The sequence below is a fragment of the Zeugodacus cucurbitae genome, chromosome 3 (assembly GCF_028554725.1).
Source record: "Zeugodacus cucurbitae isolate PBARC_wt_2022May chromosome 3, idZeuCucr1.2, whole genome shotgun sequence".
In the NCBI taxonomy this organism is placed as follows: domain Eukaryota; kingdom Metazoa; phylum Arthropoda; class Insecta; order Diptera; family Tephritidae; genus Zeugodacus; species Zeugodacus cucurbitae.
Window position 1 is genome coordinate 44,599,401 of NC_071668.1, and position 72,089 is coordinate 44,671,489.

Sequence of the window (72,089 nt, forward strand, 5' to 3'; positions counted from 1 at the left end):
GTTTGTTGCGCAAAGGCAATTATGCCGAACGTGTTGGTGCCGGTGCTCCAGTATATTTAGCTGCTGTTATGGAATATTTGGCAGCTGAAGTTTTGGAATTGGCCGGTAATGCTGCCCGCGATAACAAAAAAACAAGAATTATTCCTCGTCACTTACAATTGGCCATCCGAAATGACGAAGAATTAAATAAATTATTGTCGGGAGTGACCATTGCTCAAGGTGGTGTTTTGCCCAACATTCAAGCTGTACTTTTACCAAAGAAGACGGAGAAGAAAGCATAAATACATATACATACACAGTATACATCGCTAAAGTAAAAAAGTGTAAATCGACAAAACCGTCCTTTTCAGGACGACAAAATTCCCATACAAAGAGGTTAATAATATTATTTTGTTAAAAATTTACAAAAATAAATATTTATTTGATGCATTATTAATACACAATATATATATGTATATATGTATATGTATGTGGGTTCCATACGTTTATATGTATGCAGATATGTATATATGTATAGAGGATACATATGAATGTACATGTATACTAGAAACAGTCATCTACGTACAGTACAGTTTGTAGACGCTAAGTGTGTAGGGTAGATATGTACATATGTATATGTTGTGTGCATCTACATATGTACATTAAATACATATTAAAAATTATTTGATGTGAATTTTTGATCATATTGTTTTAGAAATTGTGGTCCTGAAAAGGACCGTTTTGGGTATTTATTTGATTTAATACAATTAAGCACGTTCTCCACGAATACGTCTGGCCAATTGGATATCTTTTGGCATAATTGTTACACGTTTTGCATGAATGGCACACAAATTGGTATCCTCAAACAGTCCAACCAAATATGCTTCACTAGCTTCTTGTAGAGCCATAACAGCTGAACTTTGGAAACGTAAATCAGTTTTGAAATCTTGAGCAATTTCTCGAACTAATCGTTGGAATGGCAATTTGCGGATTAATAATTCGGTACTTTTTTGATAACGACGAATTTCACGCAATGCCACTGTACCAGGACGATAACGATGAGGCTTCTTAACACCACCAGTTGCCGGAGCACTCTTACGTGCTGCTTTTGTTGCCAATTGTTTACGAGGTGCTTTACCACCGGTCGACTTACGGGCTGTTTGCTTTGTACGAGCCATTTTTATATTTCCATGCAAAATAAACGCTTAAGTAAGAAAATGCCTAAAATTGTTCCATAAGTTCATAAAATCGGGGTGTGTGTTAGAAAGAGATAAAAATCATTGATTGCTGTAGATTTTTTGTATAAATACACGTGCGTTCGCTAGAGCACAACACAGTGAATAGTGAACAGTGAGTGAGTGAACATACTTGGTGCAAACAAAAAAATAAGTGAATAAAAATGACTGGTCGCGGCAAAGGTGGAAAAGGCTTGGGTAAAGGTGGTGCTAAGCGTCATCGTAAGGTTTTACGTGATAACATCCAGGGTATCACTAAACCAGCTATTCGGCGTTTGGCACGTCGTGGAGGTGTAAAACGTATATCTGGCTTGATATATGAAGAAACTCGTGGTGTTTTAAAAGTATTTTTGGAGAATGTTATTCGTGATGCAGTTACTTATACTGAACACGCCAAAAGGAAAACAGTTACAGCAATGGATGTTGTATATGCTTTGAAGAGACAGGGACGTACCTTGTATGGATTCGGTGGTTAAACAATTTTTACTAACATATGTATGTACGTGTACAGCATAAACAAAACGGTCCTTTTCAGGACCACGATATACATTCAACGAAGATTCAAAATAATTTTGATTTAACATATATGTATTATATATATATATATATAATTTAAAAATTTTTGCGTATACTTATGTAATATTATATCTTTAAAATTCTTAATTTGACAGTAATTGACATTCAATCAAATGATAAATATTAATTTTTAACGATATTCTATTTTAATATATATTTCTATTTTATTATACTTTAATAATTTAAAATAATGAATGACGGAAAAAAACCAAAACCACTATATTAAGTACGTATATGCACATATAAGATGGGGTTAAATTTTTTCATGCGCCAGTAATTAGCATTATATCCAATTGAATATTAGTTATTAAATATGTAAATACTCGAATACGTTAATCATTTTCATAATTTTTCGTCGTTTATACCTAACCTAACCCTGATTATACGAAATTAGGTTTCAAATTAATGAAATATTAGTTGATATACAAATTTCATCATATATACACACATGCATATGTATGTATGTATGTATATATGTATTTAATAATTTACTATAAATATATTATTTTGGTATACATTTATGCAATAATATATATATAAATTGTATATTTAACTAGTAATCATTATAGTCTTATTATTATTTTCATTTTGTGTTGAAAATTTGAGTCTATCGACTGTATACACTTCATAGTTAATGAATAACAGCAAAATGGCCCCAGTGATAACCACTAGAAATTTATTAAATTTTATTTTTATTTATTTCTTAAAAAAATCTTGTTGTAACTTGTTTAGATCATTAATTATATGAATTATTTATAATTTGTAAAATAATATTAGGAATTAATTTGAAAATTCTTGAGAAAATCGAAATTTAAGAGGAAATTTTTGACTTTTAGAGCACAAAGTTTGGACAAAATCTCATTTTACATGAAAAATATATATTGCAAAGAAAAATGTGTAATAGATTATCAAAGCAACACATTTAGGCTATATAATTACATTTAAAACATTTTGATAAATTCAATATTCGATTTTTAGTCAATTAAATAAACTTCAAAGTTTGTCATATTGAGATGTTAATTTGCACTGGATCAGAAATTTTTGTCACACATCTTTTCTACTGGCGTCTCAAATTTTAAAGGGATAACAATTTTAAGATGTACATGGAAATTTTAGTGCTTAAAGTGTGTATATTATTATAACATCAATATCAATAAAGTGAAAATGTCTGATACAATTGCTGTTGCGAGTGTTGGTTCTCCGGTAGCGGGCTCCTCTGCTATTTCTGAGAAAAAAGTTCCTGCCAAAAAGGTAGTTAAGCCAAAAAAGCCTTCCGTTGCTCCTACTCATCCGCCGACACAACAAATGGTCGATGCATCAATTAAGAACTTAAAGGAACGTGGTGGCTCATCACTTTTGGCAATTAAGAAATACATCAGTGCTACATACAAATGTGATGCCCAAAAATTAGCACCATTCATCAAGCGGTATTTGAAGTCGGCTGTTACTAGTGGTAAATTGATTCAAACTAAAGGAAAGGGCGCATCCGGTTCTTTCAAACTATCAGTGGCGGCTAGTAAATCCAGTAAATCTGGAGAAGGTAAATCAAAGGCACAACAGAAAGCAGTGAAATCCACCGAGAAGAAGCCCAAAAAGAAATTGGCGAAATCGGCAGATGGTGTGGTGTCAAAGAAGAAGGCAGCGGTTGGTGGTAAGAAAGTTAGTGGCGAGAAAAAAGTGAAGAAAGCTGTTGCCAGTAAGAAAACAGCGGAGAAGAAGAAAAGTGAAAAGGTTAAAGCGAAAGATGCGAAAAAGACTGGATCAGTTAAAGCCAAACCAGCTAAAGCTAAATCGACTCCAAGCAAATCAAAGGCATTAAAAGCGAAAACGCCTAGTGTGAAAACCAAGAAAGCCGCGGCCAATAAAAAACCAGTCGCCAAGAAAGCGCCAGCTAAAAAGTAAACTATACAAAACAAAACTAAAGTGGCGTATAAGAAGTAAATAAGCCCTTTTCAGGGCTACAAAAAACCTTAACATATCGATCAAAAAATTATATTTAACAAAATCATTCGAAAAATTATATATATTTTAGAAATCCAATTAATTCATAATGTTCAAATTGTATTTTGCGCTCTCCACATATCACATCACCTATATATATGTACATATATGTATATTATATGTTATTAAATTATATCGCTATACGTAACAGTCATTCCATTCATTCATAATATGCACATATATAGGTATTGTATAATAAATTAGCTATATCTCTTTGTTGATTTATATATTGTGGCCCTGAAAAGGGCCTTTTTGCCATTCGTTACAAAATCTTTTGGATAAATTACTTGGAACTTGTGTATTTAGTGACAGCTTTGGTGCCTTCGCTCACAGCATGCTTGGCCAATTCACCGGGCAAAAGTAGACGTACAGCTGTTTGGATTTCCCGACTAGTGATAGTTGAACGTTTGTTGTAGTGAGCTAAACGCGATGCTTCGGCAGCAATACGTTCAAAAATATCATTTACGAAACTGTTCATGATACTCATGGCTTTTGATGAAATACCAGTATCGGGATGTACTTGCTTCAATACTTTATAAATGTAAATTGCATAACTTTCCTTCCTCTTGCGCTTCTTCTTCTTGTCATTTTTGGTAATATTCTTCTGGGCCTTACCAGCCTTCTTCGCTGCTTTTCCACTAGTTTTAGGAGGCATTTTTTTTTTCACTATTTATTTTCCTTCACTTTGCACACTTCACACTTCACACTTCACTTGATTATAATATAGTGTAAAAGTGACACGCTTAAGTACTATTTTGCTGGCAAAGAGTTCGTTTATTCGGTCAATTAGGCACGAAGCGCCATCGGCCCGAGTGTGCGCAGCTGTCTGTACAACAAAAAAGTATATATACAGCGACTGTGTTAGCATGAATGGCATATAGTGCTAGTGTGCAGTGCAGTTCATAGTGTAATATTCTTTGTGTGAAATAATAATTGTGCTAAATCAAAAATGTCCGGTCGCGGTAAAGGTGGTAAAGTGAAGGGAAAGGCAAAGTCGCGGTCAAACCGTGCTGGTCTTCAATTTCCCGTCGGTCGTATACACCGTTTGTTGCGCAAAGGCAATTATGCCGAACGTGTTGGTGCCGGTGCTCCAGTATATTTAGCTGCTGTTATGGAATATTTGGCAGCTGAAGTTTTGGAATTGGCCGGTAATGCTGCCCGCGATAACAAAAAAACAAGAATTATTCCTCGTCACTTACAATTGGCCATCCGAAATGACGAAGAATTAAATAAATTATTGTCGGGAGTGACCATTGCTCAAGGTGGTGTTTTGCCCAACATTCAAGCTGTACTTTTACCAAAGAAGACGGAGAAGAAAGCATAAATACATATACATACACAGTATACATCGCTAAAGTAAAAAAGTGTAAATCGACAAAACCGTCCTTTTCAGGACGACAAAATTCCCATACAAAGAGGTTAATAATATTATTTTGTTAAAAATTTACAAAAATAAATATTTATTTGATGCATTATTAATACACAATATATATATGTATATATGTATATGTATGTGGGTTCCATACGTTTATATGTATGCAGATATGTATATATGTATAGAGGATACATATGAATGTACATGTATACTAGAAACAGTCATCTACGTACAGTACAGTTTGTAGACGCTAAGTGTGTAGGGTAGATATGTACATATGTATATGTTGTGTGCATCTACATATGTACATTAAATACATATTAAAAATTATTTGATGTGAATTTTTGATCATATTGTTTTAGAAATTGTGGTCCTGAAAAGGACCGTTTTGGGTATTTATTTGATTTAATACAATTAAGCACGTTCTCCACGAATACGTCTGGCCAATTGGATATCTTTTGGCATAATTGTTACACGTTTTGCATGAATGGCACACAAATTGGTATCCTCAAACAGTCCAACCAAATATGCTTCACTAGCTTCTTGTAGAGCCATAACAGCTGAACTTTGGAAACGTAAATCAGTTTTGAAATCTTGAGCAATTTCTCGAACTAATCGTTGGAATGGCAATTTGCGGATTAATAATTCGGTACTTTTTTGATAACGACGAATTTCACGCAATGCCACTGTACCAGGACGATAACGATGAGGCTTCTTAACACCACCAGTTGCCGGAGCACTCTTACGTGCTGCTTTTGTTGCCAATTGTTTACGAGGTGCTTTACCACCGGTCGACTTACGGGCTGTTTGCTTTGTACGAGCCATTTTTCTCACTGCACTATATTTTACTATTTAACACTCACTGTACTACACTATTCACTGCACTAATATTTCCATGCAAAATAAACGCTTAAGTAAGAAAATGCCTAAAATTGTTCCATAAGTTCATAAAATCGGGGTGTGTGTTAGAAAGAGATAAAAACATTGATTGCTGTAGATTTTTTGTATAAATACACGTGCGTTCGCTAGAGCACAACACAGTGAATAGTGAACAGTGAGTGAGTGAACATACTTGGTGCAAACAAAAAAATAAGTGAATAAAAATGACTGGTCGCGGCAAAGGTGGAAAAGGCTTGGGTAAAGGTGGTGCTAAGCGTCATCGTAAGGTTTTACGTGATAACATCCAGGGTATCACTAAACCAGCTATTCGGCGTTTGGCACGTCGTGGAGGTGTAAAACGTATATCTGGCTTGATATATGAAGAAACTCGTGGTGTTTTAAAAGTATTTTTGGAGAATGTTATTCGTGATGCAGTTACTTATACTGAACACGCCAAAAGGAAAACAGTTACAGCAATGGATGTTGTATATGCTTTGAAGAGACAGGGACGTACCTTGTATGGATTCGGCGGTTAAACAATTTTTACTAACATATGTATGTACGTGTACAGCATAAACAAAACGGTCCTTTTCAGGACCACGATATACATTCAACGAAGATTCAAAATAATTTTGATTTAACATATATGTATTATATATATATATATATAATTTAAAAATTTTTGCGTATACTTATGTAATATTATATCTTTAAAATTCTTAATTTGACAGTAATTGACATTCAATCAAATGATAAATATTAATTTTTAACGATATTCTATTTTAATATATATTTCTATTTTATTATACTTTAATAATTTAAAATAATGAATGACGGAAAAAAACCAAAACCACTATATTAAGTACGTATATGCACATATAAGATGGGGTTAAATTTTTTCATGCGCCAGTAATTAGCATTATATCCAATTGAATATTAGTTATTAAATATGTAAATACTCGAATACGTTAATCATTTTCATAATTTTTCGTCGTTTATACCTAACCTAACCCTGATTATACGAAATTAGGTTTCAAATTAATGAAATATTAGTTGATATACAAATTTCATCATATATACACACATGCATATGTATGTATGTATGTATATATGTATTTAATAATTTACTATAAATATATTATTTTGGTATACATTTATGCAATAATATATATATAAATTGTATATTTAACTAGTAATCATTATAGTCTTATTATTATTTTCATTTTGTGTTGAAAATTTGAGTCTATCGACTGTATACACTTCATAGTTAATGAATAACAGCAAAATGGCCCCAGTGATAACCACTAGAAATTTATTAAATTTTATTTTTATTTATTTCTTAAAAAAATCTTGTTGTAACTTGTTTAGATCATTAATTATATGAATTATTTATAATTTGTAAAATAATATTAGGAATTAATTTGAAAATTCTTGAGAAAATCGAAATTTAAGAGGAAATTTTTGACTTTTAGAGCACAAAGTTTGGACAAAATCTCATTTTACATGAAAAATATATATTGCAAAGAAAAATGTGTAATAGATTATCAAAGCAACACATTTAGGCTATATAATTACATTTAAAACATTTTGATAAATTCAATATTCGATTTTTAGTCAATTAAATAAACTTCAAAGTTTGTCATATTGAGATGTTAATTTGCACTGGATCAGAAATTTTTGTCACACATCTTTTCTACTGGCGTCTCAAATTTTAAAGGGATAACAATTTTAAGATGTACATGGAAATTTTAGTGCTTAAAGTGTGTATATTATTATAACATCAATATCAATAAAGTGAAAATGTCTGATACAATTGCTGTTGCGAGTGTTGGTTCTCCGGTAGCGGGCTCCTCTGCTATTTCTGAGAAAAAAGTTCCTGCCAAAAAGGTAGTTAAGCCAAAAAAGCCTTCCGTTGCTCCTACTCATCCGCCGACACAACAAATGGTCGATGCATCAATTAAGAACTTAAAGGAACGTGGTGGCTCATCACTTTTGGCAATTAAGAAATACATCAGTGCTACATACAAATGTGATGCCCAAAAATTAGCACCATTCATCAAGCGGTATTTGAAGTCGGCTGTTACTAGTGGTAAATTGATTCAAACTAAAGGAAAGGGCGCATCCGGTTCTTTCAAACTATCAGTGGCGGCTAGTAAATCCAGTAAATCTGGAGAAGGTAAATCAAAGGCACAACAGAAAGCAGTGAAATCCACCGAGAAGAAGCCCAAAAAGAAATTGGCGAAATCGGCAGATGGTGTGGTGTCAAAGAAGAAGGCAGCGGTTGGTGGTAAGAAAGTTAGTGGCGAGAAAAAAGTGAAGAAAGCTGTTGCCAGTAAGAAAACAGCGGAGAAGAAGAAAAGTGAAAAGGTTAAAGCGAAAGATGCGAAAAAGACTGGATCAGTTAAAGCCAAACCAGCTAAAGCTAAATCGACTCCAAGCAAATCAAAGGCATTAAAAGCGAAAACGCCTAGTGTGAAAACCAAGAAAGCCGCGGCCAATAAAAAACCAGTCGCCAAGAAAGCGCCAGCTAAAAAGTAAACTATACAAAACAAAACTAAAGTGGCGTATAAGAAGTAAATAAGCCCTTTTCAGGGCTACAAAAAACCTTAACATATCGATCAAAAAATTATATTTAACAAAATCATTCGAAAAATTATATATATTTTAGAAATCCAATTAATTCATAATGTTCAAATTGTATTTTGCGCTCTCCACATATCACATCACCTATATATATGTACATATATGTATATTATATGTTATTAAATTATATCGCTATACGTAACAGTCATTCCATTCATTCATAATATGCACATATATAGGTATTGTATAATAAATTAGCTATATCTCTTTGTTGATTTATATATTGTGGCCCTGAAAAGGGCCTTTTTGCCATTCGTTACAAAATCTTTTGGATAAATTACTTGGAACTTGTGTATTTAGTGACAGCTTTGGTGCCTTCGCTCACAGCATGCTTGGCCAATTCACCGGGCAAAAGTAGACGTACAGCTGTTTGGATTTCCCGACTAGTGATAGTTGAACGTTTGTTGTAGTGAGCTAAACGCGATGCTTCGGCAGCAATACGTTCAAAAATATCATTTACGAAACTGTTCATGATACTCATGGCTTTTGATGAAATACCAGTATCGGGATGTACTTGCTTCAATACTTTATAAATGTAAATTGCATAACTTTCCTTCCTCTTGCGCTTCTTCTTCTTGTCATTTTTGGTAATATTCTTCTGGGCCTTACCAGCCTTCTTCGCTGCTTTTCCACTAGTTTTAGGAGGCATTTTTTTTTTCACTATTTATTTTCCTTCACTTTGCACACTTCACACTTCACACTTCACTTGATTATAATATAGTGTAAAAGTGACACGCTTAAGTACTATTTTGCTGGCAAAGAGTTCGTTTATTCGGTCAATTAGGCACGAAGCGCCATCGGCCCGAGTGTGCGCAGCTGTCTGTACAACAAAAAAGTATATATACAGCGACTGTGTTAGCATGAATGGCATATAGTGCTAGTGTGCAGTGCAGTTCATAGTGTAATATTCTTTGTGTGAAATAATAATTGTGCTAAATCAAAAATGTCCGGTCGCGGTAAAGGTGGTAAAGTGAAGGGAAAGGCAAAGTCGCGGTCAAACCGTGCTGGTCTTCAATTTCCCGTCGGTCGTATACACCGTTTGTTGCGCAAAGGCAATTATGCCGAACGTGTTGGTGCCGGTGCTCCAGTATATTTAGCTGCTGTTATGGAATATTTGGCAGCTGAAGTTTTGGAATTGGCCGGTAATGCTGCCCGCGATAACAAAAAAACAAGAATTATTCCTCGTCACTTACAATTGGCCATCCGAAATGACGAAGAATTAAATAAATTATTGTCGGGAGTGACCATTGCTCAAGGTGGTGTTTTGCCCAACATTCAAGCTGTACTTTTACCAAAGAAGACGGAGAAGAAAGCATAAATACATATACATACACAGTATACATCGCTAAAGTAAAAAAGTGTAAATCGACAAAACCGTCCTTTTCAGGACGACAAAATTCCCATACAAAGAGGTTAATAATATTATTTTGTTAAAAATTTACAAAAATAAATATTTATTTGATGCATTATTAATACACAATATATATATGTATATATGTATATGTATGTGGGTTCCATACGTTTATATGTATGCAGATATGTATATATGTATAGAGGATACATATGAATGTACATGTATACTAGAAACAGTCATCTACGTACAGTACAGTTTGTAGACGCTAAGTGTGTAGGGTAGATATGTACATATGTATATGTTGTGTGCATCTACATATGTACATTAAATACATATTAAAAATTATTTGATGTGAATTTTTGATCATATTGTTTTAGAAATTGTGGTCCTGAAAAGGACCGTTTTGGGTATTTATTTGATTTAATACAATTAAGCACGTTCTCCACGAATACGTCTGGCCAATTGGATATCTTTTGGCATAATTGTTACACGTTTTGCATGAATGGCACACAAATTGGTATCCTCAAACAGTCCAACCAAATATGCTTCACTAGCTTCTTGTAGAGCCATAACAGCTGAACTTTGGAAACGTAAATCAGTTTTGAAATCTTGAGCAATTTCTCGAACTAATCGTTGGAATGGCAATTTGCGGATTAATAATTCGGTACTTTTTTGATAACGACGAATTTCACGCAATGCCACTGTACCAGGACGATAACGATGAGGCTTCTTAACACCACCAGTTGCCGGAGCACTCTTACGTGCTGCTTTTGTTGCCAATTGTTTACGAGGTGCTTTACCACCGGTCGACTTACGGGCTGTTTGCTTTGTACGAGCCATTTTTCTCACTGCACTATATTTTACTATTTAACACTCACTGTACTACACTATTCACTGCACTAATATTTCCATGCAAAATAAACGCTTAAGTAAGAAAATGCCTAAAATTGTTCCATAAGTTCATAAAATCGGGGTGTGTGTTAGAAAGAGATAAAAACATTGATTGCTGTAGATTTTTTGTATAAATACACGTGCGTTCGCTAGAGCACAACACAGTGAATAGTGAACAGTGAGTGAGTGAACATACTTGGTGCAAACAAAAAAATAAGTGAATAAAAATGACTGGTCGCGGCAAAGGTGGAAAAGGCTTGGGTAAAGGTGGTGCTAAGCGTCATCGTAAGGTTTTACGTGATAACATCCAGGGTATCACTAAACCAGCTATTCGGCGTTTGGCACGTCGTGGAGGTGTAAAACGTATATCTGGCTTGATATATGAAGAAACTCGTGGTGTTTTAAAAGTATTTTTGGAGAATGTTATTCGTGATGCAGTTACTTATACTGAACACGCCAAAAGGAAAACAGTTACAGCAATGGATGTTGTATATGCTTTGAAGAGACAGGGACGTACCTTGTATGGATTCGGCGGTTAAACAATTTTTACTAACATATGTATGTACGTGTACAGCATAAACAAAACGGTCCTTTTCAGGACCACGATATACATTCAACGAAGATTCAAAATAATTTTGATTTAACATATATGTATTATATATATATATATATAATTTAAAAATTTTTGCGTATACTTATGTAATATTATATCTTTAAAATTCTTAATTTGACAGTAATTGACATTCAATCAAATGATAAATATTAATTTTTAACGATATTCTATTTTAATATATATTTCTATTTTATTATACTTTAATAATTTAAAATAATGAATGACGGAAAAAAACCAAAACCACTATATTAAGTACGTATATGCACATATAAGATGGGGTTAAATTTTTTCATGCGCCAGTAATTAGCATTATATCCAATTGAATATTAGTTATTAAATATGTAAATACTCGAATACGTTAATCATTTTCATAATTTTTCGTCGTTTATACCTAACCTAACCCTGATTATACGAAATTAGGTTTCAAATTAATGAAATATTAGTTGATATACAAATTTCATCATATATACACACATGCATATGTATGTATGTATGTATATATGTATTTAATAATTTACTATAAATATATTATTTTGGTATACATTTATGCAATAATATATATATAAATTGTATATTTAACTAGTAATCATTATAGTCTTATTATTATTTTCATTTTGTGTTGAAAATTTGAGTCTATCGACTGTATACACTTCATAGTTAATGAATAACAGCAAAATGGCCCCAGTGATAACCACTAGAAATTTATTAAATTTTATTTTTATTTATTTCTTAAAAAAATCTTGTTGTAACTTGTTTAGATCATTAATTATATGAATTATTTATAATTTGTAAAATAATATTAGGAATTAATTTGAAAATTCTTGAGAAAATCGAAATTTAAGAGGAAATTTTTGACTTTTAGAGCACAAAGTTTGGACAAAATCTCATTTTACATGAAAAATATATATTGCAAAGAAAAATGTGTAATAGATTATCAAAGCAACACATTTAGGCTATATAATTACATTTAAAACATTTTGATAAATTCAATATTCGATTTTTAGTCAATTAAATAAACTTCAAAGTTTGTCATATTGAGATGTTAATTTGCACTGGATCAGAAATTTTTGTCACACATCTTTTCTACTGGCGTCTCAAATTTTAAAGGGATAACAATTTTAAGATGTACATGGAATTTTTAGTGCTTAAAGTGTGTATATTATTATAACATCAATATCAATAAAGTGAAAATGTCTGATACAATTGCTGTTGCGAGTGTTGGTTCTCCGGTAGCGGGCTCCTCTGCTATTTCTGAGAAAAAAGTTCCTGCCAAAAAGGTAGTTAAGCCAAAAAAGCCTTCCGTTGCTCCTACTCATCCGCCGACACAACAAATGGTCGATGCATCAATTAAGAACTTAAAGGAACGTGGTGGCTCATCACTTTTGGCAATTAAGAAATACATCAGTGCTACATACAAATGTGATGCCCAAAAATTAGCACCATTCATCAAGCGGTATTTGAAGTCGGCTGTTACTAGTGGTAAATTGATTCAAACTAAAGGAAAGGGCGCATCCGGTTCTTTCAAACTATCAGTGGCGGCTAGTAAATCCAGTAAATCTGGAGAAGGTAAATCAAAGGCACAACAGAAAGCAGTGAAATCCACCGAGAAGAAGCCCAAAAAGAAATTGGCGAAATCGGCAGATGGTGTGGTGTCAAAGAAGAAGGCAGCGGTTGGTGGTAAGAAAGTTAGTGGCGAGAAAAAAGTGAAGAAAGCTGTTGCCAGTAAGAAAACAGCGGAGAAGAAGAAAAGTGAAGAGGTTAAAGCGAAAGATGCGAAAAAGACTGGATCAGTTAAAGCCAAACCAGCTAAAGCTAAATCGACTCCAAGCAAATCAAAGGCATTAAAAGCGAAAACGCCTAGTGTGAAAACCAAGAAAGCCGCGGCCAATAAAAAACCAGTCGCCAAGAAAGCGCCAGCCAAAAAGTAAACTATACAAAACAAAACTAAAGTGGCGTATAAGAAGTAAATAAGCCCTTTTCAGGGCTACAAAAAACCTTAACATATCGATCAAAAAATTATATTTAACAAAATCATTCGAAAAATTATATATATTTTAGAAATCCAATTAATTCATAATGTTCAAATTGTATTTTGCGCTCTCCACATATCACATCTAGGGATGGCAAAAAAATTTTTTTAATCGATTAAATAATCAAATGATTAATTGCAAGATATAAAAAAATAATTGCAATTAATTGCAATTAATGTAAAAAAATCGATTAATCTATTAATTCCAATGATTTCAAATAATACTAAATTGCATAAAGACCACCACCAGTTTCAGCGCCGAATCTTCTATTATAATGCTCTATCACAGAGTCCCAGACATATCCAAAAAGAGAAAATGGCCTACATTTGAAGTTAAGTAGCACAATGCCATTAAATTTTTCAAAATATGCACAGAAATCTTAAAGTAAAATAATTGCCTCTTGCTTGAAATACTATGTTTTGCAACTTTGCGTAAAAATAAAACCAATAAAATATAGGAGACTATATTCTTATTTCAGACATTCAAATTGTGTTGGTATATACACAAAAACAAAAACGGAAATAAAATTCAAATATCGTATTAAAAATTCATTTGTCTTAGCATAAAGGAAAATATATTTATTGAAGTCAAGAAAATTTAGAAGTCTGTTCAACCAAGTTTGAAGAAAAAGCAATTTCGATAAACGTTTTGTTGTCAAAAGATTGCGTTTTTCGGTCGCAGTTGCACCCGCTTTTGATATTTGAGTTGATATTTAACGTAGTTATTGCTTATTTTATTAAAAAATGTCCATACTTCGCTTTTAACTGGCGCCATTGCACTTCAAACAACTGAACGTAAAATGCGTTTGACTTAACTGTAAATGCAGTGTTACCAGACTTTCATTTGTTGATATTAAACTACCATGACATATTAGAATTTAACTATGTTTACAACGTTTGCAGTCATTAATGACTGATGTGACCAATTTCGACCCTTGCAAGGTAACTTAGATGAACATAAAATGTATTATATTTCAAAATACTGTTTGCGATTATTTTGCAATTACTCGAGTAATAGTCGAGTAATTAGAAAAGGTGTTTCGATGCAATTAAATCGTAAATTGAATGAAAATAATCGATTAATTTAATCAAATGATTAATCGTTGCCATCCCTAATCACATCACCTATATATATGTACATATATGTATATTATATGTTATTAAATTATATCGCTATACGTAACAGTCATTCCATTCATTCATAATATGTACATATATAGGTATTGTATAATAAATTAGCTATATCTCTTTGTTGATTTATATATTGTGGCCCTGAAAAGGGCCTTTTTGCCATTCGTTACAAAATCTTTTGGATAAATTACTTGGAACTTGTGTATTTAGTGACAGCTTTGGTGCCTTCGCTCACAGCATGCTTGGCCAATTCACCGGGCAAAAGTAGACGTACAGCTGTTTGGATTTCCCGACTAGTGATAGTTGAACGTTTGTTGTAGTGAGCTAAACGCGATGCTTCGGCAGCAATACGTTCAAAAATATCATTTACGAAACTGTTCATGATACTCATGGCTTTTGATGAAATACCAGTATCGGGATGTACTTGCTTCAATACTTTATAAATGTAAATTGCATAACTTTCCTTCCTCTTGCGCTTCTTCTTCTTGTCATTTTTGGTAATATTCTTCTGGGCCTTACCAGCCTTCTTCGCTGCTTTTCCACTAGTTTTAGGAGGCATTTTTTTTTCACTATTTATTTTCCTTCACTTTGCACACTTCACACTTCACACTTCACTTGATTATAATATAGTGTAAAAGTGACACGCTTAAGTACTATTTTGCTGGCAAAGAGTTCGTTTATTCGGTCAATTAGGCACGAAGCGCCATCGGCCCGAGTGTGCGCAGCTGTCTGTACAACAAAAAAGTATATATACAGCGACTGTGTTAGCATGAATGGCATATAGTGCTAGTGTGCAGTGCAGTTCATAGTGTAATATTCTTTGTGTGAAATAATAATTGTGCTAAATCAAAAATGTCCGGTCGCGGTAAAGGTGGTAAAGTGAAGGGAAAGGCAAAGTCGCGGTCAAACCGTGCTGGTCTTCAATTTCCCGTCGGTCGTATACACCGTTTGTTGCGCAAAGGCAATTATGCCGAACGTGTTGGTGCCGGTGCTCCAGTATATTTAGCTGCTGTTATGGAATATTTGGCAGCTGAAGTTTTGGAATTGGCCGGTAATGCTGCCCGCGATAACAAAAAAACAAGAATTATTCCTCGTCACTTACAATTGGCCATCCGAAATGACGAAGAATTAAATAAATTATTGTCGGGAGTGACCATTGCTCAAGGTGGTGTTTTGCCCAACATTCAAGCTGTACTTTTACCAAAGAAGACGGAGAAGAAAGCATAAATACATATACATACACAGTATACATCGCTAAAGTAAAAAAGTGTAAATCGACAAAACCGTCCTTTTCAGGACGACAAAATTCCCATACAAAGAGGTTAATAATATTATTTTGTTAAAAATTTACAAAAATAAATATTTATTTGATGCATTATTAATACACAATATATATATGTATATATGTATATGTATGTGGGTTCCATACGTTTATATGTATGCAGATATGTATATATGTATAGAGGATACATATGAATGTACATGTATACTAGAAACAGTCATCTACGTACAGTACAGTTTGTAGACGCTAAGTGTGTAGGGTAGATATGTACATATGTATATGTTGTGTGCATCTACATATGTACATTAAATACATATTAAAAATTATTTGATGTGAATTTTTGATCATATTGTTTTAGAAATTGTGGTCCTGAAAAGGACCGTTTTGGGTATTTATTTGATTTAATACAATTAAGCACGTTCTCCACGAATACGTCTGGCCAATTGGATATCTTTTGGCATAATTGTTACACGTTTTGCATGAATGGCACACAAATTGGTATCCTCAAACAGTCCAACCAAATATGCTTCACTAGCTTCTTGTAGAGCCATAACAGCTGAACTTTGGAAACGTAAATCAGTTTTGAAATCTTGAGCAATTTCTCGAACTAATCGTTGGAATGGCAATTTGCGGATTAATAATTCGGTACTTTTTTGATAACGACGAATTTCACGCAATGCCACTGTACCAGGACGATAACGATGAGGCTTCTTAACACCACCAGTTGCCGGAGCACTCTTACGTGCTGCTTTTGTTGCCAATTGTTTACGAGGTGCTTTACCACCGGTCGACTTACGGGCTGTTTGCTTTGTACGAGCCATTTTTCTCACTGCACTATATTTTACTATTTAACACTCACTGTACTACACTATTCACTGCACTAATATTTCCATGCAAAATAAACGCTTAAGTAAGAAAATGCCTAAAATTGTTCCATAAGTTCATAAAATCGGGGTGTGTGTTAGAAAGAGATAAAAATCATTGATTGCTGTAGATTTTTTGTATAAATACACGTGCGTTCGCTAGAGCACAACACAGTGAATAGTGAACAGTGAGTGAGTGAACATACTTGGTGCAAACAAAAAAATAAGTGAATAAAAATGACTGGTCGCGGCAAAGGTGGAAAAGGCTTGGGTAAAGGTGGTGCTAAGCGTCATCGTAAGGTTTTACGTGATAACATCCAGGGTATCACTAAACCAGCTATTCGGCGTTTGGCACGTCGTGGAGGTGTAAAACGTATATCTGGCTTGATATATGAAGAAACTCGTGGTGTTTTAAAAGTATTTTTGGAGAATGTTATTCGTGATGCAGTTACTTATACTGAACACGCCAAAAGGAAAACAGTTACAGCAATGGATGTTGTATATGCTTTGAAGAGACAGGGACGTACCTTGTATGGATTCGGCGGTTAAACAATTTTTACTAACATATGTATGTACGTGTACAGCATAAACAAAACGGTCCTTTTCAGGACCACGATATACATTCAACGAAGATTCAAAATAATTTTGATTTAACATATATGTATTATATATATATATATATAATTTAAAAATTTTTGCGTATACTTATGTAATATTATATCTTTAAAATTCTTAATTTGACAGTAATTGACATTCAATCAAATGATAAATATTAATTTTTAACGATATTCTATTTTAATATATATTTCTATTTTATTATACTTTAATAATTTAAAATAATGAATGACGGAAAAAAACCAAAACCACTATATTAAGTACGTATATGCACATATAAGATGGGGTTAAATTTTTTCATGCGCCAGTAATTAGCATTATATCCAATTGAATATTAGTTATTAAATATGTAAATACTCGAATACGTTAATCATTTTCATAATTTTTCGTCGTTTATACCTAACCTAACCCTGATTATACGAAATTAGGTTTCAAATTAATGAAATATTAGTTGATATACAAATTTCATCATATATACACACATGCATATGTATGTATGTATGTATATATGTATTTAATAATTTACTATAAATATATTATTTTGGTATACATTTATGCAATAATATATATATAAATTGTATATTTAACTAGTAATCATTATAGTCTTATTATTATTTTCATTTTGTGTTGAAAATTTGAGTCTATCGACTGTATACACTTCATAGTTAATGAATAACAGCAAAATGGCCCCAGTGATAACCACTAGAAATTTATTAAATTTTATTTTTATTTATTTCTTAAAAAAATCTTGTTGTAACTTGTTTAGATCATTAATTATATGAATTATTTATAATTTGTAAAATAATATTAGGAATTAATTTGAAAATTCTTGAGAAAATCGAAATTTAAGAGGAAATTTTTGACTTTTAGAGCACAAAGTTTGGACAAAATCTCATTTTACATGAAAAATATATATTGCAAAGAAAAATGTGTAATAGATTATCAAAGCAACACATTTAGGCTATATAATTACATTTAAAACATTTTGATAAATTCAATATTCGATTTTTAGTCAATTAAATAAACTTCAAAGTTTGTCATATTGAGATGTTAATTTGCACTGGATCAGAAATTTTTGTCACACATCTTTTCTACTGGCGTCTCAAATTTTAAAGGGATAACAATTTTAAGATGTACATGGAAATTTTAGTGCTTAAAGTGTGTATATTATTATAACATCAATATCAATAAAGTGAAAATGTCTGATACAATTGCTGTTGCGAGTGTTGGTTCTCCGGTAGCGGGCTCCTCTGCTATTTCTGAGAAAAAAGTTCCTGCCAAAAAGGTAGTTAAGCCAAAAAAGCCTTCCGTTGCTCCTACTCATCCGCCGACACAACAAATGGTCGATGCATCAATTAAGAACTTAAAGGAACGTGGTGGCTCATCACTTTTGGCAATTAAGAAATACATCAGTGCTACATACAAATGTGATGCCCAAAAATTAGCACCATTCATCAAGCGGTATTTGAAGTCGGCTGTTACTAGTGGTAAATTGATTCAAACTAAAGGAAAGGGCGCATCCGGTTCTTTCAAACTATCAGTGGCGGCTAGTAAATCCAGTAAATCTGGAGAAGGTAAATCAAAGGCACAACAGAAAGCAGTGAAATCCACCGAGAAGAAGCCCAAAAAGAAATTGGCGAAATCGGCAGATGGTGTGGTGTCAAAGAAGAAGGCAGCGGTTGGTGGTAAGAAAGTTAGTGGCGAGAAAAAAGTGAAGAAAGCTGTTGCCAGTAAGAAAACAGCGGAGAAGAAGAAAAGTGAAAAGGTTAAAGCGAAAGATGCGAAAAAGACTGGATCAGTTAAAGCCAAACCAGCTAAAGCTAAATCGACTCCAAGCAAATCAAAGGCATTAAAAGCGAAAACGCCTAGTGTGAAAACCAAGAAAGCCGCGGCCAATAAAAAACCAGTCGCCAAGAAAGCGCCAGCTAAAAAGTAAACTATACAAAACAAAACTAAAGTGGCGTATAAGAAGTAAATAAGCCCTTTTCAGGGCTACAAAAAACCTTAACATATCGATCAAAAAATTATATTTAACAAAATCATTCGAAAAATTATATATATTTTAGAAATCCAATTAATTCATAATGTTCAAATTGTATTTTGCGCTCTCCACATATCACATCACCTATATATATGTACATATATGTATATTATATGTTATTAAATTATATCGATATACGTAACAGTCATTCCATTCATTCATAATATGTACATATATAGGTATTGTATAATAAATTAGCTATATCTCTTTGTTGATTTATATATTGTGGCCCTGAAAAGGGCCTTTTTGCCATTCGTTACAAAATCTTTTGGATAAATTACTTGGAACTTGTGTATTTAGTGACAGCTTTGGTGCCTTCGCTCACAGCATGCTTGGCCAATTCACCGGGCAAAAGTAGACGTACAGCTGTTTGGATTTCCCGACTAGTGATAGTTGAACGTTTGTTGTAGTGAGCTAAACGCGATGCTTCGGCAGCAATACGTTCAAAAATATCATTTACGAAACTGTTCATGATACTCATGGCTTTTGATGAAATACCAGTATCGGGATGTACTTGCTTCAATACTTTATAAATGTAAATTGCATAACTTTCCTTCCTCTTGCGCTTCTTCTTCTTGTCATTTTTGGTAATATTCTTCTGGGCCTTACCAGCCTTCTTCGCTGCTTTTCCACTAGTTTTAGGAGGCATTTTTTTTTTTCACTATTTATTTTCCTTCACTTTGCACACTTCACACTTCACACTTCACTTGATTATAATATAGTGTAAAAGTGACACGCTTAAGTACTATTTTGCTGGCAAAGAGTTCGTTTATTCGGTCAATTAGGCACGAAGCGCCATCGGCCCGAGTGTGCGCAGCTGTCTGTACAACAAAAAAGTATATATACAGCGACTGTGTTAGCATGAATGGCATATAGTGCTAGTGTGCAGTGCAGTTCATAGTGTAATATTCTTTGTGTGAAATAATAATTGTGCTAAATCAAAAATGTCCGGTCGCGGTAAAGGTGGTAAAGTGAAGGGAAAGGCAAAGTCGCGGTCAAACCGTGCTGGTCTTCAATTTCCCGTCGGTCGTATACACCGTTTGTTGCGCAAAGGCAATTATGCCGAACGTGTTGGTGCCGGTGCTCCAGTATATTTAGCTGCTGTTATGGAATATTTGGCAGCTGAAGTTTTGGAATTGGCCGGTAATGCTGCCCGCGATAACAAAAAAACAAGAATTATTCCTCGTCACTTACAATTGGCCATCCGAAATGACGAAGAATTAAATAAATTATTGTCGGGAGTGACCATTGCTCAAGGTGGTGTTTTGCCCAACATTCAAGCTGTACTTTTACCAAAGAAGACGGAGAAGAAAGCATAAATACATATACATACACAGTATACATCGCTAAAGTAAAAAAGTGTAAATCGACAAAACCGTCCTTTTCAGGACGACAAAATTCCCATACAAAGAGGTTAATAATATTATTTTGTTAAAAATTTACAAAAATAAATATTTATTTGATGCATTATTAATACACAATATATATATGTATATATGTATATGTATGTGGGTTCCATACGTTTATATGTATGCAGATATGTATATATGTATAGAGGATACATATGAATGTACATGTATACTAGAAACAGTCATCTACGTACAGTACAGTTTGTAGACGCTAAGTGTGTAGGGTAGATATGTACATATGTATATGTTGTGTGCATCTACATATGTACATTAAATACATATTAAAAATTATTTGATGTGAATTTTTGATCATATTGTTTTAGAAATTGTGGTCCTGAAAAGGACCGTTTTGGGTATTTATTTGATTTAATACAATTAAGCACGTTCTCCACGAATACGTCTGGCCAATTGGATATCTTTTGGCATAATTGTTACACGTTTTGCATGAATGGCACACAAATTGGTATCCTCAAACAGTCCAACCAAATATGCTTCACTAGCTTCTTGTAGAGCCATAACAGCTGAACTTTGGAAACGTAAATCAGTTTTGAAATCTTGAGCAATTTCTCGAACTAATCGTTGGAATGGCAATTTGCGGATTAATAATTCGGTACTTTTTTGATAACGACGAATTTCACGCAATGCCACTGTACCAGGACGATAACGATGAGGCTTCTTAACACCACCAGTTGCCGGAGCACTCTTACGTGCTGCTTTTGTTGCCAATTGTTTACGAGGTGCTTTACCACCGGTCGACTTACGGGCTGTTTGCTTTGTACGAGCCATTTTTCTCACTGCACTATATTTTACTATTTAACACTCACTGTACTACACTATTCACTGCACTAATATTTCCATGCAAAATAAACGCTTAAGTAAGAAAATGCCTAAAATTGTTCCATAAGTTCATAAAATCGGGGTGTGTGTTAGAAAGAGATAAAAATCATTGATTGCTGTAGATTTTTTGTATAAATACACGTGCGTTCGCTAGAGCACAACACAGTGAATAGTGAACAGTGAGTGAGTGAACATACTTGGTGCAAACAAAAAAATAAGTGAATAAAAATGACTGGTCGCGGCAAAGGTGGAAAAGGCTTGGGTAAAGGTGGTGCTAAGCGTCATCGTAAGGTTTTACGTGATAACATCCAGGGTATCACTAAACCAGCTATTCGGCGTTTGGCACGTCGTGGAGGTGTAAAACGTATATCTGGCTTGATATATGAAGAAACTCGTGGTGTTTTAAAAGTATTTTTGGAGAATGTTATTCGTGATGCAGTTACTTATACTGAACACGCCAAAAGGAAAACAGTTACAGCAATGGATGTTGTATATGCTTTGAAGAGACAGGGACGTACCTTGTATGGATTCGGCGGTTAAACAATTTTTACTAACATATGTATGTACGTGTACAGCATAAACAAAACGGTCCTTTTCAGGACCACGATATACATTCAACGAAGATTCAAAATAATTTTGATTTAACATATATGTATTATATATATATATATATAATTTAAAAATTTTTGCGTATACTTATGTAATATTATATCTTTAAAATTCTTAATTTGACAGTAATTGACATTCAATCAAATGATAAATATTAATTTTTAACGATATTCTATTTTAATATATATTTCTATTTTATTATACTTTAATAATTTAAAATAATGAATGACGGAAAAAAACCAAAACCACTATATTAAGTACGTATATGCACATATAAGATGGGGTTAAATTTTTTCATGCGCCAGTAATTAGCATTATATCCAATTGAATATTAGTTATTAAATATGTAAATACTCGAATACGTTAATCATTTTCATAATTTTTCGTCGTTTATACCTAACCTAACCCTGATTATACGAAATTAGGTTTCAAATTAATGAAATATTAGTTGATATACAAATTTCATCATATATACACACATGCATATGTATGTATGTATGTATATATGTATTTAATAATTTACTATAAATATATTATTTTGGTATACATTTATGCAATAATATATATATAAATTGTATATTTAACTAGTAATCATTATAGTCTTATTATTATTTTCATTTTGTGTTGAAAATTTGAGTCTATCGACTGTATACACTTCATAGTTAATGAATAACAGCAAAATGGCCCCAGTGATAACCACTAGAAATTTATTAAATTTTATTTTTATTTATTTCTTAAAAAAATCTTGTTGTAACTTGTTTAGATCATTAATTATATGAATTATTTATAATTTGTAAAATAATATTAGGAATTAATTTGAAAATTCTTGAGAAAATCGAAATTTAAGAGGAAATTTTTGACTTTTAGAGCACAAAGTTTGGACAAAATCTCATTTTACATGAAAAATATATATTGCAAAGAAAAATGTGTAATAGATTATCAAAGCAACACATTTAGGCTATATAATTACATTTAAAACATTTTGATAAATTCAATATTCGATTTTTAGTCAATTAAATAAACTTCAAAGTTTGTCATATTGAGATGTTAATTTGCACTGGATCAGAAATTTTTGTCACACATCTTTTCTACTGGCGTCTCAAATTTTAAAGGGATAACAATTTTAAGATGTACATGGAAATTTTAGTGCTTAAAGTGTGTATATTATTATAACATCAATATCAATAAAGTGAAAATGTCTGATACAATTGCTGTTGCGAGTGTTGGTTCTCCGGTAGCGGGCTCCTCTGCTATTTCTGAGAAAAAAGTTCCTGCCAAAAAGGTAGTTAAGCCAAAAAAGCCTTCCGTTGCTCCTACTCATCCGCCGACACAACAAATGGTCGATGCATCAATTAAGAACTTAAAGGAACGTGGTGGCTCATCACTTTTGGCAATTAAGAAATACATCAGTGCTACATACAAATGTGATGCCCAAAAATTAGCACCATTCATCAAGCGGTATTTGAAGTCGGCTGTTACTAGTGGTAAATTGATTCAAACTAAAGGAAAGGGCGCATCCGGTTCTTTCAAACTATCAGTGGCGGCTAGTAAATCCAGTAAATCTGGAGAAGGTAAATCAAAGGCACAACAGAAAGCAGTGAAATCCACCGAGAAGAAGCCCAAAAAGAAATTGGCGAAATCGGCAGATGGTGTGGTGTCAAAGAAGAAGGCAGCGGTTGGTGGTAAGAAAGTTAGTGGCGAGAAAAAAGTGAAGAAAGCTGTTGCCAGTAAGAAAACAGCGGAGAAGAAGAAAAGTGAAAAGGTTAAAGCGAAAGATGCGAAAAAGACTGGATCAGTTAAAGCCAAACCAGCTAAAGCTAAATCGACTCCAAGCAAATCAAAGGCATTAAAAGCGAAAACGCCTAGTGTGAAAACCAAGAAAGCCGCGGCCAATAAAAAACCAGTCGCCAAGAAAGCGCCAGCTAAAAAGTAAACTATACAAAACAAAACTAAAGTGGCGTATAAGAAGTAAATAAGCCCTTTTCAGGGCTACAAAAAACCTTAACATATCGATCAAAAAATTATATTTAACAAAATCATTCGAAAAATTATATATATTTTAGAAATCCAATTAATTCATAATGTTCAAATTGTATTTTGCGCTCTCCACATATCACATCACCTATATATATGTACATATATGTATATTATATGTTATTAAATTATATCGATATACGTAACAGTCATTCCATTCATTCATAATATGTACATATATAGGTATTGTATAATAAATTAGCTATATCTCTTTGTTGATTTATATATTGTGGCCCTGAAAAGGGCCTTTTTGCCATTCGTTACAAAATCTTTTGGATAAATTACTTGGAACTTGTGTATTTAGTGACAGCTTTGGTGCCTTCGCTCACAGCATGCTTGGCCAATTCACCGGGCAAAAGTAGACGTACAGCTGTTTGGATTTCCCGACTAGTGATAGTTGAACGTTTGTTGTAGTGAGCTAAACGCGATGCTTCGGCAGCAATACGTTCAAAAATATCATTTACGAAACTGTTCATGATACTCATGGCTTTTGATGAAATACCAGTATCGGGATGTACTTGCTTCAATACTTTATAAATGTAAATTGCATAACTTTCCTTCCTCTTGCGCTTCTTCTTCTTGTCATTTTTGGTAATATTCTTCTGGGCCTTACCAGCCTTCTTCGCTGCTTTTCCACTAGTTTTAGGAGGCATTTTTTTTTTTCACTATTTATTTTCCTTCACTTTGCACACTTCACACTTCACACTTCACTTGATTATAATATAGTGTAAAAGTGACACGCTTAAGTACTATTTTGCTGGCAAAGAGTTCGTTTATTCGGTCAATTAGGCACGAAGCGCCATCGGCCCGAGTGTGCGCAGCTGTCTGTACAACAAAAAAGTATATATACAGCGACTGTGTTAGCATGAATGGCATATAGTGCTAGTGTGCAGTGCAGTTCATAGTGTAATATTCTTTGTGTGAAATAATAATTGTGCTAAATCAAAAATGTCCGGTCGCGGTAAAGGTGGTAAAGTGAAGGGAAAGGCAAAGTCGCGGTCAAACCGTGCTGGTCTTCAATTTCCCGTCGGTCGTATACACCGTTTGTTGCGCAAAGGCAATTATGCCGAACGTGTTGGTGCCGGTGCTCCAGTATATTTAGCTGCTGTTATGGAATATTTGGCAGCTGAAGTTTTGGAATTGGCCGGTAATGCTGCCCGCGATAACAAAAAAACAAGAATTATTCCTCGTCACTTACAATTGGCCATCCGAAATGACGAAGAATTAAATAAATTATTGTCGGGAGTGACCATTGCTCAAGGTGGTGTTTTGCCCAACATTCAAGCTGTACTTTTACCAAAGAAGACGGAGAAGAAAGCATAAATACATATACATACACAGTATACATCGCTAAAGTAAAAAAGTGTAAATCGACAAAACCGTCCTTTTCAGGACGACAAAATTCCCATACAAAGAGGTTAATAATATTATTTTGTTAAAAATTTACAAAAATAAATATTTATTTGATGCATTATTAATACACAATATATATATGTATATATGTATATGTATGTGGGTTCCATACGTTTATATGTATGCAGATATGTATATATGTATAGAGGATACATATGAATGTACATGTATACTAGAAACAGTCATCTACGTACAGTACAGTTTGTAGACGCTAAGTGTGTAGGGTAGATATGTACATATGTATATGTTGTGTGCATCTACATATGTACATTAAATACATATTAAAAATTATTTGATGTGAATTTTTGATCATATTGTTTTAGAAATTGTGGTCCTGAAAAGGACCGTTTTGGGTATTTATTTGATTTAATACAATTAAGCACGTTCTCCACGAATACGTCTGGCCAATTGGATATCTTTTGGCATAATTGTTACACGTTTTGCATGAATGGCACACAAATTGGTATCCTCAAACAGTCCAACCAAATATGCTTCACTAGCTTCTTGTAGAGCCATAACAGCTGAACTTTGGAAACGTAAATCAGTTTTGAAATCTTGAGCAATTTCTCGAACTAATCGTTGGAATGGCAATTTGCGGATTAATAATTCGGTACTTTTTTGATAACGACGAATTTCACGCAATGCCACTGTACCAGGACGATAACGATGAGGCTTCTTAACACCACCAGTTGCCGGAGCACTCTTACGTGCTGCTTTTGTTGCCAATTGTTTACGAGGTGCTTTACCACCGGTCGACTTACGGGCTGTTTGCTTTGTACGAGCCATTTTTCTCACTGCACTATATTTTACTATTTAACACTCACTGTACTACACTATTCACTGCACTAATATTTCCATGCAAAATAAACGCTTAAGTAAGAAAATGCCTAAAATTGTTCCATAAGTTCATAAAATCGGGGTGTGTGTTAGAAAGAGATAAAAACATTGATTGCTGTAGATTTTTTGTATAAATACACGTGCGTTCGCTAGAGCACAACACAGTGAATAGTGAACAGTGAGTGAGTGAACATACTTGGTGCAAACAAAAAAATAAGTGAATAAAAATGACTGGTCGCGGCAAAGGTGGAAAAGGCTTGGGTAAAGGTGGTGCTAAGCGTCATCGTAAGGTTTTACGTGATAACATCCAGGGTATCACTAAACCAGCTATTCGGCGTTTGGCACGTCGTGGAGGTGTAAAACGTATATCTGGCTTGATATATGAAGAAACTCGTGGTGTTTTAAAAGTATTTTTGGAGAATGTTATTCGTGATGCAGTTACTTATACTGAACACGCCAAAAGGAAAACAGTTACAGCAATGGATGTTGTATATGCTTTGAAGAGACAGGGACGTACCTTGTATGGATTCGGCGGTTAAACAATTTTTACTAACATATGTATGTACGTGTACAGCATAAACAAAACGGTCCTTTTCAGGACCACGATATACATTCAACGAAGATTCAAAATAATTTTGATTTAACATATATGTATTATATATATATATATATAATTTAAAAATTTTTGCGTATACTTATGTAATATTATATCTTTAAAATTCTTAATTTGACAGTAATTGACATTCAATCAAATGATAAATATTAATTTTTAACGATATTCTATTTTAATATATATTTCTATTTTATTATACTTTAATAATTTAAAATAATGAATGACGGAAAAAAACCAAAACCACTATATTAAGTACGTATATGCACATATAAGATGGGGTTAAATTTTTTCATGCGCCAGTAATTAGCATTATATCCAATTGAATATTAGTTATTAAATATGTAAATACTCGAATACGTTAATCATTTTCATAATTTTTCGTCGTTTATACCTAACCTAACCCTGATTATACGAAATTAGGTTTCAAATTAATGAAATATTAGTTGATATACAAATTTCATCATATATACACACATGCATATGTATGTATGTATGTATATATGTATTTAATAATTTACTATAAATATATTATTTTGGTATACATTTATGCAATAATATATATATAAATTGTATATTTAACTAGTAATCATTATAGTCTTATTATTATTTTCATTTTGTGTTGAAAATTTGAGTCTATCGACTGTATACACTTCATAGTTAATGAATAACAGCAAAATGGCCCCAGTGATAACCACTAGAAATTTATTAAATTTTATTTTTATTTATTTCTTAAAAAAATCTTGTTGTAACTTGTTTAGATCATTAATTATATGAATTATTTATAATTTGTAAAATAATATTAGGAATTAATTTGAAAATTCTTGAGAAAATCGAAATTTAAGAGGAAATTTTTGACTTTTAGAGCACAAAGTTTGGACAAAATCTCATTTTACATGAAAAATATATATTGCAAAGAAAAATGTGTAATAGATTATCAAAGCAACACATTTAGGCTATATAATTACATTTAAAACATTTTGATAAATTCAATATTCGATTTTTAGTCAATTAAATAAACTTCAAAGTTTGTCATATTGAGATGTTAATTTGCACTGGATCAGAAATTTTTGTCACACATCTTTTCTACTGGCGTCTCAAATTTTAAAGGGATAACAATTTTAAGATGTACATGGAATTTTTAGTGCTTAAAGTGTGTATATTATTATAACATCAATATCAATAAAGTGAAAATGTCTGATACAATTGCTGTTGCGAGTGTTGGTTCTCCGGTAGCGGGCTCCTCTGCTATTTCTGAGAAAAAAGTTCCTGCCAAAAAGGTAGTTAAGCCAAAAAAGCCTTCCGTTGCTCCTACTCATCCGCCGACACAACAAATGGTCGATGCATCAATTAAGAACTTAAAGGAACGTGGTGGCTCATCACTTTTGGCAATTAAGAAATACATCAGTGCTACATACAAATGTGATGCCCAAAAATTAGCACCATTCATCAAGCGGTATTTGAAGTCGGCTGTTACTAGTGGTAAATTGATTCAAACTAAAGGAAAGGGCGCATCCGGTTCTTTCAAACTATCAGTGGCGGCTAGTAAATCCAGTAAATCTGGAGAAGGTAAATCAAAGGCACAACAGAAAGCAGTGAAATCCACCGAGAAGAAGCCCAAAAAGAAATTGGCGAAATCGGCAGATGGTGTGGTGTCAAAGAAGAAGGCAGCGGTTGGTGGTAAGAAAGTTAGTGGCGAGAAAAAAGTGAAGAAAGCTGTTGCCAGTAAGAAAACAGCGGAGAAGAAGAAAAGTGAAGAGGTTAAAGCGAAAGATGCGAAAAAGACTGGATCAGTTAAAGCCAAACCAGCTAAAGCTAAATCGACTCCAAGCAAATCAAAGGCATTAAAAGCGAAAACGCCTAGTGTGAAAACCAAGAAAGCCGCGGCCAATAAAAAACCAGTCGCCAAGAAAGCGCCAGCCAAAAAGTAAACTATACAAAACAAAACTAAAGTGGCGTATAAGAAGTAAATAAGCCCTTTTCAGGGCTACAAAAAACCTTAACATATCGATCAAAAAATTATATTTAACAAAATCATTCGAAAAATTATATATATTTTAGAAATCCAATTAATTCATAATGTTCAAATTGTATTTTGCGCTCTCCACATATCACATCTAGGGATGGCAAAAAAATTTTTTTAATCGATTAAATAATCAAATGATTAATTGCAAGATATAAAAAAATAATTGCAATTAATTGCAATTAATGTAAAAAAATCGATTAATCTATTAATTCCAATGATTTCAAATAATACTAAATTGCATAAAGACCACCACCAGTTTCAGCGCCGAATCTTCTATTATAATGCTCTATCACAGAGTCCCAGACATATCCAAAAAGAGAAAATGGCCTACATTTGAAGTTAAGTAGCACAATGCCATTAAATTTTTCAAAATATGCACAGAAATCTTAAAGTAAAATAATTGCCTCTTGCTTGAAATACTATGTTTTGCAACTTTGCGTAAAAATAAAACCAATAAAATATAGGAGACTATATTCTTATTTCAGACATTCAAATTGTGTTGGTATATACACAAAAACAAAAACGGAAATAAAATTCAAATATCGTATTAAAAATTCATTTGTCTTAGCATAAAGGAAAATATATTTATTGAAGTCAAGAAAATTTAGAAGTCTGTTCAACCAAGTTTGAAGAAAAAGCAATTTCGATAAACGTTTTGTTGTCAAAAGATTGCGTTTTTCGGTCGCAGTTGCACCCGCTTTTGATATTTGAGTTGATATTTAACGTAGTTATTGCTTATTTTATTAAAAAATGTCCATACTTCGCTTTTAACTGGCGCCATTGCACTTCAAACAACTGAACGTAAAATGCGTTTGACTTAACTGTAAATGCAGTGTTACCAGACTTTCATTTGTTGATATTAAACTACCATGACATATTAGAATTTAACTATGTTTACAACGTTTGCAGTCATTAATGACTGATGTGACCAATTTCGACCCTTGCAAGGTAACTTAGATGAACATAAAATGTATTATATTTCAAAATACTGTTTGCGATTATTTTGCAATTACTCGAGTAATAGTCGAGTAATTAGAAAAGGTGTTTCGATGCAATTAAATCGTAAATTGAATGAAAATAATCGATTAATTTAATCAAATGATTAATCGTTGCCATCCCTAATCACATCACCTATATATATGTACATATATGTATATTATATGTTATTAAATTATATCGCTATACGTAACAGTCATTCCATTCATTCATAATATGTACATATATAGGTATTGTATAATAAATTAGCTATATCTCTTTGTTGATTTATATATTGTGGCCCTGAAAAGGGCCTTTTTGCCATTCGTTACAAAATCTTTTGGATAAATTACTTGGAACTTGTGTATTTAGTGACAGCTTTGGTGCCTTCGCTCACAGCATGCTTGGCCAATTCACCGGGCAAAAGTAGACGTACAGCTGTTTGGATTTCCCGACTAGTGATAGTTGAACGTTTGTTGTAGTGAGCTAAACGCGATGCTTCGGCAGCAATACGTTCAAAAATATCATTTACGAAACTGTTCATGATACTCATGGCTTTTGATGAAATACCAGTATCGGGATGTACTTGCTTCAATACTTTATAAATGTAAATTGCATAACTTTCCTTCCTCTTGCGCTTCTTCTTCTTGTCATTTTTGGTAATATTCTTCTGGGCCTTACCAGCCTTCTTCGCTGCTTTTCCACTAGTTTTAGGAGGCATTTTTTTTTCACTATTTATTTTCCTTCACTTTGCACACTTCACACTTCACACTTCACTTGATTATAATATAGTGTAAAAGTGACACGCTTAAGTACTATTTTGCTGGCAAAGAGTTCGTTTATTCGGTCAATTAGGCACGAAGCGCCATCGGCCCGAGTGTGCGCAGCTGTCTGTACAACAAAAAAGTATATATACAGCGACTGTGTTAGCATGAATGGCATATAGTGCTAGTGTGCAGTGCAGTTCATAGTGTAATATTCTTTGTGTGAAATAATAATTGTGCTAAATCAAAAATGTCCGGTCGCGGTAAAGGTGGTAAAGTGAAGGGAAAGGCAAAGTCGCGGTCAAACCGTGCTGGTCTTCAATTTCCCGTCGGTCGTATACACCGTTTGTTGCGCAAAGGCAATTATGCCGAACGTGTTGGTGCCGGTGCTCCAGTATATTTAGCTGCTGTTATGGAATATTTGGCAGCTGAAGTTTTGGAATTGGCCGGTAATGCTGCCCGCGATAACAAAAAAACAAGAATTATTCCTCGTCACTTACAATTGGCCATCCGAAATGACGAAGAATTAAATAAATTATTGTCGGGAGTGACCATTGCTCAAGGTGGTGTTTTGCCCAACATTCAAGCTGTACTTTTACCAAAGAAGACGGAGAAGAAAGCATAAATACATATACATACACAGTATACATCGCTAAAGTAAAAAAGTGTAAATCGACAAAACCGTCCTTTTCAGGACGACAAAATTCCCATACAAAGAGGTTAATAATATTATTTTGTTAAAAATTTACAAAAATAAATATTTATTTGATGCATTATTAATACACAATATATATATGTATATATGTATATGTATGTGGGTTCCATACGTTTATATGTATGCAGATATGTATATATGTATAGAGGATACATATGAATGTACATGTATACTAGAAACAGTCATCTACGTACAGTACAGTTTGTAGACGCTAAGTGTGTAGGGTAGATATGTACATATGTATATGTTGTGTGCATCTACATATGTACATTAAATACATATTAAAAATTATTTGATGTGAATTTTTGATCATATTGTTTTAGAAATTGTGGTCCTGAAAAGGACCGTTTTGGGTATTTATTTGATTTAATACAATTAAGCACGTTCTCCACGAATACGTCTGGCCAATTGGATATCTTTTGGCATAATTGTTACACGTTTTGCATGAATGGCACACAAATTGGTATCCTCAAACAGTCCAACCAAATATGCTTCACTAGCTTCTTGTAGAGCCATAACAGCTGAACTTTGGAAACGTAAATCAGTTTTGAAATCTTGAGCAATTTCTCGAACTAATCGTTGGAATGGCAATTTGCGGATTAATAATTCGGTACTTTTTTGATAACGACGAATTTCACGCAATGCCACTGTACCAGGACGATAACGATGAGGCTTCTTAACACCACCAGTTGCCGGAGCACTCTTACGTGCTGCTTTTGTTGCCAATTGTTTACGAGGTGCTTTACCACCGGTCGACTTACGGGCTGTTTGCTTTGTACGAGCCATTTTTCTCACTGCACTATATTTTACTATTTAACACTCACTGTACTACACTATTCACTGCACTAATATTTCCATGCAAAATAAACGCTTAAGTAAGAAAATGCCTAAAATTGTTCCATAAGTTCATAAAATCGGGGTGTGTGTTAGAAAGAGATAAAAATCATTGATTGCTGTAGATTTTTTGTATAAATACACGTGCGTTCGCTAGAGCACAACACAGTGAATAGTGAACAGTGAGTGAGTGAACATACTTGGTGCAAACAAAAAAATAAGTGAATAAAAATGACTGGTCGCGGCAAAGGTGGAAAAGGCTTGGGTAAAGGTGGTGCTAAGCGTCATCGTAAGGTTTTACGTGATAACATCCAGGGTATCACTAAACCAGCTATTCGGCGTTTGGCACGTCGTGGAGGTGTAAAACGTATATCTGGCTTGATATATGAAGAAACTCGTGGTGTTTTAAAAGTATTTTTGGAGAATGTTATTCGTGATGCAGTTACTTATACTGAACACGCCAAAAGGAAAACAGTTACAGCAATGGATGTTGTATATGCTTTGAAGAGACAGGGACGTACCTTGTATGGATTCGGCGGTTAAACAATTTTTACTAACATATGTATGTACGTGTACAGCATAAACAAAACGGTCCTTTTCAGGACCACGATATACATTCAACGAAGATTCAAAATAATTTTGATTTAACATATATGTATTATATATATATATATATAATTTAAAAATTTTTGCGTATACTTATGTAATATTATATCTTTAAAATTCTTAATTTGACAGTAATTGACATTCAATCAAATGATAAATATTAATTTTTAACGATATTCTATTTTAATATATATTTCTATTTTATTATACTTTAATAATTTAAAATAATGAATGACGGAAAAAAACCAAAACCACTATATTAAGTACGTATATGCACATATAAGATGGGGTTAAATTTTTTCATGCGCCAGTAATTAGCATTATATCCAATTGAATATTAGTTATTAAATATGTAAATACTCGAATACGTTAATCATTTTCATAATTTTTCGTCGTTTATACCTAACCTAACCCTGATTATACGAAATTAGGTTTCAAATTAATGAAATATTAGTTGATATACAAATTTCATCATATATACACACATGCATATGTATGTATGTATGTATATATGTATTTAATAATTTACTATAAATATATTATTTTGGTATACATTTATGCAATAATATATATATAAATTGTATATTTAACTAGTAATCATTATAGTCTTATTATTATTTTCATTTTGTGTTGAAAATTTGAGTCTATCGACTGTATACACTTCATAGTTAATGAATAACAGCAAAATGGCCCCAGTGATAACCACTAGAAATTTATTAAATTTTATTTTTATTTATTTCTTAAAAAAATCTTGTTGTAACTTGTTTAGATCATTAATTATATGAATTATTTATAATTTGTAAAATAATATTAGGAATTAATTTGAAAATTCTTGAGAAAATCGAAATTTAAGAGGAAATTTTTGACTTTTAGAGCACAAAGTTTGGACAAAATCTCATTTTACATGAAAAATATATATTGCAAAGAAAAATGTGTAATAGATTATCAAAGCAACACATTTAGGCTATATAATTACATTTAAAACATTTTGATAAATTCAATATTCGATTTTTAGTCAATTAAATAAACTTCAAAGTTTGTCATATTGAGATGTTAATTTGCACTGGATCAGAAATTTTTGTCACACATCTTTTCTACTGGCGTCTCAAATTTTAAAGGGATAACAATTTTAAGATGTACATGGAAATTTTAGTGCTTAAAGTGTGTATATTATTATAACATCAATATCAATAAAGTGAAAATGTCTGATACAATTGCTGTTGCGAGTGTTGGTTCTCCGGTAGCGGGCTCCTCTGCTATTTCTGAGAAAAAAGTTCCTGCCAAAAAGGTAGTTAAGCCAAAAAAGCCTTCCGTTGCTCCTACTCATCCGCCGACACAACAAATGGTCGATGCATCAATTAAGAACTTAAAGGAACGTGGTGGCTCATCACTTTTGGCAATTAAGAAATACATCAGTGCTACATACAAATGTGATGCCCAAAAATTAGCACCATTCATCAAGCGGTATTTGAAGTCGGCTGTTACTAGTGGTAAATTGATTCAAACTAAAGGAAAGGGCGCATCCGGTTCTTTCAAACTATCAGTGGCGGCTAGTAAATCCAGTAAATCTGGAGAAGGTAAATCAAAGGCACAACAGAAAGCAGTGAAATCCACCGAGAAGAAGCCCAAAAAGAAATTGGCGAAATCGGCAGATGGTGTGGTGTCAAAGAAGAAGGCAGCGGTTGGTGGTAAGAAAGTTAGTGGCGAGAAAAAAGTGAAGAAAGCTGTTGCCAGTAAGAAAACAGCGGAGAAGAAGAAAAGTGAAAAGGTTAAAGCGAAAGATGCGAAAAAGACTGGATCAGTTAAAGCCAAACCAGCTAAAGCTAAATCGACTCCAAGCAAATCAAAGGCATTAAAAGCGAAAACGCCTAGTGTGAAAACCAAGAAAGCCGCGGCCAATAAAAAACCAGTCGCCAAGAAAGCGCCAGCTAAAAAGTAAACTATACAAAACAAAACTAAAGTGGCGTATAAGAAGTAAATAAGCCCTTTTCAGGGCTACAAAAAACCTTAACATATCGATCAAAAAATTATATTTAACAAAATCATTCGAAAAATTATATATATTTTAGAAATCCAATTAATTCATAATGTTCAAATTGTATTTTGCGCTCTCCACATATCACATCACCTATATATATGTACATATATGTATATTATATGTTATTAAATTATATCGATATACGTAACAGTCATTCCATTCATTCATAATATGTACATATATAGGTATTGTATAATAAATTAGCTATATCTCTTTGTTGATTTATATATTGTGGCCCTGAAAAGGGCCTTTTTGCCATTCGTTACAAAATCTTTTGGATAAATTACTTGGAACTTGTGTATTTAGTGACAGCTTTGGTGCCTTCGCTCACAGCATGCTTGGCCAATTCACCGGGCAAAAGTAGACGTACAGCTGTTTGGATTTCCCGACTAGTGATAGTTGAACGTTTGTTGTAGTGAGCTAAACGCGATGCTTCGGCAGCAATACGTTCAAAAATATCATTTACGAAACTGTTCATGATACTCATGGCTTTTGATGAAATACCAGTATCGGGATGTACTTGCTTCAATACTTTATAAATGTAAATTGCATAACTTTCCTTCCTCTTGCGCTTCTTCTTCTTGTCATTTTTGGTAATATTCTTCTGGGCCTTACCAGCCTTCTTCGCTGCTTTTCCACTAGTTTTAGGAGGCATTTTTTTTTTCACTATTTATTTTCCTTCACTTTGCACACTTCACACTTCACACTTCACTTGATTATAATATAGTGTAAAAGTGACACGCTTAAGTACTATTTTGCTGGCAAAGAGTTCGTTTATTCGGTCAATTAGGCACGAAGCGCCATCGGCCCGAGTGTGCGCAGCTGTCTGTACAACAAAAAAGTATATATACAGCGACTGTGTTAGCATGAATGGCATATAGTGCTAGTGTGCAGTGCAGTTCATAGTGTAATATTCTTTGTGTGAAATAATAATTGTGCTAAATCAAAAATGTCCGGTCGCGGTAAAGGTGGTAAAGTGAAGGGAAAGGCAAAGTCGCGGTCAAACCGTGCTGGTCTTCAATTTCCCGTCGGTCGTATACACCGTTTGTTGCGCAAAGGCAATTATGCCGAACGTGTTGGTGCCGGTGCTCCAGTATATTTAGCTGCTGTTATGGAATATTTGGCAGCTGAAGTTTTGGAATTGGCCGGTAATGCTGCCCGCGATAACAAAAAAACAAGAATTATTCCTCGTCACTTACAATTGGCCATCCGAAATGACGAAGAATTAAATAAATTATTGTCGGGAGTGACCATTGCTCAAGGTGGTGTTTTGCCCAACATTCAAGCTGTACTTTTACCAAAGAAGACGGAGAAGAAAGCATAAATACATATACATACACAGTATACATCGCTAAAGTAAAAAAGTGTAAATCGACAAAACCGTCCTTTTCAGGACGACAAAATTCCCATACAAAGAGGTTAATAATATTATTTTGTTAAAAATTTACAAAAATAAATATTTATTTGATGCATTATTAATACACAATATATATATGTATATATGTATATGTATGTGGGTTCCATACGTTTATATGTATGCAGATATGTATATATGTATAGAGGATACATATGAATGTACATGTATACTAGAAACAGTCATCTACGTACAGTACAGTTTGTAGACGCTAAGTGTGTAGGGTAGATATGTACATATGTATATGTTGTGTGCATCTACATATGTACATTAAATACATATTAAAAATTATTTGATGTGAATTTTTGATCATATTGTTTTAGAAATTGTGGTCCTGAAAAGGACCGTTTTGGGTATTTATTTGATTTAATACAATTAAGCACGTTCTCCACGAATACGTCTGGCCAATTGGATATCTTTTGGCATAATTGTTACACGTTTTGCATGAATGGCACACAAATTGGTATCCTCAAACAGTCCAACCAAATATGCTTCACTAGCTTCTTGTAGAGCCATAACAGCTGAACTTTGGAAACGTAAATCAGTTTTGAAATCTTGAGCAATTTCTCGAACTAATCGTTGGAATGGCAATTTGCGGATTAATAATTCGGTACTTTTTTGATAACGACGAATTTCACGCAATGCCACTGTACCAGGACGATAACGATGAGGCTTCTTAACACCACCAGTTGCCGGAGCACTCTTACGTGCTGCTTTTGTTGCCAATTGTTTACGAGGTGCTTTACCACCGGTCGACTTACGGGCTGTTTGCTTTGTACGAGCCATTTTTCTCACTGCACTATATTTTACTATTTAACACTCACTGTACTACACTATTCACTGCACTAATATTTCCATGCAAAATAAACGCTTAAGTAAGAAAATGCCTAAAATTGTTCCATAAGTTCATAAAATCGGGGTGTGTGTTAGAAAGAGATAAAAATCATTGATTGCTGTAGATTGCTGTAAACAAAAAAATAAGTGAATAAAAATGACTGGTCGCGGCAAAGGTGGAAAAGGCTTGGGTAAAGGTGGTGCTAAGCGTCATCGTAAGGTTTTACGTGATAACATCCAGGGTATCACTAAACCAGCTATTCGGCGTTTGGCACGTCGTGGAGGTGTAAAACGTATATCTGGCTTGATATATGAAGAAACTCGTGGTGTTTTAAAAGTATTTTTGGAGAATGTTATTCGTGATGCAGTTACTTATACTGAACACGCCAAAAGGAAAACAGTTACAGCAATGGATGTTGTATATGCTTTGAAGAGACAGGGACGTACCTTGTATGGATTCGGCGGTTAAACAATTTTTACTAACATATGTATGTACGTGTACAGCATAAACAAAACGGTCCTTTTCAGGACCACGATATACATTCAACGAAGATTCAAAATAATTTTGATTTAACATATATGTATTATATATATATATATATAATTTAAAAATTTTTGCGTATACTTATGTAATATTATATCTTTAAAATTCTTAATTTGACAGTAATTGACATTCAATCAAATGATAAATATTAATTTTTAACGATATTCTATTTTAATATATATTTCTATTTTATTATACTTTAATAATTTAAAATAATGAATGACGGAAAAAAACCAAAACCACTATATTAAGTACGTATATGCACATATAAGATGGGGTTAAATTTTTTCATGCGCCAGTAATTAGCATTATATCCAATTGAATATTAGTTATTAAATATGTAAATACTCGAATACGTTAATCATTTTCATAATTTTTCGTCGTTTATACCTAACCTAACCCTGATTATACGAAATTAGGTTTCAAATTAATGAAATATTAGTTGATATACAAATTTCATCATATATACACACATGCATATGTATGTATGTATGTATATATGTATTTAATAATTTACTATAAATATATTATTTTGGTATACATTTATGCAATAATATATATATAAATTGTATATTTAACTAGTAATCATTATAGTCTTATTATTATTTTCATTTTGTGTTGAAAATTTGAGTCTATCGACTGTATACACTTCATAGTTAATGAATAACAGCAAAATGGCCCCAGTGATAACCACTAGAAATTTATTAAATTTTATTTTTATTTATTTCTTAAAAAAATCTTGTTGTAACTTGTTTAGATCATTAATTATATGAATTATTTATAATTTGTAAAATAATATTAGGAATTAATTTGAAAATTCTTGAGAAAATCGAAATTTAAGAGGAAATTTTTGACTTTTAGAGCACAAAGTTTGGACAAAATCTCATTTTACATGAAAAATATATATTGCAAAGAAAAATGTGTAATAGATTATCAAAGCAACACATTTAGGCTATATAATTACATTTAAAACATTTTGATAAATTCAATATTCGATTTTTAGTCAATTAAATAAACTTCAAAGTTTGTCATATTGAGATGTTAATTTGCACTGGATCAGAAATTTTTGTCACACATCTTTTCTACTGGCGTCTCAAATTTTAAAGGGATAACAATTTTAAGATGTACATGGAAATTTTAGTGCTTAAAGTGTGTATATTATTATAACATCAATATCAATAAAGTGAAAATGTCTGATACAATTGCTGTTGCGAGTGTTGGTTCTCCGGTAGCGGGCTCCTCTGCTATTTCTGAGAAAAAAGTTCCTGCCAAAAAGGTAGTTAAGCCAAAAAAGCCTTCCGTTGCTCCTACTCATCCGCCGACACAACAAATGGTCGATGCATCAATTAAGAACTTAAAGGAACGTGGTGGCTCATCACTTTTGGCAATTAAGAAATACATCAGTGCTACATACAAATGTGATGCCCAAAAATTAGCACCATTCATCAAGCGGTATTTGAAGTCGGCTGTTACTAGTGGTAAATTGATTCAAACTAAAGGAAAGGGCGCATCCGGTTCTTTCAAACTATCAGTGGCGGCTAGTAAATCCAGTAAATCTGGAGAAGGTAAATCAAAGGCACAACAGAAAGCAGTGAAATCCACCGAGAAGAAGCCCAAAAAGAAATTGGCGAAATCGGCAGATGGTGTGGTGTCAAAGAAGAAGGCAGCGGTTGGTGGTAAGGAAGTTAGTGGCGAGAAAAAAGTGAAGAAAGCTGTTGCCAGTAAGAAAACAGCGGAGAAGAAGAAAAGTGAAAAGGTTAAAGCGAAAGATGCGAAAAAGACTGGATCAGTTAAAGCCAAACCAGCTAAAGCTAAATCGACTCCAAGCAAATCAAAGGCATTAAAAGCGAAAACGCCTAGTGTGAAAACCAAGAAAGCCGCGGCCAATAAAAAACCAGTCGCCAAGAAAGCGCCAGCTAAAAAGTAAACTATACAAAACAAAACTTAAGTGGCGTATAAGAAGTAAATAAGCCCTTTTCAGGGCTACAAAAAACCTTAACATATCGATCAAAAAATTATATTTAACAAAATCATTCGAAAAATTATATATATTTTAGAAATCCAATTAATTCATAATGTTCAAATTGTATTTTGCGCTCTCCACATATCACATCACCTATATATATGTACATATATGTATATTATATGTTATTAAATTATATCGCTATACGTAACAGTCATTCCATTCATTCATAATATGTACATATATAGGTATTGTATAATAAATTAGCTATATCTCTTTGTTGATTTATATATTGTGGCCCTGAAAAGGGCCTTTTTGCCATTCGTTACAAAATCTTTTGGATAAATTACTTGGAACTTGTGTATTTAGTGACAGCTTTGGTGCCTTCGCTCACAGCATGCTTGGCCAATTCACCGGGCAAAAGTAGACGTACAGCTGTTTGGATTTCCCGACTAGTGATAGTTGAACGTTTGTTGTAGTGAGCTAAACGCGATGCTTCGGCAGCAATACGTTCAAAAATATCATTTACGAAACTGTTCATGATACTCATGGCTTTTGATGAAATACCAGTATCGGGATGTACTTGCTTCAATACTTTATAAATGTAAATTGCATAACTTTCCTTCCTCTTGCGCTTCTTCTTCTTGTCATTTTTGGTAATATTCTTCTGGGCCTTACCAGCCTTCTTCGCTGCTTTTCCACTAGTTTTAGGAGGCATTTTTTTTTTTTCACTATTTATTTTCCTTCACTTTGCACACTTCACACTTCACACTTCACTTGATTATAATATAGTGTAAAAGTGACACGCTTAAGTACTATTTTGCTGGCAAAGAGTTCGTTTATTCGGTCAATTAGGCACGAAGCGCCATCGGCCCGAGTGTGCGCAGCTGTCTGTACAACAAAAAAGTATATATACAGCGACTGTGTTAGCATGAATGGCATATAGTGCTAGTGTGCAGTGCAGTTCATAGTGTAATATTCTTTGTGTGAAATAATAATTGTGCTAAATCAAAAATGTCCGGTCGCGGTAAAGGTGGTAAAGTGAAGGGAAAGGCAAAGTCGCGGTCAAACCGTGCTGGTCTTCAATTTCCCGTCGGTCGTATACACCGTTTGTTGCGCAAAGGCAATTATGCCGAACGTGTTGGTGCCGGTGCTCCAGTATATTTAGCTGCTGTTATGGAATATTTGGCAGCTGAAGTTTTGGAATTGGCCGGTAATGCTGCCCGCGATAACAAAAAAACAAGAATTATTCCTCGTCACTTACAATTGGCCATCCGAAATGACGAAGAATTAAATAAATTATTGTCGGGAGTGACCATTGCTCAAGGTGGTGTTTTGCCCAACATTCAAGCTGTACTTTTACCAAAGAAGACGGAGAAGAAAGCATAAATACATATACATACACAGTATACATCGCTAAAGTAAAAAAGTGTAAATCGACAAAACCGTCCTTTTCAGGACGACAAAATTCCCATACAAAGAGGTTAATAATATTATTTTGTTAAAAATTTACAAAAATAAATATTTATTTGATGCATTATTAATACACAATATATATATATGTATATATGTATATGTATGTGGGTTCCATACGTTTATATGTATGCAGATATGTATATATGTATAGAGGATACATATGAATGTACATGTATACTAGAAACAGTCATCTACGTACAGTACAGTTTGTAGACGCTAAGTGTGTAGGGTAGATATGTACATATGTATATGTTGTGTGCATCTACATATGTACATTAAATACATATTAAAAATTATTTGATGTGAATTTTTGATCATATTGTTTTAGAAATTGTGGTCCTGAAAAGGACCGTTTTGGGTATTTATTTGATTTAATACAATTAAGCACGTTCTCCACGAATACGTCTGGCCAATTGGATATCTTTTGGCATAATTGTTACACGTTTTGCATGAATGGCACACAAATTGGTATCCTCAAACAGTCCAACCAAATATGCTTCACTAGCTTCTTGTAGAGCCATAACAGCTGAACTTTGGAAACGTAAATCAGTTTTGAAATCTTGAGCAATTTCTCGAACTAATCGTTGGAATGGCAATTTGCGGATTAATAATTCGGTACTTTTTTGATAACGACGAATTTCACGCAATGCCACTGTACCAGGACGATAACGATGAGGCTTCTTAACACCACCAGTTGCCGGAGCACTCTTACGTGCTGCTTTTGTTGCCAATTGTTTACGAGGTGCTTTACCACCGGTCGACTTACGGGCTGTTTGCTTTGTACGAGCCATTTTTCTCACTGCACTATATTTTACTATTTAACACTCACTGTACTACACTATTCACTGCACTAATATTTCCATGCAAAATAAACGCTTAAGTAAGAAAATGCCTAAAATTGTTCCATAAGTTCATAAAATCGGGGTGTGTGTTAGAAAGAGATAAAAATCATTGATTGCTGTAGATTTTTTGTATAAATACACGTGCGTTCGCTAGAGCACAACACAGTGAATAGTGAACAGTGAGTGAGTGAACATACTTGGTGCAAACAAAAAAATAAGTGAATAAAAATGACTGGTCGCGGCAAAGGTGGAAAAGGCTTGGGTAAAGGTGGTGCTAAGCGTCATCGTAAGGTTTTACGTGATAACATCCAGGGTATCACTAAACCAGCTATTCGGCGTTTGGCACGTCGTGGAGGTGTAAAACGTATATCTGGCTTGATATATGAAGAAACTCGTGGTGTTTTAAAAGTATTTTTGGAGAATGTTATTCGTGATGCAGTTACTTATACTGAACACGCCAAAAGGAAAACAGTTACAGCAATGGATGTTGTATATGCTTTGAAGAGACAGGGACGTACCTTGTATGGATTCGGCGGTTAAACAATTTTTACTAACATATGTATGTACGTGTACAGCATAAACAAAACGGTCCTTTTCAGGACCACGATATACATTCAACGAAGATTCAAAATAATTTTGATTTAACATATATGTATTATATATATATATATATAATTTAAAAATTTTTGCGTATACTTATGTAATATTATATCTTTAAAATTCTTAATTTGACAGTAATTGACATTCAATCAAATGATAAATATTAATTTTTAACGATATTCTATTTTAATATATATTTCTATTTTATTATACTTTAATAATTTAAAATAATGAATGACGGAAAAAAACCAAAACCACTATATTAAGTACGTATATGCACATATAAGATGGGGTTAAATTTTTTCATGCGCCAGTAATTAGCATTATATCCAATTGAATATTAGTTATTAAATATGTAAATACTCGAATACGTTAATCATTTTCATAATTTTTCGTCGTTTATACCTAACCTAACCCTGATTATACGAAATTAGGTTTCAAATTAATGAAATATTAGTTGATATACAAATTTCATCATATATACACACATGCATATGTATGTATGTATGTATATATGTATTTAATAATTTACTATAAATATATTATTTTGGTATACATTTATGCAATAATATATATATAAATTGTATATTTAACTAGTAATCATTATAGTCTTATTATTATTTTCATTTTGTGTTGAAAATTTGAGTCTATCGACTGTATACACTTCATAGTTAATGAATAACAGCAAAATGGCCCCAGTGATAACCACTAGAAATTTATTAAATTTTATTTTTATTTATTTCTTAAAAAAATCTTGTTGTAACTTGTTTAGATCATTAATTATATGAATTATTTATAATTTGTAAAATAATATTAGGAATTAATTTGAAAATTCTTGAGAAAATCGAAATTTAAGAGGAAATTTTTGACTTTTAGAGCACAAAGTTTGGACAAAATCTCATTTTACATGAAAAATATATATTGCAAAGAAAAATGTGTAATAGATTATCAAAGCAACACATTTAGGCTATATAATTACATTTAAAACATTTTGATAAATTCAATATTCGATTTTTAGTCAATTAAATAAACTTCAAAGTTTGTCATATTGAGATGTTAATTTGCACTGGATCAGAAATTTTTGTCACACATCTTTTCTACTGGCGTCTCAAATTTTAAAGGGATAACAATTTTAAGATGTACATGGAAATTTTAGTGCTTAAAGTGTGTATATTATTATAACATCAATATCAATAAAGTGAAAATGTCTGATACAATTGCTGTTGCGAGTGTTGGTTCTCCGGTAGCGGGCTCCTCTGCTATTTCTGAGAAAAAAGTTCCTGCCAAAAAGGTAGTTAAGCCAAAAAAGCCTTCCGTTGCTCCTACTCATCCGCCGACACAACAAATGGTCGATGCATCAATTAAGAACTTAAAGGAACGTGGTGGCTCATCACTTTTGGCAATTAAGAAATACATCAGTGCTACATACAAATGTGATGCCCAAAAATTAGCACCATTCATCAAGCGGTATTTGAAGTCGGCTGTTACTAGTGGTAAATTGATTCAAACTAAAGGAAAGGGCGCATCCGGTTCTTTCAAACTATCAGTGGCGGCTAGTAAATCCAGTAAATCTGGAGAAGGTAAATCAAAGGCACAACAGAAAGCAGTGAAATCCACCGAGAAGAAGCCCAAAAAGAAATTGGCGAAATCGGCAGATGGTGTGGTGTCAAAGAAGAAGGCAGCGGTTGGTGGTAAGAAAGTTAGTGGCGAGAAAAAAGTGAAGAAAGCTGTTGCCAGTAAGAAAACAGCGGAGAAGAAGAAAAGTGAAAAGGTTAAAGCGAAAGATGCGAAAAAGACTGGATCAGTTAAAGCCAAACCAGCTAAAGCTAAATCGACTCCAAGCAAATCAAAGGCATTAAAAGCGAAAACGCCTAGTGTGAAAACCAAGAAAGCCGCGGCCAATAAAAAACCAGTCGCCAAGAAAGCGCCAGCTAAAAAGTAAACTATACAAAACAAAACTAAAGTGGCGTATAAGAAGTAAATAAGCCCTTTTCAGGGCTACAAAAAACCTTAACATATCGATCAAAAAATTATATTTAACAAAATCATTCGAAAAATTATATATATTTTAGAAATCCAATTAATTCATAATGTTCAAATTGTATTTTGCGCTCTCCACATATCACATCACCTATATATATGTACATATATGTATATTATATGTTATTAAATTATATCGCTATACGTAACAGTCATTCCATTCATTCATAATATGTACATATATAGGTATTGTATAATAAATTAGCTATATCTCTTTGTTGATTTATATATTGTGGCCCTGAAAAGGGCCTTTTTGCCATTCGTTACAAAATCTTTTGGATAAATTACTTGGAACTTGTGTATTTAGTGACAGCTTTGGTGCCTTCGCTCACAGCATGCTTGGCCAATTCACCGGGCAAAAGTAGACGTACAGCTGTTTGGATTTCCCGACTAGTGATAGTTGAACGTTTGTTGTAGTGAGCTAAACGCGATGCTTCGGCAGCAATACGTTCAAAAATATCATTTACGAAACTGTTCATGATACTCATGGCTTTTGATGAAATACCAGTATCGGGATGTACTTGCTTCAATACTTTATAAATGTAAATTGCATAACTTTCCTTCCTCTTGCGCTTCTTCTTCTTGTCATTTTTGGTAATATTCTTCTGGGCCTTACCAGCCTTCTTCGCTGCTTTTCCACTAGTTTTAGGAGGCATTTTTTTTTTTTCACTATTTATTTTCCTTCACTTTGCACACTTCACACTTCACACTTCACTTGATTATAATATAGTGTAAAAGTGACACGCTTAAGTACTATTTTGCTGGCAAAGAGTTCGTTTATTCGGTCAATTAGGCACGAAGCGCCATCGGCCCGAGTGTGCGCAGCTGTCTGTACAACAAAAAAGTATATATACAGCGACTGTGTTAGCATGAATGGCATATAGTGCTAGTGTGCAGTGCAGTTCATAGTGTAATATTCTTTGTGTGAAATAATAATTGTGCTAAATCAAAAATGTCCGGTCGCGGTAAAGGTGGTAAAGTGAAGGGAAAGGCAAAGTCGCGGTCAAACCGTGCTGGTCTTCAATTTCCCGTCGGTCGTATACACCGTTTGTTGCGCAAAGGCAATTATGCCGAACGTGTTGGTGCCGGTGCTCCAGTATATTTAGCTGCTGTTATGGAATATTTGGCAGCTGAAGTTTTGGAATTGGCCGGTAATGCTGCCCGCGATAACAAAAAAACAAGAATTATTCCTCGTCACTTACAATTGGCCATCCGAAATGACGAAGAATTAAATAAATTATTGTCGGGAGTGACCATTGCTCAAGGTGGTGTTTTGCCCAACATTCAAGCTGTACTTTTACCAAAGAAGACGGAGAAGAAAGCATAAATACATATACATACACAGTATACATCGCTAAAGTAAAAAAGTGTAAATCGACAAAACCGTCCTTTTCAGGACGACAAAATTCCCATACAAAGAGGTTAATAATATTATTTTGTTAAAAATTTACAAAAATAAATATTTATTTGATGCATTATTAATACACAATATATATATATGTATATATGTATATGTATGTGGGTTCCATACGTTTATATGTATGCAGATATGTATATATGTATAGAGGATACATATGAATGTACATGTATACTAGAAACAGTCATCTACGTACAGTACAGTTTGTAGACGCTAAGTGTGTAGGGTAGATATGTACATATGTATATGTTGTGTGCATCTACATATGTACATTAAATACATATTAAAAATTATTTGATGTGAATTTTTGATCATATTGTTTTAGAAATTGTGGTCCTGAAAAGGACCGTTTTGGGTATTTATTTGATTTAATACAATTAAGCACGTTCTCCACGAATACGTCTGGCCAATTGGATATCTTTTGGCATAATTGTTACACGTTTTGCATGAATGGCACACAAATTGGTATCCTCAAACAGTCCAACCAAATATGCTTCACTAGCTTCTTGTAGAGCCATAACAGCTGAACTTTGGAAACGTAAATCAGTTTTGAAATCTTGAGCAATTTCTCGAACTAATCGTTGGAATGGCAATTTGCGGATTAATAATTCGGTACTTTTTTGATAACGACGAATTTCACGCAATGCCACTGTACCAGGACGATAACGATGAGGCTTCTTAACACCACCAGTTGCCGGAGCACTCTTACGTGCTGCTTTTGTTGCCAATTGTTTACGAGGTGCTTTACCACCGGTCGACTTACGGGCTGTTTGCTTTGTACGAGCCATTTTTCTCACTGCACTATATTTTACTATTTAACACTCACTGTACTACACTATTCACTGCACTAATATTTCCATGCAAAATAAACGCTTAAGTAAGAAAATGCCTAAAATTGTTCCATAAGTTCATAAAATCGGGGTGTGTGTTAGAAAGAGATAAAAATCATTGATTGCTGTAGATTTTTTGTATAAATACACGTGCGTTCGCTAGAGCACAACACAGTGAATAGTGAACAGTGAGTGAGTGAACATACTTGGTGCAAACAAAAAAATAAGTGAATAAAAATGACTGGTCGCGGCAAAGGTGGAAAAGGCTTGGGTAAAGGTGGTGCTAAGCGTCATCGTAAGGTTTTACGTGATAACATCCAGGGTATCACTAAACCAGCTATTCGGCGTTTGGCACGTCGTGGAGGTGTAAAACGTATATCTGGCTTGATATATGAAGAAACTCGTGGTGTTTTAAAAGTATTTTTGGAGAATGTTATTCGTGATGCAGTTACTTATACTGAACACGCCAAAAGGAAAACAGTTACAGCAATGGATGTTGTATATGCTTTGAAGAGACAGGGACGTACCTTGTATGGATTCGGCGGTTAAACAATTTTTACTAACATATGTATGTACGTGTACAGCATAAACAAAACGGTCCTTTTCAGGACCACGATATACATTCAACGAAGATTCAAAATAATTTTGATTTAACATATATGTATTATATATATATATATATAATTTAAAAATTTTTGCGTATACTTATGTAATATTATATCTTTAAAATTCTTAATTTGACAGTAATTGACATTCAATCAAATGATAAATATTAATTTTTAACGATATTCTATTTTAATATATATTTCTATTTTATTATACTTTAATAATTTAAAATAATGAATGACGGAAAAAAACCAAAACCACTATATTAAGTACGTATATGCACATATAAGATGGGGTTAAATTTTTTCATGCGCCAGTAATTAGCATTATATCCAATTGAATATTAGTTATTAAATATGTAAATACTCGAATACGTTAATCATTTTCATAATTTTTCGTCGTTTATACCTAACCTAACCCTGATTATACGAAATTAGGTTTCAAATTAATGAAATATTAGTTGATATACAAATTTCATCATATATACACACATGCATATGTATGTATGTATGTATATATGTATTTAATAATTTACTATAAATATATTATTTTGGTATACATTTATGCAATAATATATATATAAATTGTATATTTAACTAGTAATCATTATAGTCTTATTATTATTTTCATTTTGTGTTGAAAATTTGAGTCTATCGACTGTATACACTTCATAGTTAATGAATAACAGCAAAATGGCCCCAGTGATAACCACTAGAAATTTATTAAATTTTATTTTTATTTATTTCTTAAAAAAATCTTGTTGTAACTTGTTTAGATCATTAATTATATGAATTATTTATAATTTGTAAAATAATATTAGGAATTAATTTGAAAATTCTTGAGAAAATCGAAATTTAAGAGGAAATTTTTGACTTTTAGAGCACAAAGTTTGGACAAAATCTCATTTTACATGAAAAATATATATTGCAAAGAAAAATGTGTAATAGATTATCAAAGCAACACATTTAGGCTATATAATTACATTTAAAACATTTTGATAAATTCAATATTCGATTTTTAGTCAATTAAATAAACTTCAAAGTTTGTCATATTGAGATGTTAATTTGCACTGGATCAGAAATTTTTGTCACACATCTTTTCTACTGGCGTCTCAAATTTTAAAGGGATAACAATTTTAAGATGTACATGGAAATTTTAGTGCTTAAAGTGTGTATATTATTATAACATCAATATCAATAAAGTGAAAATGTCTGATACAATTGCTGTTGCGAGTGTTGGTTCTCCGGTAGCGGGCTCCTCTGCTATTTCTGAGAAAAAAGTTCCTGCCAAAAAGGTAGTTAAGCCAAAAAAGCCTTCCGTTGCTCCTACTCATCCGCCGACACAACAAATGGTCGATGCATCAATTAAGAACTTAAAGGAACGTGGTGGCTCATCACTTTTGGCAATTAAGAAATACATCAGTGCTACATACAAATGTGATGCCCAAAAATTAGCACCATTCATCAAGCGGTATTTGAAGTCGGCTGTTACTAGTGGTAAATTGATTCAAACTAAAGGAAAGGGCGCATCCGGTTCTTTCAAACTATCAGTGGCGGCTAGTAAATCCAGTAAATCTGGAGAAGGTAAATCAAAGGCACAACAGAAAGCAGTGAAATCCACCGAGAAGAAGCCCAAAAAGAAATTGGCGAAATCGGCAGATGGTGTGGTGTCAAAGAAGAAGGCAGCGGTTGGTGGTAAGAAAGTTAGTGGCGAGAAAAAAGTGAAGAAAGCTGTTGCCAGTAAGAAAACAGCGGAGAAGAAGAAAAGTGAAAAGGTTAAAGCGAAAGATGCGAAAAAGACTGGATCAGTTAAAGCCAAACCAGCTAAAGCTAAATCGACTCCAAGCAAATCAAAGGCATTAAAAGCGAAAACGCCTAGTGTGAAAACCAAGAAAGCCGCGGCCAATAAAAAACCAGTCGCCAAGAAAGCGCCAGCTAAAAAGTAAACTATACAAAACAAAACTAAAGTGGCGTATAAGAAGTAAATAAGCCCTTTTCAGGGCTACAAAAAACCTTAACATATCGATCAAAAAATTATATTTAACAAAATCATTCGAAAAATTATATATATTTTAGAAATCCAATTAATTCATAATGTTCAAATTGTATTTTGCGCTCTCCACATATCACATCACCTATATATATGTACATATATGTATATTATATGTTATTAAATTATATCGCTATACGTAACAGTCATTCCATTCATTCATAATATGTACATATATAGGTATTGTATAATAAATTAGCTATATCTCTTTGTTGATTTATATATTGTGGCCCTGAAAAGGGCCTTTTTGCCATTCGTTACAAAATCTTTTGGATAAATTACTTGGAACTTGTGTATTTAGTGACAGCTTTGGTGCCTTCGCTCACAGCATGCTTGGCCAATTCACCGGGCAAAAGTAGACGTACAGCTGTTTGGATTTCCCGACTAGTGATAGTTGAACGTTTGTTGTAGTGAGCTAAACGCGATGCTTCGGCAGCAATACGTTCAAAAATATCATTTACGAAACTGTTCATGATACTCATGGCTTTTGATGAAATACCAGTATCGGGATGTACTTGCTTCAATACTTTATAAATGTAAATTGCATAACTTTCCTTCCTCTTGCGCTTCTTCTTCTTGTCATTTTTGGTAATATTCTTCTGGGCCTTACCAGCCTTCTTCGCTGCTTTTCCACTAGTTTTAGGAGGCATTTTTTTTTTTCACTATTTATTTTCCTTCACTTTGCACACTTCACACTTCACACTTCACTTGATTATAATATAGTGTAAAAGTGACACGCTTAAGTACTATTTTGCTGGCAAAGAGTTCGTTTATTCGGTCAATTAGGCACGAAGCGCCATCGGCCCGAGTGTGCGCAGCTGTCTGTACAACAAAAAAGTATATATACAGCGACTGTGTTAGCATGAATGGCATATAGTGCTAGTGTGCAGTGCAGTTCATAGTGTAATATTCTTTGTGTGAAATAATAATTGTGCTAAATCAAAAATGTCCGGTCGCGGTAAAGGTGGTAAAGTGAAGGGAAAGGCAAAGTCGCGGTCAAACCGTGCTGGTCTTCAATTTCCCGTCGGTCGTATACACCGTTTGTTGCGCAAAGGCAATTATGCCGAACGTGTTGGTGCCGGTGCTCCAGTATATTTAGCTGCTGTTATGGAATATTTGGCAGCTGAAGTTTTGGAATTGGCCGGTAATGCTGCCCGCGATAACAAAAAAACAAGAATTATTCCTCGTCACTTACAATTGGCCATCCGAAATGACGAAGAATTAAATAAATTATTGTCGGGAGTGACCATTGCTCAAGGTGGTGTTTTGCCCAACATTCAAGCTGTACTTTTACCAAAGAAGACGGAGAAGAAAGCATAAATACATATACATACACAGTATACATCGCTAAAGTAAAAAAGTGTAAATCGACAAAACCGTCCTTTTCAGGACGACAAAATTCCCATACAAAGAGGTTAATAATATTATTTTGTTAAAAATTTACAAAAATAAATATTTATTTGATGCATTATTAATACACAATATATATATGTATATATGTATATGTATGTGGGTTCCATACGTTTATATGTATGCAGATATGTATATATGTATAGAGGATACATATGAATGTACATGTATACTAGAAACAGTCATCTACGTACAGTACAGTTTGTAGACGCTAAGTGTGTAGGGTAGATATGTACATATGTATATGTTGTGTGCATCTACATATGTACATTAAATACATATTAAAAATTATTTGATGTGAATTTTTGATCATATTGTTTTAGAAATTGTGGTCCTGAAAAGGACCGTTTTGGGTATTTATTTGATTTAATACAATTAAGCACGTTCTCCACGAATACGTCTGGCCAATTGGATATCTTTTGGCATAATTGTTACACGTTTTGCATGAATGGCACACAAATTGGTATCCTCAAACAGTCCAACCAAATATGCTTCACTAGCTTCTTGTAGAGCCATAACAGCTGAACTTTGGAAACGTAAATCAGTTTTGAAATCTTGAGCAATTTCTCGAACTAATCGTTGGAATGGCAATTTGCGGATTAATAATTCGGTACTTTTTTGATAACGACGAATTTCACGCAATGCCACTGTACCAGGACGATAACGATGAGGCTTCTTAACACCACCAGTTGCCGGAGCACTCTTACGTGCTGCTTTTGTTGCCAATTGTTTACGAGGTGCTTTACCACCGGTCGACTTACGGGCTGTTTGCTTTGTACGAGCCATTTTTCTCACTGCACTATATTTTACTATTTAACACTCACTGTACTACACTATTCACTGCACTAATATTTCCATGCAAAATAAACGCTTAAGTAAGAAAATGCCTAAAATTGTTCCATAAGTTCATAAAATCGGGGTGTGTGTTAGAAAGAGATAAAAATCATTGATTGCTGTAGATTTTTTGTATAAATACACGTGCGTTCGCTAGAGCACAACACAGTGAATAGTGAACAGTGAGTGAGTGAACATACTTGGTGCAAACAAAAAAATAAGTGAATAAAAATGACTGGTCGCGGCAAAGGTGGAAAAGGCTTGGGTAAAGGTGGTGCTAAGCGTCATCGTAAGGTTTTACGTGATAACATCCAGGGTATCACTAAACCAGCTATTCGGCGTTTGGCACGTCGTGGAGGTGTAAAACGTATATCTGGCTTGATATATGAAGAAACTCGTGGTGTTTTAAAAGTATTTTTGGAGAATGTTATTCGTGATGCAGTTACTTATACTGAACACGCCAAAAGGAAAACAGTTACAGCAATGGATGTTGTATATGCTTTGAAGAGACAGGGACGTACCTTGTATGGATTCGGCGGTTAAACAATTTTTACTAACATATGTATGTACGTGTACAGCATAAACAAAACGGTCCTTTTCAGGACCACGATATACATTCAACGAAGATTCAAAATAATTTTGATTTAACATATATGTATTATATATATATATATATAATTTAAAAATTTTTGCGTATACTTATGTAATATTATATCTTTAAAATTCTTAATTTGACAGTAATTGACATTCAATCAAATGATAAATATTAATTTTTAACGATATTCTATTTTAATATATATTTCTATTTTATTATACTTTAATAATTTAAAATAATGAATGACGGAAAAAAACCAAAACCACTATATTAAGTACGTATATGCACATATAAGATGGGGTTAAATTTTTTCATGCGCCAGTAATTAGCATTATATCCAATTGAATATTAGTTATTAAATATGTAAATACTCAAATACGTTAATCATTTTCATAATTTTTCGTCGTTTATACCTAACCTAACCCTGATTATACGAAATTAGGTTTCAAATTAATGAAATATTAGTTGATATACAAATTTCATCATATATACACACATGCATATGTATGTATGTATGTATATATGTATTTAATAATTTACTATAAATATATTATTTTGGTATACATTTATGCAATAATATATATATAAATTGTATATTTAACTAGTAATCATTATAGTCTTATTATTATTTTCATTTTGTGTTGAAAATTTGAGTCTATCGACTGTATACACTTCATAGTTAATGAATAACAGCAAAATGGCCCCAGTGATAACCACTAGAAATTTATTAAATTTTATTTTTATTTATTTCTTAAAAAAATCTTGTTGTAACTTGTTTAGATCATTAATTATATGAATTATTTATAATTTGTAAAATAATATTAGGAATTAATTTGAAAATTCTTGAGAAAATCGAAATTTAAGAGGAAATTTTTGACTTTTAGAGCACAAAGTTTGGACAAAATCTCATTTTACATGAAAAATATATATTGCAAAGAAAAATGTGTAATAGATTATCAAAGCAACACATTTAGGCTATATAATTACATTTAAAACATTTTGATAAATTCAATATTCGATTTTTAGTCAATTAAATAAACTTCAAAGTTTGTCATATTGAGATGTTAATTTGCACTGGATCAGAAATTTTTGTCACACATCTTTTCTACTGGCGTCTCAAATTTTAAAGGGATAACAATTTTAAGATGTACATGGAAATTTTAGTGCTTAAAGTGTGTATATTATTATAACATCAATATCAATAAAGTGAAAATGTCTGATACAATTGCTGTTGCGAGTGTTGGTTCTCCGGTAGCGGGCTCCTCTGCTATTTCTGAGAAAAAAGTTCCTGCCAAAAAGGTAGTTAAGCCAAAAAAGCCTTCCGTTGCTCCTACTCATCCGCCGACACAACAAATGGTCGATGCATCAATTAAGAACTTAAAGGAACGTGGTGGCTCATCACTTTTGGCAATTAAGAAATACATCAGTGCTACATACAAATGTGATGCCCAAAAATTAGCACCATTCATCAAGCGGTATTTGAAGTCGGCTGTTACTAGTGGTAAATTGATTCAAACTAAAGGAAAGGGCGCATCCGGTTCTTTCAAACTATCAGTGGCGGCTAGTAAATCCAGTAAATCTGGAGAAGGTAAATCAAAGGCACAACAGAAAGCAGTGAAATCCACCGAGAAGAAGCCCAAAAAGAAATTGGCGAAATCGGCAGATGGTGTGGTGTCAAAGAAGAAGGCAGCGGTTGGTGGTAAGAAAGTTAGTGGCGAGAAAAAAGTGAAGAAAGCTGTTGCCAGTAAGAAAACAGCGGAGAAGAAGAAAAGTGAAAAGGTTAAAGCGAAAGATGCGAAAAAGACTGGATCAGTTAAAGCCAAACCAGCTAAAGCTAAATCGACTCCAAGCAAATCAAAGGCATTAAAAGCGAAAACGCCTAGTGTGAAAACCAAGAAAGCCGCGGCCAATAAAAAACCAGTCGCCAAGAAAGCGCCAGCTAAAAAGTAAACTATACAAAACAAAACTAAAGTGGCGTATAAGAAGTAAATAAGCCCTTTTCAGGGCTACAAAAAACCTTAACATATCGATCAAAAAATTATATTTAACAAAATCATTCGAAAAATTATATATATTTTAGAAATCCAATTAATTCATAATGTTCAAATTGTATTTTGCGCTCTCCACATATCACATCACCTATATATATGTACATATATGTATATTATATGTTATTAAATTATATCGCTATACGTAACAGTCATTCCATTCATTCATAATATGTACATATATAGGTATTGTATAATAAATTAGCTATATCTCTTTGTTGATTTATATATTGTGGCCCTGAAAAGGGCCTTTTTGCCATTCGTTACAAAATCTTTTGGATAAATTACTTGGAACTTGTGTATTTAGTGACAGCTTTGGTGCCTTCGCTCACAGCATGCTTGGCCAATTCACCGGGCAAAAGTAGACGTACAGCTGTTTGGATTTCCCGACTAGTGATAGTTGAACGTTTGTTGTAGTGAGCTAAACGCGATGCTTCGGCAGCAATACGTTCAAAAATATCATTTACGAAACTGTTCATGATACTCATGGCTTTTGATGAAATACCAGTATCGGGATGTACTTGCTTCAATACTTTATAAATGTAAATTGCATAACTTTCCTTCCTCTTGCGCTTCTTCTTCTTGTCATTTTTGGTAATATTCTTCTGGGCCTTACCAGCCTTCTTCGCTGCTTTTCCACTAGTTTTAGGAGGCATTTTTTTTTTTCACTATTTATTTTCCTTCACTTTGCACACTTCACACTTCACACTTCACTTGATTATAATATAGTGTAAAAGTGACACGCTTAAGTACTATTTTGCTGGCAAAGAGTTCGTTTATTCGGTCAATTAGGCACGAAGCGCCATCGGCCCGAGTGTGCGCAGCTGTCTGTACAACAAAAAAGTATATATACAGCGACTGTGTTAGCATGAATGGCATATAGTGCTAGTGTGCAGTGCAGTTCATAGTGTAATATTCTTTGTGTGAAATAATAATTGTGCTAAATCAAAAATGTCCGGTCGCGGTAAAGGTGGTAAAGTGAAGGGAAAGGCAAAGTCGCGGTCAAACCGTGCTGGTCTTCAATTTCCCGTCGGTCGTATACACCGTTTGTTGCGCAAAGGCAATTATGCCGAACGTGTTGGTGCCGGTGCTCCAGTATATTTAGCTGCTGTTATGGAATATTTGGCAGCTGAAGTTTTGGAATTGGCCGGTAATGCTGCCCGCGATAACAAAAAAACAAGAATTATTCCTCGTCACTTACAATTGGCCATCCGAAATGACGAAGAATTAAATAAATTATTGTCGGGAGTGACCATTGCTCAAGGTGGTGTTTTGCCCAACATTCAAGCTGTACTTTTACCAAAGAAGACGGAGAAGAAAGCATAAATACATATACATACACAGTATACATCGCTAAAGTAAAAAAGTGTAAATCGACAAAACCGTCCTTTTCAGGACGACAAAATTCCCATACAAAGAGGTTAATAATATTATTTTGTTAAAAATTTACAAAAATAAATATTTATTTGATGCATTATTAATACACAATATATATATGTATATATGTATATGTATGTGGGTTCCATACGTTTATATGTATGCAGATATGTATATATGTATAGAGGATACATATGAATGTACATGTATACTAGAAACAGTCATCTACGTACAGTACAGTTTGTAGACGCTAAGTGTGTAGGGTAGATATGTACATATGTATATGTTGTGTGCATCTACATATGTACATTAAATACATATTAAAAATTATTTGATGTGAATTTTTGATCATATTGTTTTAGAAATTGTGGTCCTGAAAAGGACCGTTTTGGGTATTTATTTGATTTAATACAATTAAGCACGTTCTCCACGAATACGTCTGGCCAATTGGATATCTTTTGGCATAATTGTTACACGTTTTGCATGAATGGCACACAAATTGGTATCCTCAAACAGTCCAACCAAATATGCTTCACTAGCTTCTTGTAGAGCCATAACAGCTGAACTTTGGAAACGTAAATCAGTTTTGAAATCTTGAGCAATTTCTCGAACTAATCGTTGGAATGGCAATTTGCGGATTAATAATTCGGTACTTTTTTGATAACGACGAATTTCACGCAATGCCACTGTACCAGGACGATAACGATGAGGCTTCTTAACACCACCAGTTGCCGGAGCACTCTTACGTGCTGCTTTTGTTGCCAATTGTTTACGAGGTGCTTTACCACCGGTCGACTTACGGGCTGTTTGCTTTGTACGAGCCATTTTTCTCACTGCACTATATTTTACTATTTAACACTCACTGTACTACACTATTCACTGCACTAATATTTCCATGCAAAATAAACGCTTAAGTAAGAAAATGCCTAAAATTGTTCCATAAGTTCATAAAATCGGGGTGTGTGTTAGAAAGAGATAAAAATCATTGATTGCTGTAGATTTTTTGTATAAATACACGTGCGTTCGCTAGAGCACAACACAGTGAATAGTGAACAGTGAGTGAGTGAACATACTTGGTGCAAACAAAAAAATAAGTGAATAAAAATGACTGGTCGCGGCAAAGGTGGAAAAGGCTTGGGTAAAGGTGGTGCTAAGCGTCATCGTAAGGTTTTACGTGATAACATCCAGGGTATCACTAAACCAGCTATTCGGCGTTTGGCACGTCGTGGAGGTGTAAAACGTATATCTGGCTTGATATATGAAGAAACTCGTGGTGTTTTAAAAGTATTTTTGGAGAATGTTATTCGTGATGCAGTTACTTATACTGAACACGCCAAAAGGAAAACAGTTACAGCAATGGATGTTGTATATGCTTTGAAGAGACAGGGACGTACCTTGTATGGATTCGGCGGTTAAACAATTTTTACTAACATATGTATGTACGTGTACAGCATAAACAAAACGGTCCTTTTCAGGACCACGATATACATTCAACGAAGATTCAAAATAATTTTGATTTAACATATATGTATTATATATATATATATATATAATTTAAAAATTTTTGCGTATACTTATGTAATATTATATCTTTAAAATTCTTAATTTGACAGTAATTGACATTCAATCAAATGATAAATATTAATTTTTAACGATATTCTATTTTAATATATATTTCTATTTTATTATACTTTAATAATTTAAAATAATGAATGACGGAAAAAAACCAAAACCACTATATTAAGTACGTATATGCACATATAAGATGGGGTTAAATTTTTTCATGCGCCAGTAATTAGCATTATATCCAATTGAATATTAGTTATTAAATATGTAAATACTCGAATACGTTAATCATTTTCATAATTTTTCGTCGTTTATACCTAACCTAACCCTGATTATACGAAATTAGGTTTCAAATTAATGAAATATTAGTTGATATACAAATTTCATCATATATACACACATGCATATGTATGTATGTATGTATATATGTATTTAATAATTTACTATAAATATATTATTTTGGTATACATTTATGCAATAATATATATATAAATTGTATATTTAACTAGTAATCATTATAGTCTTATTATTATTTTCATTTTGTGTTGAAAATTTGAGTCTATCGACTGTATACACTTCATAGTTAATGAATAACAGCAAAATGGCCCCAGTGATAACCACTAGAAATTTATTAAATTTTATTTTTATTTATTTCTTAAAAAAATCTTGTTGTAACTTGTTTAGATCATTAATTATATGAATTATTTATAATTTGTAAAATAATATTAGGAATTAATTTGAAAATTCTTGAGAAAATCGAAATTTAAGAGGAAATTTTTGACTTTTAGAGCACAAAGTTTGGACAAAATCTCATTTTACATGAAAAATATATATTGCAAAGAAAAATGTGTAATAGATTATCAAAGCAACACATTTAGGCTATATAATTACATTTAAAACATTTTGATAAATTCAATATTCGATTTTTAGTCAATTAAATAAACTTCAAAGTTTGTCATATTGAGATGTTAATTTGCACTGGATCAGAAATTTTTGTCACACATCTTTTCTACTGGCGTCTCAAATTTTAAAGGGATAACAATTTTAAGATGTACATGGAAATTTTAGTGCTTAAAGTGTGTATATTATTATAACATCAATATCAATAAAGTGAAAATGTCTGATACAATTGCTGTTGCGAGTGTTGGTTCTCCGGTAGCGGGCTCCTCTGCTATTTCTGAGAAAAAAGTTCCTGCCAAAAAGGTAGTTAAGCCAAAAAAGCCTTCCGTTGCTCCTACTCATCCGCCGACACAACAAATGGTCGATGCATCAATTAAGAACTTAAAGGAACGTGGTGGCTCATCACTTTTGGCAATTAAGAAATACATCAGTGCTACATACAAATGTGATGCCCAAAAATTAGCACCATTCATCAAGCGGTATTTGAAGTCGGCTGTTACTAGTGGTAAATTGATTCAAACTAAAGGAAAGGGCGCATCCGGTTCTTTCAAACTATCAGTGGCGGCTAGTAAATCCAGTAAATCTGGAGAAGGTAAATCAAAGGCACAACAGAAAGCAGTGAAATCCACCGAGAAGAAGCCCAAAAAGAAATTGGCGAAATCGGCAGATGGTGTGGTGTCAAAGAAGAAGGCAGCGGTTGGTGGTAAGAAAGTTAGTGGCGAGAAAAAAGTGAAGAAAGCTGTTGCCAGTAAGAAAACAGCGGAGAAGAAGAAAAGTGAAAAGGTTAAAGCGAAAGATGCGAAAAAGACTGGATCAGTTAAAGCCAAACCAGCTAAAGCTAAATCGACTCCAAGCAAATCAAAGGCATTAAAAGCGAAAACGCCTAGTGTGAAAACCAAGAAAGCCGCGGCCAATAAAAAACCAGTCGCCAAGAAAGCGCCAGCTAAAAAGTAAACTATACAAAACAAAACTAAAGTGGCGTATAAGAAGTAAATAAGCCCTTTTCAGGGCTACAAAAAACCTTAACATATCGATCAAAAAATTATATTTAACAAAATCATTCGAAAAATTATATATATTTTAGAAATCCAATTAATTCATAATGTTCAAATTGTATTTTGCGCTCTCCACATATCACATCACCTATATATATGTACATATATGTATATTATATGTTATTAAATTATATCGCTATACGTAACAGTCATTCCATTCATTCATAATATGTACATATATAGGTATTGTATAATAAATTAGCTATATCTCTTTGTTGATTTATATATTGTGGCCCTGAAAAGGGCCTTTTTGCCATTCGTTACAAAATCTTTTGGATAAATTACTTGGAACTTGTGTATTTAGTGACAGCTTTGGTGCCTTCGCTCACAGCATGCTTGGCCAATTCACCGGGCAAAAGTAGACGTACAGCTGTTTGGATTTCCCGACTAGTGATAGTTGAACGTTTGTTGTAGTGAGCTAAACGCGATGCTTCGGCAGCAATACGTTCAAAAATATCATTTACGAAACTGTTCATGATACTCATGGCTTTTGATGAAATACCAGTATCGGGATGTACTTGCTTCAATACTTTATAAATGTAAATTGCATAACTTTCCTTCCTCTTGCGCTTCTTCTTCTTGTCATTTTTGGTAATATTCTTCTGGGCCTTACCAGCCTTCTTCGCTGCTTTTCCACTAGTTTTAGGAGGCATTTTTTTTTTCACTATTTATTTTCCTTCACTTTGCACACTTCACACTTCACACTTCACTTGATTATAATATAGTGTAAAAGTGACACGCTTAAGTACTATTTTGCTGGCAAAGAGTTCGTTTATTCGGTCAATTAGGCACGAAGCGCCATCGGCCCGAGTGTGCGCAGCTGTCTGTACAACAAAAAAGTATATATACAGCGACTGTGTTAGCATGAATGGCATATAGTGCTAGTGTGCAGTGCAGTTCATAGTGTAATATTCTTTGTGTGAAATAATAATTGTGCTAAATCAAAAATGTCCGGTCGCGGTAAAGGTGGTAAAGTGAAGGGAAAGGCAAAGTCGCGGTCAAACCGTGCTGGTCTTCAATTTCCCGTCGGTCGTATACACCGTTTGTTGCGCAAAGGCAATTATGCCGAACGTGTTGGTGCCGGTGCTCCAGTATATTTAGCTGCTGTTATGGAATATTTGGCAGCTGAAGTTTTGGAATTGGCCGGTAATGCTGCCCGCGATAACAAAAAAACAAGAATTATTCCTCGTCACTTACAATTGGCCATCCGAAATGACGAAGAATTAAATAAATTATTGTCGGGAGTGACCATTGCTCAAGGTGGTGTTTTGCCCAACATTCAAGCTGTACTTTTACCAAAGAAGACGGAGAAGAAAGCATAAATACATATACATACACAGTATACATCGCTAAAGTAAAAAAGTGTAAATCGACAAAACCGTCCTTTTCAGGACGACAAAATTCCCATACAAAGAGGTTAATAATATTATTTTGTTAAAAATTTACAAAAATAAATATTTATTTGATGCATTATTAATACACAATATATATATGTATATATGTATATGTATGTGGGTTCCATACGTTTATATGTATGCAGATATGTATATATGTATAGAGGATACATATGAATGTACATGTATACTAGAAACAGTCATCTACGTACAGTACAGTTTGTAGACGCTAAGTGTGTAGGGTAGATATGTACATATGTATATGTTGTGTGCATCTACATATGTACATTAAATACATATTAAAAATTATTTGATGTGAATTTTTGATCATATTGTTTTAGAAATTGTGGTCCTGAAAAGGACCGTTTTGGGTATTTATTTGATTTAATACAATTAAGCACGTTCTCCACGAATACGTCTGGCCAATTGGATATCTTTTGGCATAATTGTTACACGTTTTGCATGAATGGCACACAAATTGGTATCCTCAAACAGTCCAACCAAATATGCTTCACTAGCTTCTTGTAGAGCCATAACAGCTGAACTTTGGAAACGTAAATCAGTTTTGAAATCTTGAGCAATTTCTCGAACTAATCGTTGGAATGGCAATTTGCGGATTAATAATTCGGTACTTTTTTGATAACGACGAATTTCACGCAATGCCACTGTACCAGGACGATAACGATGAGGCTTCTTAACACCACCAGTTGCCGGAGCACTCTTACGTGCTGCTTTTGTTGCCAATTGTTTACGAGGTGCTTTACCACCGGTCGACTTACGGGCTGTTTGCTTTGTACGAGCCATTTTTCTCACTGCACTATATTTTACTATTTAACACTCACTGTACTACACTATTCACTGCACTAATATTTCCATGCAAAATAAACGCTTAAGTAAGAAAATGCCTAAAATTGTTCCATAAGTTCATAAAATCGGGGTGTGTGTTAGAAAGAGATAAAAATCATTGATTGCTGTAGATTTTTTGTATAAATACACGTGCGTTCGCTAGAGCACAACACAGTGAATAGTGAACAGTGAGTGAGTGAACATACTTGGTGCAAACAAAAAAATAAGTGAATAAAAATGACTGGTCGCGGCAAAGGTGGAAAAGGCTTGGGTAAAGGTGGTGCTAAGCGTCATCGTAAGGTTTTACGTGATAACATCCAGGGTATCACTAAACCAGCTATTCGGCGTTTGGCACGTCGTGGAGGTGTAAAACGTATATCTGGCTTGATATATGAAGAAACTCGTGGTGTTTTAAAAGTATTTTTGGAGAATGTTATTCGTGATGCAGTTACTTATACTGAACACGCCAAAAGGAAAACAGTTACAGCAATGGATGTTGTATATGCTTTGAAGAGACAGGGACGTACCTTGTATGGATTCGGCGGTTAAACAATTTTTACTAACATATGTATGTACGTGTACAGCATAAACAAAACGGTCCTTTTCAGGACCACGATATACATTCAACGAAGATTCAAAATAATTTTGATTTAACATATATGTATTATATATATATATATATAATTTAAAAATTTTTGCGTATACTTATGTAATATTATATCTTTAAAATTCTTAATTTGACAGTAATTGACATTCAATCAAATGATAAATATTAATTTTTAACGATATTCTATTTTAATATATATTTCTATTTTATTATACTTTAATAATTTAAAATAATGAATGACGGAAAAAAACCAAAACCACTATATTAAGTACGTATATGCACATATAAGATGGGGTTAAATTTTTTCATGCGCCAGTAATTAGCATTATATCCAATTGAATATTAGTTATTAAATATGTAAATACTCGAATACGTTAATCATTTTCATAATTTTTCGTCGTTTATACCTAACCTAACCCTGATTATACGAAATTAGGTTTCAAATTAATGAAATATTAGTTGATATACAAATTTCATCATATATACACACATGCATATGTATGTATGTATGTATATATGTATTTAATAATTTACTATAAATATATTATTTTGGTATACATTTATGCAATAATATATATATAAATTGTATATTTAACTAGTAATCATTATAGTCTTATTATTATTTTCATTTTGTGTTGAAAATTTGAGTCTATCGACTGTATACACTTCATAGTTAATGAATAACAGCAAAATGGCCCCAGTGATAACCACTAGAAATTTATTAAATTTTATTTTTATTTATTTCTTAAAAAAATCTTGTTGTAACTTGTTTAGATCATTAATTATATGAATTATTTATAATTTGTAAAATAATATTAGGAATTAATTTGAAAATTCTTGAGAAAATCGAAATTTAAGAGGAAATTTTTGACTTTTAGAGCACAAAGTTTGGACAAAATCTCATTTTACATGAAAAATATATATTGCAAAGAAAAATGTGTAATAGATTATCAAAGCAACACATTTAGGCTATATAATTACATTTAAAACATTTTGATAAATTCAATATTCGATTTTTAGTCAATTAAATAAACTTCAAAGTTTGTCATATTGAGATGTTAATTTGCACTGGATCAGAAATTTTTGTCACACATCTTTTCTACTGGCGTCTCAAATTTTAAAGGGATAACAATTTTAAGATGTACATGGAAATTTTAGTGCTTAAAGTGTGTATATTATTATAACATCAATATCAATAAAGTGAAAATGTCTGATACAATTGCTGTTGCGAGTGTTGGTTCTCCGGTAGCGGGCTCCTCTGCTATTTCTGAGAAAAAAGTTCCTACCAAAAAGGTAGTTAAGCCAAAAAAGCCTTCCGTTGCTCCTACTCATCCGCCGACACAACAAATGGTCGATGCATCAATTAAGAACTTAAAGGAACGTGGTGGCTCATCACTTTTGGCAATTAAGAAATACATCAGTGCTACATACAAATGTGATGCCCAAAAATTAGCACCATTCATCAAGCGGTATTTGAAGTCGGCTGTTACTAGTGGTAAATTGATTCAAACTAAAGGAAAGGGCGCATCCGGTTCTTTCAAACTATCAGTGGCGGCTAGTAAATCCAGTAAATCTGGAGAAGGTAAATCAAAGGCACAACAGAAAGCAGTGAAATCCACCGAGAAGAAGCCCAAAAAGAAATTGGCGAAATCGGCAGATGGTGTGGTGTCAAAGAAGAAGGCAGCGGTTGGTGGTAAGAAAGTTAGTGGCGAGAAAAAAGTGAAGAAAGCTGTTGCCAGTAAGAAAACAGCGGAGAAGAAGAAAAGTGAAAAGGTTAAAGCGAAAGATGCGAAAAAGACTGGATCAGTTAAAGCCAAACCAGCTAAAGCTAAATCGACTCCAAGCAAATCAAAGGCATTAAAAGCGAAAACGCCTAGTGTGAAAACCAAGAAAGCCGCGGCCAATAAAAAACCAGTCGCCAAGAAAGCGCCAGCTAAAAAGTAAACTATACAAAACAAAACTAAAGTGGCGTATAAGAAGTAAATAAGCCCTTTTCAGGGCTACAAAAAACCTTAACATATCGATCAAAAAATTATATTTAACAAAATCATTCGAAAAATTATATATATTTTAGAAATCCAATTAATTCCTATATATATGTACATATATGTATATTATATGTTATTAAATTATATCGCTATACGTAACAGTCATTCCATTCATTCATAATATGTACATATATAGGTATTGTATAATAAATTAGCTATATCTCTTTGTTGATTTATATATTGTGGCCCTGAAAAGGGCCTTTTTGCCATTCGTTACAAAATCTTTTGGATAAATTACTTGGAACTTGTGTATTTAGTGACAGCTTTGGTGCCTTCGCTCACAGCATGCTTGGCCAATTCACCGGGCAAAAGTAGACGTACAGCTGTTTGGATTTCCCGACTAGTGATAGTTGAACGTTTGTTGTAGTGAGCTAAACGCGATGCTTCGGCAGCAATACGTTCAAAAATATCATTTACGAAACTGTTCATGATACTCATGGCTTTTGATGAAATACCAGTATCGGGATGTACTTGCTTCAATACTTTATAAATGTAAATTGCATAACTTTCCTTCCTCTTGCGCTTCTTCTTCTTGTCATTTTTGGTAATATTCTTCTGGGCCTTACCAGCCTTCTTCGCTGCTTTTCCACTAGTTTTAGGAGGCATTTTTTTTTCACTATTTATTTTCCTTCACTTTGCACACTTCACACTTCACACTTCACTTGATTATAATATAGTGTAAAAGTGACACGCTTAAGTACTATTTTGCTGGCAAAGAGTTCGTTTATTCGGTCAATTAGGCACGAAGCGCCATCGGCCCGAGTGTGCGCAGCTGTCTGTACAACAAAAAAGTATATATACAGCGACTGTGTTAGCATGAATGGCATATAGTGCTAGTGTGCAGTGCAGTTCATAGTGTAATATTCTTTGTGTGAAATAATAATTGTGCTAAATCAAAAATGTCCGGTCGCGGTAAAGGTGGTAAAGTGAAGGGAAAGGCAAAGTCGCGGTCAAACCGTGCTGGTCTTCAATTTCCCGTCGGTCGTATACACCGTTTGTTGCGCAAAGGCAATTATGCCGAACGTGTTGGTGCCGGTGCTCCAGTATATTTAGCTGCTGTTATGGAATATTTGGCAGCTGAAGTTTTGGAATTGGCCGGTAATGCTGCCCGCGATAACAAAAAAACAAGAATTATTCCTCGTCACTTACAATTGGCCATCCGAAATGACGAAGAATTAAATAAATTATTGTCGGGAGTGACCATTGCTCAAGGTGGTGTTTTGCCCAACATTCAAGCTGTACTTTTACCAAAGAAGACGGAGAAGAAAGCATAAATACATATACATACACAGTATACATCGCTAAAGTAAAAAAGTGTAAATCGACAAAACCGTCCTTTTCAGGACGACAAAATTCCCATACAAAGAGGTTAATAATATTATTTTGTTAAAAATTTACAAAAATAAATATTTATTTGATGCATTATTAATACACAATATATATATGTATATATGTATATGTATGTGGGTTCCATACGTTTATATGTATGCAGATATGTATATATGTATAGAGGATACATATGAATGTACATGTATACTAGAAACAGTCATCTACGTACAGTACAGTTTGTAGACGCTAAGTGTGTAGGGTAGATATGTACATATGTATATGTTGTGTGCATCTACATATGTACATTAAATACATATTAAAAATTATTTGATGTGAATTTTTGATCATATTGTTTTAGAAATTGTGGTCCTGAAAAGGACCGTTTTGGGTATTTATTTGATTTAATACAATTAAGCACGTTCTCCACGAATACGTCTGGCCAATTGGATATCTTTTGGCATAATTGTTACACGTTTTGCATGAATGGCACACAAATTGGTATCCTCAAACAGTCCAACCAAATATGCTTCACTAGCTTCTTGTAGAGCCATAACAGCTGAACTTTGGAAACGTAAATCAGTTTTGAAATCTTGAGCAATTTCTCGAACTAATCGTTGGAATGGCAATTTGCGGATTAATAATTCGGTACTTTTTTGATAACGACGAATTTCACGCAATGCCACTGTACCAGGACGATAACGATGAGGCTTCTTAACACCACCAGTTGCCGGAGCACTCTTACGTGCTGCTTTTGTTGCCAATTGTTTACGAGGTGCTTTACCACCGGTCGACTTACGGGCTGTTTGCTTTGTACGAGCCATTTTTCTCACTGCACTATATTTTACTATTTAACACTCACTGTACTACACTATTCACTGCACTAATATTTCCATGCAAAATAAACGCTTAAGTAAGAAAATGCCTAAAATTGTTCCATAAGTTCATAAAATCGGGGTGTGTGTTAGAAAGAGATAAAAATCATTGATTGCTGTAGATTTTTTGTATAAATACACGTGCGTTCGCTAGAGCACAACACAGTGAATAGTGAACAGTGAGTGAGTGAACATACTTGGTGCAAACAAAAAAATAAGTGAATAAAAATGACTGGTCGCGGCAAAGGTGGAAAAGGCTTGGGTAAAGGTGGTGCTAAGCGTCATCGTAAGGTTTTACGTGATAACATCCAGGGTATCACTAAACCAGCTATTCGGCGTTTGGCACGTCGTGGAGGTGTAAAACGTATATCTGGCTTGATATATGAAGAAACTCGTGGTGTTTTAAAAGTATTTTTGGAGAATGTTATTCGTGATGCAGTTACTTATACTGAACACGCCAAAAGGAAAACAGTTACAGCAATGGATGTTGTATATGCTTTGAAGAGACAGGGACGTACCTTGTATGGATTCGGCGGTTAAACAATTTTTACTAACATATGTATGTACGTGTACAGCATAAACAAAACGGTCCTTTTCAGGACCACGATATACATTCAACGAAGATTCAAAATAATTTTGATTTAACATATATGTATTATATATATATATATATAATTTAAAAATTTTTGCGTATACTTATGTAATATTATATCTTTAAAATTCTTAATTTGACAGTAATTGACATTCAATCAAATGATAAATATTAATTTTTAACGATATTCTATTTTAATATATATTTCTATTTTATTATACTTTAATAATTTAAAATAATGAATGACGGAAAAAAACCAAAACCACTATATTAAGTACGTATATGCACATATAAGATGGGGTTAAATTTTTTCATGCGCCAGTAATTAGCATTATATCCAATTGAATATTAGTTATTAAATATGTAAATACTCGAATACGTTAATCATTTTCATAATTTTTCGTCGTTTATACCTAACCTAACCCTGATTATACGAAATTAGGTTTCAAATTAATGAAATATTAGTTGATATACAAATTTCATCATATATACACACATGCATATGTATGTATGTATGTATATATGTATTTAATAATTTACTATAAATATATTATTTTGGTATACATTTATGCAATAATATATATATAAATTGTATATTTAACTAGTAATCATTATAGTCTTATTATTATTTTCATTTTGTGTTGAAAATTTGAGTCTATCGACTGTATACACTTCATAGTTAATGAATAACAGCAAAATGGCCCCAGTGATAACCACTAGAAATTTATTAAATTTTATTTTTATTTATTTCTTAAAAAAATCTTGTTGTAACTTGTTTAGATCATTAATTATATGAATTATTTATAATTTGTAAAATAATATTAGGAATTAATTTGAAAATTCTTGAGAAAATCGAAATTTAAGAGGAAATTTTTGACTTTTAGAGCACAAAGTTTGGACAAAATCTCATTTTACATGAAAAATATATATTGCAAAGAAAAATGTGTAATAGATTATCAAAGCAACACATTTAGGCTATATAATTACATTTAAAACATTTTGATAAATTCAATATTCGATTTTTAGTCAATTAAATAAACTTCAAAGTTTGTCATATTGAGATGTTAATTTGCACTGGATCAGAAATTTTTGTCACACATCTTTTCTACTGGCGTCTCAAATTTTAAAGGGATAACAATTTTAAGATGTACATGGAAATTTTAGTGCTTAAAGTGTGTATATTATTATAACATCAATATCAATAAAGTGAAAATGTCTGATACAATTGCTGTTGCGAGTGTTGGTTCTCCGGTAGCGGGCTCCTCTGCTATTTCTGAGAAAAAAGTTCCTACCAAAAAGGTAGTTAAGCCAAAAAAGCCTTCCGTTGCTCCTACTCATCCGCCGACACAACAAATGGTCGATGCATCAATTAAGAACTTAAAGGAACGTGGTGGCTCATCACTTTTGGCAATTAAGAAATACATCAGTGCTACATACAAATGTGATGCCCAAAAATTAGCACCATTCATCAAGCGGTATTTGAAGTCGGCTGTTACTAGTGGTAAATTGATTCAAACTAAAGGAAAGGGCGCATCCGGTTCTTTCAAACTATCAGTGGCGGCTAGTAAATCCAGTAAATCTGGAGAAGGTAAATCAAAGGCACAACAGAAAGCAGTGAAATCCACCGAGAAGAAGCCCAAAAAGAAATTGGCGAAATCGGCAGATGGTGTGGTGTCAAAGAAGAAGGCAGCGGTTGGTGGTAAGAAAGTTAGTGGCGAGAAAAAAGTGAAGAAAGCTGTTGCCAGTAAGAAAACAGCGGAGAAGAAGAAAAGTGAAAAGGTTAAAGCGAAAGATGCGAAAAAGACTGGATCAGTTAAAGCCAAACCAGCTAAAGCTAAATCGACTCCAAGCAAATCAAAGGCATTAAAAGCGAAAACGCCTAGTGTGAAAACCAAGAAAGCCGCGGCCAATAAAAAACCAGTCGCCAAGAAAGCGCCAGCTAAAAAGTAAACTATACAAAACAAAACTAAAGTGGCGTATAAGAAGTAAATAAGCCCTTTTCAGGGCTACAAAAAACCTTAACATATCGATCAAAAAATTATATTTAACAAAATCATTCGAAAAATTATATATATTTTAGAAATCCAATTAATTCCTATATATATGTACATATATGTATATTATATGTTATTAAATTATATCGCTATACGTAACAGTCATTCCATTCATTCATAATATGTACATATATAGGTATTGTATAATAAATTAGCTATATCTCTTTGTTGATTTATATATTGTGGCCCTGAAAAGGGCCTTTTTGCCATTCGTTACAAAATCTTTTGGATAAATTACTTGGAACTTGTGTATTTAGTGACAGCTTTGGTGCCTTCGCTCACAGCATGCTTGGCCAATTCACCGGGCAAAAGTAGACGTACAGCTGTTTGGATTTCCCGACTAGTGATAGTTGAACGTTTGTTGTAGTGAGCTAAACGCGATGCTTCGGCAGCAATACGTTCAAAAATATCATTTACGAAACTGTTCATGATACTCATGGCTTTTGATGAAATACCAGTATCGGGATGTACTTGCTTCAATACTTTATAAATGTAAATTGCATAACTTTCCTTCCTCTTGCGCTTCTTCTTCTTGTCATTTTTGGTAATATTCTTCTGGGCCTTACCAGCCTTCTTCGCTGCTTTTCCACTAGTTTTAGGAGGCATTTTTTTTTCACTATTTATTTTCCTTCACTTTGCACACTTCACACTTCACACTTCACTTGATTATAATATAGTGTAAAAGTGACACGCTTAAGTACTATTTTGCTGGCAAAGAGTTCGTTTATTCGGTCAATTAGGCACGAAGCGCCATCGGCCCGAGTGTGCGCAGCTGTCTGTACAACAAAAAAGTATATATACAGCGACTGTGTTAGCATGAATGGCATATAGTGCTAGTGTGCAGTGCAGTTCATAGTGTAATATTCTTTGTGTGAAATAATAATTGTGCTAAATCAAAAATGTCCGGTCGCGGTAAAGGTGGTAAAGTGAAGGGAAAGGCAAAGTCGCGGTCAAACCGTGCTGGTCTTCAATTTCCCGTCGGTCGTATACACCGTTTGTTGCGCAAAGGCAATTATGCCGAACGTGTTGGTGCCGGTGCTCCAGTATATTTAGCTGCTGTTATGGAATATTTGGCAGCTGAAGTTTTGGAATTGGCCGGTAATGCTGCCCGCGATAACAAAAAAACAAGAATTATTCCTCGTCACTTACAATTGGCCATCCGAAATGACGAAGAATTAAATAAATTATTGTCGGGAGTGACCATTGCTCAAGGTGGTGTTTTGCCCAACATTCAAGCTGTACTTTTACCAAAGAAGACGGAGAAGAAAGCATAAATACATATACATACACAGTATACATCGCTAAAGTAAAAAAGTGTAAATCGACAAAACCGTCCTTTTCAGGACGACAAAATTCCCATACAAAGAGGTTAATAATATTATTTTGTTAAAAATTTACAAAAATAAATATTTATTTGATGCATTATTAATACACAATATATATATGTATATATGTATATGTATGTGGGTTCCATACGTTTATATGTATGCAGATATGTATATATGTATAGAGGATACATATGAATGTACATGTATACTAGAAACAGTCATCTACGTACAGTACAGTTTGTAGACGCTAAGTGTGTAGGGTAGATATGTACATATGTATATGTTGTGTGCATCTACATATGTACATTAAATACATATTAAAAATTATTTGATGTGAATTTTTGATCATATTGTTTTAGAAATTGTGGTCCTGAAAAGGACCGTTTTGGGTATTTATTTGATTTAATACAATTAAGCACGTTCTCCACGAATACGTCTGGCCAATTGGATATCTTTTGGCATAATTGTTACACGTTTTGCATGAATGGCACACAAATTGGTATCCTCAAACAGTCCAACCAAATATGCTTCACTAGCTTCTTGTAGAGCCATAACAGCTGAACTTTGGAAACGTAAATCAGTTTTGAAATCTTGAGCAATTTCTCGAACTAATCGTTGGAATGGCAATTTGCGGATTAATAATTCGGTACTTTTTTGATAACGACGAATTTCACGCAATGCCACTGTACCAGGACGATAACGATGAGGCTTCTTAACACCACCAGTTGCCGGAGCACTCTTACGTGCTGCTTTTGTTGCCAATTGTTTACGAGGTGCTTTACCACCGGTCGACTTACGGGCTGTTTGCTTTGTACGAGCCATTTTTCTCACTGCACTATATTTTACTATTTAACACTCACTGTACTACACTATTCACTGCACTAATATTTCCATGCAAAATAAACGCTTAAGTAAGAAAATGCCTAAAATTGTTCCATAAGTTCATAAAATCGGGGTGTGTGTTAGAAAGAGATAAAAATCATTGATTGCTGTAGATTTTTTGTATAAATACACGTGCGTTCGCTAGAGCACAACACAGTGAATAGTGAACAGTGAGTGAGTGAACATACTTGGTGCAAACAAAAAAATAAGTGAATAAAAATGACTGGTCGCGGCAAAGGTGGAAAAGGCTTGGGTAAAGGTGGTGCTAAGCGTCATCGTAAGGTTTTACGTGATAACATCCAGGGTATCACTAAACCAGCTATTCGGCGTTTGGCACGTCGTGGAGGTGTAAAACGTATATCTGGCTTGATATATGAAGAAACTCGTGGTGTTTTAAAAGTATTTTTGGAGAATGTTATTCGTGATGCAGTTACTTATACTGAACACGCCAAAAGGAAAACAGTTACAGCAATGGATGTTGTATATGCTTTGAAGAGACAGGGACGTACCTTGTATGGATTCG